The following is a 72,089-nucleotide window of genomic DNA, read 5'->3' as shown; positions in this document are numbered from 1 at the left end:
TCATCTTTGTTCTCATATTTTGCCTCAAATTCTTTCTCTGATCCTGGATAAAGATAACTAAGCTTTGCAATCATCAAGTCAAGGAAAAATTCGAGGACAAATTTAATTTATGGGGGGAGGGGATAATTGTAACGTCCGAAGAACAAACCTACGTAAACCACACGCATATACAATTATTTTAATTACTTAATTGTTTTATTTAATTGATTTTAAATGCTAGCATGATATTTATAATATAATTAAATGTATGATTTGTATGATTAAATGATTATAAGACATGATTTCATGAAATTAAAGATTTTACCCGAATATTCGATAATAGGCAGGGGAAAGGAGACCGGGGACGACCAAGACAAGAATATGTATTTTTATTTAAATAGTGGCAAGGCTTCCTAATATGATTAAAAAAATGATTTAAATTTCTTAAAAATGTTGGAGTTCGAATTATTTTACGAATCGAGCTCGATTTTCCCCAGGAAGCCGATTTTGGGCAAACAAAGAGTTTTAAAAGATCAAAAATATTATTTTAGGGAAACTAATTTTATAAACTTTTATTATTTAAATATTTAAGTGTTATTTGGCTCAATTTAATTAATTTAAGTAGGCCCAATTACCCTTAACCATGCAAGGCCAAAACCAAAGCCCATTAACTTGTTAATTAATTATAAATAAGTAATTTAGGTCTTTCAAACCTCATAAATTCAGCCTCCATCAGCCGTGTACACCTCAAAGCACACACCACAATTTTGAAAACTTGGGAGAAAAGAAAAGGGCTTGTGTTCTTCGTCGTCCGGTCATTCAACGTCGTACCCTCGCCGAAGATCGTTTATTCGAGCGTTCTAAAACGCAAAGGCACTTTCCTAAACTCTTTTAAACATCATACAAATCATAATATGTGTATGTTAATTGTTTATGCATGAAAAATATTGGTGTTCGATTATTTTACGACGGGATACATATTTTCAACGTTTTTACGATTTTACGTTTGTTTTAAAAGAATCGTTTTGAACCCAACGAATACGCTGCCAAAACATAATAAAATATGTACAAACGTGACAATTTTTAAAAAGAAAACCATAATGGAAACCGTAGGAGAATTTCAATAAAGGAACGTGGGTTTGGTTGGTTTGTGCAATTCAAGTGGCTCCTTTCTTATGCATGGGGGAAGGTGGCTCGACCGGGTCTGGAGGTTGGGTGCTAGAGGTCACGGTTAGGTCCTAGGTAGAGTCCTCGGAGGGCTAGTGCTCGCGGTAGGTGGGCTGGAAGAGTCCTTGCGTGAAGGGACTCTTCACAAGCAGGCTTCAGGGTGGACGAGAGTTCCAGGGGCCATGGCTCGGTTTGGGGCTGGGCTAGGTGGTCCATCAGGGTCCTAGGGTGATGGGCAGGGGTCGGGCCAGGGGCTGGAGAGGCTGGGTTTGCGCTTGGCTTGAGCAAAGTGAGGGAAACTCTTGCGCGCAGCCTGCATCCTCTTGCAGCAGGCTTGTAGCGCTTTGGGCGATGGCTCAAGTGGCTGGGCTAGGCTGGGTACAAACCAGGTGGGTCCTAGAAGGTCTAAGGAAGATGAGCAAGGGCTGGGACAGGAGCTGGAGTGGTTGGGCTAACCGTTGGCTCGAGAGGGCGTGAGGGAGCACATTAGCGCGCAGGTTGTGTGCTATTGGTTTCAGGGGTTCGCTACTTTGTTTCCAAGGCTTGGGCTGGACTGGGACAAGGCTGGGCATGGTCTAGGGTCAGCATGGGTCGAGAGGGGTCGATGGTTTAACAGCTGGAAGAGTCCTAGTTGGGTTAGGAGTCCTAGAGATGCAAGGAGTCTCACCCTCACACACGTGCAGAAATTGGTCTTCTTTCAGGAGAGTTTGAGCGACTTAGGGGCTGGTTCTAGGGGCTGGGCTTGGTCAAGAGAGTTCCTAGATGGGTTGGCTTGGGTTTGGCTCAAGGTGGCTTGGGTGTGGCTCGAGTATTTTGGGAGATGGCTCGGTGTGTTCCTCAAAGGGTCAAAAACAAAAATGTAAGAACAAAAATTGAATCCATGGGTCCATGGGGGTGGCTCATGACTTGGAAGGGTAGAATAAATAATAAAAATGATATTTTTAAAATTTTGGATCAAAATATTGAGTTTTGGATTTATCCGGGATTTTATCGTCGCACGAAACGCTAATTAAAGAATTAATTAAAAAGCCTAGTTTAAAATTTCATAAAATAATGAATAATTATATTCAAGCCTAAATAATTATTAAAAGTCTAAATTTTTAATTTGGAAATTTTATATTAAGGTTTGGTTTAATTCGGGATTAAAACGCGTAAATATGTCTTATTTAAAGATTAATTTAAAAGTCATCGATTTAAGCAAAATAAAAATATGAGAAAATTCATGTAGGCTTAAATAATTATTTATAATAATCACATGTCATTAAAAGTGAGAAAATGATAAATTCGAGAATTTTTACGTATAGGGGCAAAACGGTCTTTTTACACTTAAGAAAATACGAAAACGCTTGGCAGCGTCCCGAAGGATCATAACGCATGTTAAATGATATTATATGATTTAAAATGATGATTTTGATGATAATATGTATTTTTTATGATCTATGGTAAAGCTGTGCAATTTTTACTGTTTAAAATGCTATCTTTGGAAAGCTATGTTATTTTATGATTTTAAAAGAAAAGGAAAAATATTTTGAGGGATGTGAATTGACTGTGACAAATGATATGATATATGATTTTGTGGAGATGATGTGAGGGCCAAGGTACCAGAGGGAACCCATATTCGGGCCAAGGCCCCAGAGGGACCCCGTTTAGGGGCCAAGGCCCCAGAGGGACCCCGTCTATGGGAAAAAGCCCCCGTGGGATCCCGACGATCGTATTTCCATGGTGGATCCTAGTGCTCACCCCCATAGACCATGTGGAGCTAAGACTACAGTCGACCAAAGGATAAAAGCTAGTCACTTTCAATGATCAAACTTCACCCAAAATGATATATGATTGAGAGCTTATGACAAAAATGATTTTATGATATATGATTTATGATGATGATTAAAGATATTTTTAAAATGATTTATTTATGCTTAAAGCTTATTTTAAATGATTTTTTTAAAGGATTTATTTATGCTTAAAGTTAATTTAAAATTATTTTACGATTTATGATTTAATTATGCTTAAATGATTTTTAAAATGATTTTAAATGGTTTATTTATTTTCAAAAGCTATTTTAAATAAAAATATGATTTTTAAATGCATGTGAGTTTATATATATTATTTGCTATTTATGTTTAGAGCGTGCTGAGTCTTTAGACTCAGTAGGTTTGTATGATGCTGGATTTGATGATTTTGGAAGCGGTGACGATTGAGTCGATCGAGTCAAGCAGTTCAAACCCGAGGGCCTTTATGTTTCCGCACTAGCTAGATAGATTTAGGATTTAAAGATTTATGTTAAGGATTTTATTTAGAGATATTTTTATGCTTAATTTTTATTGTTAGCCGATCTTTTTAAAGGTCAATTTAAGATTTTTTGGTTAGTCGATGCTTTAGGATTTTATTTCATGCACTTGAGATATTAATTGTTAAAATGATGATTTTGATGATAATATGTATTTTTTATGATCTATGGTAAAGATGTGCAATTTTTACTGTTTAAAATGCTATTTTTAGAAAGCAATGTTATTTTATGATTTTAAAAGAAAAGAAAAAATATTTTGAAGAATGTGAATTGACTGTGACAAATGATATGATATATGATATATGATTCTGTGGAGAGGACGTGAGGGCCAAGGCCCCAAAGGGAACCCATTTACGGGCCAAGGCCCCAGAGGGACCCCGTCTATGGGAAAAAGCCCTCGTGGGATCCCGACGATCGTATTTCCATGGTAGAGCCTAGTGCTCACCCCCATGGACCATGTGGAGCTAAGACTGCAGTCGACCAAAAGATAAAAGCTAGTCACTTTCAAGGATCAAACTTCACCCATAATTATATATGATTGAAAGCTTATGATAAAAATGATTTTATGATATATGATTTATGATTATGATTAAAGCTATTTTTAAAATGATTTATTTAAATGATTTATTTATGCTTAAAGTTATTTTAAAATTATTTTACGATTTATGATTTAATTATGCTTAAATGATTTTTAAAATGATTTTAAATGGTTTATTTATTTTCAAAAGCTATTTTAAATAAAATTATTATTTTTAAATGCATGTGAGTGTATATATATTATTTTCTATTTATGTTTAGAGCGTGTTGAGTCTTTAGACTCAATAGGTTTGTATGATGCAGGATTTGTTGATTTTGGAGGCGGTGACAATTGAGTCGATCGAGTGAAGCAGTACACACCCGAGAGCCTTTATGTTTCCGCACTAGCTAGATATATTTAGGATTTAAAGATTTATGTTAAGGATTTTATTTAGAGATATTTTTATGCTTAATTTTTATTGTTAGCCGATCTTTTTAAAGGTCAATTTAGGAATTTTTGGTTAGTCGATGCTTTAGGATTTTATTTCATGCACTTGAGATATTAATTGTTAAATTATTATGATTCATGGTTATGTTGAATTATTTTATTTAGAAATTTAGAATTTATGATTAAAGATTAGAAAAAAAAATCGAGGTCGTTTGAGGATTCTTCTTTGGACTGATTTATCTAATATTGTTTCTGGAAATTTCCTTGATTCTTCCTCATAAACCTTCCGAATTTCTTGATAAAGAGTGACATAGCATCATTGCTCAGTTGATCAGCAGATTTGTCAACTGAACCAGTTGGTTCTGGTCTTACAGCTGTTAAAGCAGTTGTGACAGCTGGTGTTGAGGGTTCTCCTTCTCTAGTTAGCAGTTCAAACTCGTAAGCCTTTAGATCAGCAAACAAGTCATGGAGTTCGATCTTGTTAAGATCCTTTGACTCTCTCATAGCCATGGTCTTGACATCCCATCCTTTGGGAAGACCTTTGATCACCTTTAGTGCCACTTCTTTATTCGAATACAATTTTCCAAGTGCATTCAGCTCATTAATAATGCCACTGATCCTCTCATCATAATCGTGCATGGATTCTCCAGCCTTCATCTTGATGTTGTCAAACTTCTGAACAACAACTGATAGCTTGTTCTCTTTTGTTTGCTCATTTCCTTCACATAGTTGGATCAGTTTCTCCCATATTTCTTTGACAGTTTTACACATCTTGATTTTGCTGAATGTGAATTTATCCAGCGTTTTGTATAAGATATCCTTTGCCATATTGTCTAGGTTGGCTTTCTTTTTGTCCTCAGTTGTCCATTCATCTATGGGCTTTTCTATGCGATGAGGTGCCCCTTCAGTGATGGCAACTGCTGTATTTGCTTTTAGAATCTTCATGGGACCTTCAGTGATGACATACCACATGTCGTCATCCTGTGCAGCTAAATGAGCCTGCATTCTGATTTTCCAGTAATCAAAATCTTCTCTGGAAAAAATTGGTATCTTATTGAATGAAGTCATGTTGAACAGTTTTGAGTATACGAATATTCTGAGACAAGATTCAACTGCTCTTATACCATTTGTTAGGATCAATTTGTTGGATGGAAAGTGTTTAGAAGGGGGGTTGAATAAACACTTAGAGATTTTTGTAGTAAACTATCAGTTTGGTGACAAACTTATAGAGGAATCTTGTCGGTCAATAACAATCAGTTTAACTGATAACAGTTGCGGAAAAATAAACTGATTGAAAGATAGAATAACTAACTGAAATGATAACACACAGAGATTTATGGATGTTCAGAGAATTAAATACTCCTACGTCACCCTTTCTATCACAAGGATAGGATATGCACTAAAAGACTTTGATCGATACAAAAATTGTACAGACCCAATTCACCTTGGACTTAATACTGCCAAAACTGAAACTCTTAGTTAACAACAATTTTCAGAGTTCTCTGACTGATCTTAGCACAACTGATCTAGTTAAAGATCGAATGTAATACAAGAATAGCTTGTGCTAGTTAGCTCGAAAAGTAGCCTCAACTGCTACAGATGAATCTTTTAAGCGTGAGCTTTTATGCTTTGAGTATGAATGAATCTCAGCTGAATAGCAGCAAGGTTTTTGAAAGTAGTTCGAGTCACTTCTTTTTCTCGACTGGTCTTCTCACATATTTATAGGCTTCTCTTCCAACGGTAACTTTAAATAATATTTGAATCTTATATCCGTTGATTGCCACGTCAATATTCCTCTGACATTCGTACACTGTAGTCTCTGAAATGCGGCGTTCCACTACGAGTTGTAGTCTGCTTTGTACTGTTGTCGGTTGAACGGTTGAGTGTCCTTTTAAATTGATGACATGTACAGCTGAATGATTAGCGGATAAGCAGTAGCTGATAAGGTCTCAACTGAATTAATCAACTGATCAGTCAGTTGCCTTCGAAAATCCTGTTAAGCTCAACTAATCAGTTTCCAACTGATCACTCAGTTCTCTTCGTCAGTTCAGTTCACCTGGATTTAGTTGCCTTTGATAATTCACGCGATACTCTTTAGTTAGGCAAACTTTCAGTTGAGTTGTGTAGTTCGATCTCTTGATCAGTTAGTCCAATAAATATATGGTTTGTCAAACAGCCGAAATTATGTTTCAAACACAAACACAATTCATATATGCGAAGAAACGTCACATCTTCGAAAAATATTCGTCTAACATTAAATAATTTGAACTCAAACGTTTTTATGCTAAAAACATAAATCATGCATTATATGATTTGAATGGTGCAAAAGAAAGCTTTAGAAACGTGCCTTTGCATTTAGAACGCTCGAATATTCAATCGTCGATGTGGGTTACGAAGAAGAACGAACGGACAACGAAAATCCTTGAATTTTTGCTCTCAAATTTTCGAAATTTAGTGTGTGTTGTGTGTGATTTTCGACTACTAGGAGTATTCAAAAGCCCTAGTTTTGATTTCAAAATTTTCGAAATTAGTGTTTAAAAAGTTAGGGTTTTAGGCTTTAAGTTTAGGAACAATTAGGCCCAATAATATTAGTAAATTAAGCCAATTAAGACCTATTAAATTGTAAAATAAAAGTTTACAAAAATTTCTTTTTAAAAATAATATTTTTTGGGCTTTAAAAAGTCCTTCGTGTGACTAAAATCTGCTTCCCGGATAAATTAGGGCTCGACTAGTAAAATAATTTGGACTCCAACGTTTTTGGAAAATTTAATCATATTTGATCATAGGAAAAATATTTTCATCTTGGTCGTCCCTGACCTCCTTTTCACATCATATTATCGAATATCCTGTTAATATATTTAATTATCAACGTGGACTGATTTTTGGATGTTACAAATCCTCCCCCATTAAATAAATTTCTTCTTCGAAATTAAGGCTTACCGAATAATTCCTAGAAACACACCAGAATGGCTTAAAACATTATGGTACGTCGAGACTGCTAAAAATAACATAAATATGTAGATATATTAAAGCTTTCAAAAATAGCATATATCAAATACGTTAAATCTTCTAAAAATAACATTTAACATGATATGGAATTGTTTCAGGATGTTGAAAACTGCTCCGAGTTTCCTCAAACCGACTGCACACGATTCAACTCTATACTTATCTGGACGACCCCGAACTTTGACTTAATGATAACGACTCAATTCCCTAATTTTAAAAATACCAAAAATGTCCAGAAGCTTGCTGGAAATTTTATCTTAAGACATACTAAAATGTCCACTATTGGTTTCCTAAAAAGTACTAGAAATTTTTTTTAACACACACAATATCGGCCGAACTCATACAGAAAAATATAAAATATTTTTACGTCATTTTTTAAAAATAAAACAACTACTAACATTTAAAAATCCAAAGGAAAATGGTTTGAATCATAACAACGTCAATCGTTTGTGATAGGATCGGTTATAGTGTGGAAGAGTGTTTAGAAAGTGAGGTTGAATAAACACTAACAATTTTCAGAAACTTTTCGAATATTGAGTCAGTTTAGTGATAAACTGAAACTCAATAATCTCGTCAGTCGATATCAATCAGTTAACAATAACCGTGCGAAAATAAACTGACTGATAGATAGAATAAAACTGAAATAAGAACACACAAGATTTTATGGATATTCGGAGATTTCAAACACTTTTACGTCACCCCTTCTATCACGAAGATAGGATATTCACTAAAAGACTTTGATCGATACAAACAGTTGTACAGACCCACTTCAGTCTTGGACTTAACAATGCCAAACTGAAACTTTACAAAACAATTTATAGTACTCGACTGGTTTTGAAATAACTTAGCACGACTGATTAAAGTAATATCAGTTTGTGTTTTCAAGCTCGAAGTATAGCCTTAAATGCTATGAATGAATAAAATAAGCGTGAGCTTCTAAATATTGCAGCAGAGTAACAGATCAGTTAAGAGTTTATCAAGAGTCGAGTTGAGAATAGTAAAGTTCAAAGTGTTGGGATTCTTTCTCAGCTGCTCTTCCTTTGCTATTTATAGACTTTGCTTCCAACGATAATATTGAATGCGATTTAAACCTTTCTATCCGTTGTTTGCCACGTCAAAATTCTTCTGACTGTCGTACGCTGCAGCTTTTCTGAAATGCGGTGATCCCACTACTAGTTGCAGTCTTGCTTTGTACTATCTGTAGGTTGAATGTCTTTTTCTTTAAGTGATGACGTGTATAGCTGAAAGATCAGCTGATAGGCTATATAACTTGATAAGCTTACAATTGTTTGTAGCAACTGATCAGTCAGTTGTCTGTGTAGTTCAATCAGCTAGTTTAGTTTCTTCGATTATCTTCGCATTAATCTTCAGATAAGGGCAACCGATAGTCTGCATATTTTAGATCAGTTACTATGAGTCTTCTCGATCAGTTAATTTCATTCTATTAAATGCCCAGTTTGTCAAACTTCCGAAATTTAGTTTCCAACAATTTCCCTCTTTTTTGTGTTTGACAAAACATAAAAAATATGAACTGATCTACTGAACTCATTTTAGATAAAATAATATTTTATTGACAACTCTTTCAATGTACAGATTTGTACAAAGAATGAAAGAATAGAAGAATCTTCTAACTGACTAAAATAATCTTTAAAATCTGCCATAATCTTCGAATGAATAGGAGTAGAGACTGTCTTCTAACTGATCTTCTATTTCTTGCCTTTTTTTTCAGCTTGACCTTGATCAGTTGGTTAACTGGGTCTGTTTGTAGATTTCGTCTGCTGATCTTGTTGTTGTTGTTGTTCTTCTTCCCCCTTTTTGTCAAACGCCTCAACTCTTCTGGATAAAATGCAAACATCTGAGTTGGCATTTGAAACAACATTCATCAGAAGGTCTTGCATTAAATCCATTCGCTTGGTGAAAATATTTTCCAGATAATCAAAGCGTTTGTTGAACATTTCTTGAGTGTTGAAATGAGTTTAAGTTGACGCTCTGTCTTTTCGTATTTGTTCCATTTTGAAGAATAGGTTCGTAATATCCTTCTTGACTTGTTGAAGATTCTTGAACATATTCTCCTTTATGGAATCGATTTTCATAGTGTGCGCCAGTTGCGTTGATTTGATGTCAGAAATGGAAGTCATCATACTGGCAAGGTCAGTCTGAATGGCTTGAAATTCATCGAATATAGATTCAGTCGCCATTGATATACCAGGGGACTTGACTCCAGAGGTTTCTGGTTCCTGCTCCCTGTTTTCTCGATTAAATATCACCAATGCCCTATCAGTTTCAGTACTAACCATTTCTGTGACATCATCAGTTAAGATTTTCTGCTGAAGCTGTTGAGGAGAAGAAAGATTTGGATCAACAGAGGTGCTTGAAGGCTCTTCAATCTGTTGATCAGCTGAGACAGTAGATGCTTTTGTAGAGAAATGCTCAGCTGATTCGGAGATCGGTTCTTCAGTTATTTGAACAACTGAAACTTTGACTGGCTCTTCAGCTGGCACCTCATCTGTTAGTACCTGGTGCAGCTGAGCCTCTTCAGTTATTGCTACATGTTCAGTCATGGCAGTTGACTGAACTGGTTCTTCCGTTCCCATGTTAACTGCCTGTTCATTCATGGCAGTTGGCTGAACTGGCTATTCAATTTGGTTCAAAATGGCCTCTGCGTTAGGTTGTTCAGTTGTCATGGGTTCTTTAGCTGCTTCTGTAAATGAGATTGTCTGCTGAATATCAGTGGAAACTTATTGAATAACTTCATCGATATTTGCCAATGATAGCTCGGCATTAGTGTAAGTTTGAATATCTTTAGTTGAAGTAAGAGAAGCTAAACGATAATGAGAACCTGCTGGAATAGTCAGTTCTTGATCCAGTTCCCACTGTTTAATTGCCATCTGTAGTGTGATAAGATCTGAGTCCAGTTGATCATGAACTGCTTTGTCATTATAGGCAATTGGACTGGTAGGATCATAATTTTTCCTTAGCTGAACAATCATTTGACTTAGCTTCTTTGCACGTATTTGATCAAAGAAGTACTTCATCCTCTGTAAAGCCTGAACAACTGTAGGCCCTTTGACCATCTTCAGAACTATAGTTTCCAGGTCAACAAATTTCTTCAAAACTGACTTCTTCTCTAGGTACCTGGCAAATACTTCATTTCTGAACCTGACCCATTCATCATAAGCTTTTAGCTTATTCTCAGAAAACTCATTGATCTCGGTCCAAATTAGATCAATGTGAGTTTAATAAAATTTGTGGGTCTAGGCTCTTCTATCATTTCGCCCTTTCCGGTTGTGTCAGTCAGAGCATGAGGAATATTCTGCCATGATGTAGTTCAATCAATGTTTTCTCTAATCACTATCCCCTTGGGTCTGGCAAAATGTAGAGAAGTTCGGCCAGAGATAGTGATCAGTGGAGCTTGAACTCCAGCAAGTTTTTTTTTATCACCAGATTCGGTGATAATCTTCTTTTGTTGAGCAGCTGGAGGAGGAAATTGAACCTCGGTTGAAGTTTTGGTTGCAACCGCCCTCAGCGGCGTAGCCTTGTTAGGTTGCTCAACTGCAGATTGCATGAGCCTTTCAGTTGGAATGGTGACCAGTGCAGCTACTGGTTGTTCTTTAGCGTCCTTGGATTTTTGGAGATTTTGGTAGAAAGAGTCTTCTAAGAATCAGTCTCACTGACAATCAGTTTGTGCTTGATTGTCTTCTTAGCTTCTCTGACAGATTTGGGAGTCTCCTGTGTCTTAATATCCATTTTCACTTTGAGAAAATTTTCAAGAGAGATGTCAGTTTCAGTTTTGGCAACTGAACACTTTGGCGTTGAAAATCTTAAATTGGGATAACCTCACAGAGGAGTCATCTACCAAGCCTTTGCTTTTAATCAAGTAGCTTAGCTGCACGGCAAATCCCTTGGATTGTTTTGAAGACTGAAACATATTCTTCAAAAGATTTAATATGATCCCTTTCCACTTCAATATTTTTCCATTAATGATAGCATTCATGACTTGAAATTTTTCCAGAGTAAAAGCCGCGAAGGATCCTGCCTTGGCGAGTAGTCCTTTGGCCACAATGTCAGTCAATAATTGAATTTCAGGCTTCAACTCTTTCTTAGGATAGGAAACTTTGATCTTCCATCCATCGGTAGAAAGTTGAGTCTGCATCTTCTCAACATCAGAAGATTTCATGTCGGAGATATTTTCTAGCCCATCAGTAGGCAGCTGAAATAGGTTACTGAATGAGTCTTCATCGATTATCAGAATTTGTTTGTTGATAGTTGTAGTGATGTTCCTAGCAGCAGATATGAATCCATTTACATAGAGATCCTGGATCTCATTTGGATAGATGTCCTAAGAAGACATTCCTAGAAAGGTCTTTGAACTGGCAGCTTCAAGTTTAACAAATACATTCTTGATCTCCTCAGTCGGAACAGACAAGATTGATTCAAAATCAATCACCATAGCTTTGAGAATGAAAGTTGGTACTTGGTTTGCCATTTGTTGAATATTAGATTATCTGCGAGAAAGAAATAGCTCTGAGTATTGGTTTTCTCTGAAACGTTTGTAAAGAAAAACTGAAATAGAGCGGGGACAAGTACATATGTATGTGACTGTTCAAATTTTTGGACACGTGTTAGTCCAAGAAAATTTGAATAAAAGCGTGTATACATGTGATGAAATCGTGTGTAGAATATGAACGGACTAGTAGGTTCATATTTCAAAACACTATTCATTGAAAGACATGAATTAAATGTGTACTTATCAGTCACATCAGTTATTGTGGAATATTTAACGATTAATCAGTTAACTTCCTAGAGAAGATCAGTTAGGTCAGCAACTGAGTGATCAGTTGAAGGCTGATTCAGTTCAGTTGAAGGCTGATTCAATTCAGTTGAAGACCAACTAACTATTGTATTCTCAGTTAACTATTTATATCCGATATTCCTCCTCAATAAATGCGTATAAAATAAAAGAAAGGGTAAGAGAAGCTTAGTCTGATAAGTCAAAAGCTTTCAGTTGACTAGTGTCTCTTTGTCTTCTTCTATTTAATAACAGCATGTCTATAAAAGCAAAGTCAGTAGATAGTCATTGTTTGCTTTAGCCTGTCAAAACTCTCCTGGCACTCTGATCCCTATATGAATTTAGCATTCTTCTTTGTCAAGGAGGTTATAGGCACCGCAATATAAGAAAAGCCCTGAATGAACTTCCGGTCGTACCCAGCAAACCCAAGAAACTGCGGATCTCTGTCACACTCTTAGGCACTAGTCAATCTCTGACTGCCACAACCTTACTGGGATCAACCTCTACTCCATCACGGGATATGAAGTGGACCAAGAATGCTACTCTGTCTAACCAGAACTCGCACTTACTAAACTTGGCAGACAACCGCCTGTCCTGTAGGGTCTGCAGTGTGGTCCTCAGATGTTGACTGTGCTCCTCTCTGTTATGCGAACAGATCAGGATGTCGTATATGATAACCATGAAGAATTGATCTAAGTACAGCTGAAACAAGCGATTCCTGAGATCCATGAAGATCGCAGGATCGTTCATCAATCTAAAGGGCATCACCATAAAATCATAGTACCCATAACGCGTCCTGAAAGACGTCTTATGCAAATCAGACTCTCTCACCTTCTCCAGATGGTATCCTAATCGGAGATCTAACTTCGAGAATACTGATGCTCCATGAAGCTGATCAAATAGATCCTCGATCCTGGACAGTGGATACTTATTCTTGACTGTGACCTTATTCAGCTCTCTGTAATCAATGCAAAGCCGCATGCTGCCGTGCCTTTTTTTTTTAACAAACAGTACTTGTGCTTCCCATGGAGAAAAGCTAGGGCGAATGATACCTTTATCTAGAAAATCCTGTATCTGATCCTTTAGCTCTTTCATCTCTGCAGGTGCTAGACGATAGGGTGCCTTAGAAATCGACACTGTAACTAGCATCAGCTCAATAGAGAAATTAACCTCCCTGTCTGCTGGAAAGCTTGAAACTTGATCCGGGAAAACGCTGGGGAAATCCCTGACCACCTCGATGTTCTCTAGCCTCTAACTTACTGGCTCGGTCACTGTCACAATAGTCTCCAAAAATGCCTGGCAGCCACTCCTCATGAGCTTCCTTGCACAGATGCAAGAAATGACTGCTGGGCGGTTGGACAGATACTGACCTCCATCGAAAATCTATAGCGGCTTCGTTCGAAGAAAGCCAGTCCATACCCAAATTAATATCGAACTCCGACAACGGTAGCACAATCAAATCTGCCTGCACCATATTTTTCTATAACCGAAGCTTCAATCTCTTCCCTATCTGTGAGGTAAACATCTAATCTCTGGACGAAATTGAAACTCTGAATCCCAAATCCTAAGCATCTGGTATGATTTTTAGTTGCTTGACAAATGACTCGGATATAAATGAATGTGTAGCTTCGGAATCTAGCAATGCATACATGGCTACACCTGAAATATATATCCTTCCTGTGATAAAACATATCTCAAATCTGTCCGTGTTGAAACTTAAGAGATTTTGTATTAGTAATTAACCCAAAATCCTCGAACAGATCAGGATGTCGTATATGATAACCATGAAGAATTGATCTAAGTACAGCTGAAACAAGCGATTCCTGAGATCCATGAAGATCGCAGGATCGTTCATCAATCTAAAGGGCATCACCATAAAATCATAGTACCCATAACGCGTCCTGAAAGACGTCTTATGCAAATCAGACTCTCTCACCTTCTCCAGATGGTATCCTAATCGGAGATCTAACTTCGAGAATACTGATGCTCCATGAAGCTGATCAAATAGATCCTCGATCCTGGACAGTGGATACTTATTCTTGACTGTGACCTTATTCAGCTCTCTGTAATCAATGCAAAGCCGCATGCTGCCGTGCTTTTTTTTTTAACAAACAGTACTTGTGCTTCCCATGGAGAAAAGCTAGGGCGAATGATACCTTTATCTAGAAAATCCTGTATCTGATCCTTTAGCTCTTTCATCTCTGCAGGTGCTAGACGATAGGGTGCCTTAGAAATCGACACTGTAACTAGCATCAGCTCAATAGAGAAATTAACCTCCCTGTCTACTGGAAAGCTTGAAACTTCATCCGGGAAAACACTGGGGAAATCACTGACCACCTCGATGTTCTCTAGCCTCTAACTTACTGGCTCGGTCACTGTCACAATAGTCTCCAAAAATGCCTGGCAGCCACTCCTCATGAGCTTCCTTGCACAGATGCAAGAAATGACTGCTGGGCGGTTGGACAGATACTGACCTCCATCGAAAATCTATAGCGGCTTCGTTCGAAGAAAGCCAGTCCATACCCAAATTAATATCGAACTCCGACAACGGTAGCACAATCAAATCTGCCTGCACCATATTTTTCTATAACCGAAGCTCCAATCTCTTCCCTATCTGCGAGGTAAACATCTGATCTCTAGACGAAATTGAAACTCTGAATCCAAAATCCAAAGCATCTGGTATGATTCTTAGTCGCTTGACAAATGACTCGGATATAAATGAATGTGTAGCTTCGGAATCTAGCAATGCATACATGGCTACACCTGAAATATATATCCTTCCTGTGATAAAACATACCTCAAATCTGTCCGTGTTGAAACTTAAGAGATTTTGTATTAGTAATTAACCCAAAATCCTCGAACAATCACTGATTTACTTCTAGTGTCCCATCAAAATTTAAATTTTGACCCAAAAATTTTGTAAATCACAAATTGACCTCTAAAATTTCGACTTCTTAAAAATTTGGCCCTTTAAAATTTCGAAAAGTGCATTTAGTCTTCATGAAATGTCGAATTTAGTCAATTTAAACCCTAAAATTCTCGAAAAGTATTACGTTGGTCCAAAAATTTTCGACATAATAAAAACAGTTCCTCTACTTTCAAAATTTGCATTTAGGTCCTTGTAATTTTGATTATTGCATTTTGGTCCTTAAAGCTCTTAATTTCATCAATTCAACCCTTAAGTCCACCTATTAGAACATGCAACCTAATTTATTCTAGGTTCTCAATCCCAAAAATAATTCCCACAACCAATATAATAATTCATACAATCGAGGCGGTAAATAAGAATCTTTAACGTAAAGGTTACCGGTGATCAGTGTAGAGTCTGGCTCAGCCTCCGCGTCCTCTGCATGCATCACATAGGCCCTGCCAGTCATGGGACCCTTGTTTCTAGGGCAGTCAGCTGCTTTATGGCCCTCTCTTTACATATAAAGCACTTGAAGTTTCCCCACATACACCTGCCAAAGTGTAATCTGTCGCACGGCTTGCACGACTGTCCTTCCTCCGGCTTAGGAGCCCTTGGTGCCTGTGGTGGCCGCTGCTGTCCGGGCTTCTTGAACTAACCCTGGGGCATCTGCTGCCCCTGATTCTTCTGTGGCCCTGTGAACTGCTTCTTCTGTGGTTGCGAGCTCTGTTGGGCCTGATGCTTCTTCCGCTGCAGCTCCATATCAACATCCCCCAGGGCATGCTCCGCCTGAAAAGCACAACCGATGGCCACATCATAGCTCGCCGATCGCCATCCCTCATCTCCAAATACTGAAAGTGTAGCTCCAATGACTGTATCCAACCCTCCGCTACAAAAAAGTCAGTAGTACCTCCGAACTGCTTCGGTTGAGGTGTCTAAACTGCTTATAGATGTCTGTCTGGGGTCTGGGAGCCTGCTGTACCTACTCCATCAATCTAGCAATACCCTCAATGTCTCGGATAGCTACGTCTCTTGGTGATTGTGGTTGTGGGAGGCCTCTACCGCCTCCAGAATTATCATCCTGCCTATCAATGCTAGGGGTGCGTTTGGAAGGTATAGCATCTGAATATAGTCAAAATTCTAAAGGTAACCCATCATGCAATTTAATCTAGTTTTTAAAACATTTAATCCTTAAATCATGTAAACAACTAAACGTATACAGTAAATTGCTTTAAATCATATATCATATAAACATGTATGTGAAAGCATTAAAAACATTTAAACTTACAGACTTGAGGCTTAAAGACTGAGCTGCTGAAGCTGATGGTGGCAAAACCCTATTCAGGAACCTTGCTCTGATACCAGCTGAAATGTCTACTACTTTAAATACTGCTATAAAATTTTTTTTGTAAGCTAAATCTCGGAAATGTATTTAAATGCATGCATGCAATAACTGCTGTAAAAACCACATTTTAAAATAAAAGGATTCCAATATTGGTAAAAATACTTCTGTTAAAAATATGCCAAAAATCATGTCAAACCAACAACATGTAAAAAAAACAGTATATAAAAATATTCATAGTTCCTCCTAATTCATAAACATAATGTGCGGAAAAATATAGTCCTCGGGTTAGCGTGCGCACATCCAGCCCCACTACTCAGTCTTCGACACCTCCAGTCTCCTCCACAATATGCTCACCTGCATCATTCACGTCTAGTGAGTCTAAAGACTCAACAAACCAAAATCGTTATACCAAGTACATATACATAACATGCAACAGTGAAATGTATTGTAATCAACATACATTTCATGATCTTAAAAGCATGAACTGAAACATATCGTGTCAAAGCATAACGTGTCCAAAACATGTATCAACATATCAGAATATACGTATTCATTTTCTTTATTTGAATTCCGTTCATTAGTTGTGACTTTCATATAAGCGTATTAGTCGATGGATCCATCTACGTATAACCGCTGTACCCGGTGGCGGGGACAACAGCGACGATATTATCCATCCACTGAACCTTGGCCTTACATGTCATTGTATTATTGTATTCGTATTAGTTACAACCAACTACCATCCATCAAAGCATGTCATCATATTCATCACTAATAAAAATCATGCATATACATAAATTTTTCTTAAAATCAAGCATGCAACGTATTTTTCATAATTCCATAAAAGGTCATGTTCATGATAGCATATGCATTAAAAACTTGTAATTTCGTGATCAGGGCGCTGCCAGAACTGCTAACTCGACCGGGTGCAAAATGACCATTTTGCTCCTTGAAACCCTAATTGACCATTTTACCCCTGAACCTAAAAATTTCGACCCGAAGCTAACCAAACTTCTAAAAACACATCAAAATATATTTAAAATAAATTCCCAGACGTAAAATCATGCTCGTTTCATAATTTATACGATTCGTTTTAAAAGTTAGACCGGGGTCCCGGTTTAACGTGAATCATCCCGAAACTTAACTGAAATTTCCCAAATTTTAACCACCCATCATACACACCTTACCAGCCCCTAAAAAACCTAAATCAGACCACGTAAAGCCCTCGAACACGACCGAACAGCTGCTGAACAATTTCTGCACAAGGAGAGTCGAACCCTAATTCACCTTAGGCTTCCATCTTCGATCCTAGGCCTAACAAACTAGAACCAGCCTTCAACCAACACCAACTAGGACCAATATCAGATTGTGGAAACCCTACAGGACCATCCCTAACAACGCATACAGCTCCAAGCTTGCACAAGGATCGGTCGTGATAAGGAATGCCTTGCCTAACCTTGCTCCTTTCGCGACACCTCTACCCTCACAACAAGCTGCTCATGGACCCATTAGGGTTTGGTCCATGGTTGGAATCAGGCCATGCACAATCGCGCTTGCTATTTCTCCCAATCTAGCCATGGAAACCCTAGACTTTCGAACCCAACCCGATCGGCCCTCACCCAAACCGACCAAGTCTCGACTTCAGCACCTTGTCACCTTCAATCTCAACATAAGTAGTCCCCTAACACCCCAATTCGGCAGTCCCTTTCATTACAACAACAAAAACCTTGAGTTACATGACAACAAATGCATATTTCGTGACAAAACGATGCACAAACAATACAACATAAAATATAACACTCCTCATGCAAACACACACATATCAGTGTAAATTAGCATTAATGATGAGAAAAGAAGGATTTATGGCGTGCCTTTGCGAATAAAGGATTTATGCGTGCCTTTACGAATAAATGCTCGAAACCTTAAATATCTACGCGTAGGACGAGCACCAGAGATGCGATAAATGATTTCTTTGAAGAAATTTGTGGAAACCGATGGCTTGCTGCTGGAAAATCACGAAGGGGCTGTTGCTGAAAGGGATAGGGGGCCGAAATAGTGAGGGTAGGTTTAGGGTTTTCTAAGGTAGGGTTTAAGTATATTAATAAGTAATAATGAGCCTTAATTTAAAATAATGAGGTCTAAAAAGGATTTTAGGCCCATTAAAGAATAAAATAACCCCATCGAGCCCAAAAACAGCCCCGAAAAATATTTCGTTTAGGTACGTTTTTGAAAATATTGCTCGAACCCTTAAAAAGTCCTCTGAACCGCTAAAATTTGCAAACCGGTTAAAAATATGACTCGGCGAGTAAAAATATCCAACCAATGCCTATTTTCGAAAATCTCACTCGATTAGACCATATATTAATTAATTAAAAATAATTATTTAATAAAAATATTTTTCCTAAATATCAACGGTCTTCATTCCTTGTTCGAACGCGAAATACAATCTAAAGTCCTAATGCATGAAAATTTAAATAAACCATGAACCAAACCACATATCCATGCAATAAAATAATTAAACAAATATTTTAGTAAAACCCTAGATTGCATGCAGTCATGTTACGTAGCTCGAATTTCCTAGACCTTACAAAACAACTGCCTCCATTTGAACCTTGGAAAGCTCTTGGTTCGAGCCATCTCATAGTTTCTTCTCAATTTTTTCCAGTTATTGTACCTGCTAGAAATGATAGTAGAAACAACAAAAAATAATAAATTTTATTTTCGCCCAAATTCTCATAGTCATTCCAAAAAAAATCATTCGAACTCTCTTCTTGATATGAAACAAAACAGGCATAGCATGTTAATATCTGAAAAGCATTTCAAGGAGCATTGTTGTATTAATCATACAAGCTTGAAGGTGATTGAAGATGAAGAATCAAGCATAATTCATTCACTTTCAATCGATTGAAGGAGTCCAAGGAAACATTTCTTGAATACTTATAGAGCAACCAAATATTCGAGTTGCGAAATTGGTGTGATCATGAATAATCAAACACCAAAGATGGCATCTGATCCATTAGAGTTGCCGGAAGGACCAATCATAACGGGACGAATGACGAGATTTAAAGAAGCACTTCATGGACTCATGATAATCAATAAAGAAAGTTCCTACAAGCAAGATTCAAAGACTCGAAGGATTCGACATGCATGGAAAAGAATTTGAAAGTCATTTCAACGTTATTCAAGTGTTAAATGATGAAGAGGAAAGAAATACTCATGCTAGGCCAGAATTTACTCACGCTCTAGTGCGCGCAACTCCCAAACCAGCATCCGAGACAGGAAGACCGACGCTAGGGAGGAATTTACTTGTTTCCTAGTGTGCCTTCACATGCCCTAGCGCCCAAATCAGCACCCTGGCTCGAGCCAACATCTGCAGATTCTTGAACGGAAAGCCTAAGTTGCAAGTCTTACATGGTTAGTTACCTTTCTTATATATATTTGTTGGAACTTTTCAAGTTCGCAATCTTTGCTTAATTTTGATGTTAACAAAGCTTGTTATTTTGTTTCTAATAACCTACCTTAGTGTGCAGATAGCTGAAATTGAAATGATCAGTTTACGAGCCAAAACTAAAGCTATAGGAGATGCTAACTGAAAGAACCAACTGATCAAACGAACTGAACCAGTTCAACTGATGCATCGCAACCAGCTCAACTGAATGTCCAGTTGATAGGTAGCTCAGTAGAAGAGCTTCAGAAGCCCGGCCAGCTGATGAAGAGTTCAACTGATGAAAAGCCCAGCTGACCAGGTAAACTGAATCAGTGAAATCAGTTCAGCTGAAGAGTCAACTGATTTCACTAGATCAGTTCAAAGATCATATGCTGATCAGTTTGAAGAAAAAGTTCAGAACATCAGTTAGGAGCAATCAATTGCAGATCACGACAAGCTTACTTAATGGATTACAGTTGTGCGCACAGGTACAAAAGCTATGGTACGATAAAGGTACAATAAGAAACGTTGCATCAGAAGCTCAAAGCCAAAAGTTCCGAATTGATTCCAAGGAACAAATTCAAAATGCAACAAATACAATAATTGAGTCTCACTGTACGATCAAGCTTCGCGCCTATAAATAGAAGATCAGTGAAGACTCAGTGAGGACAACACATACACAGTGTGGTTAAAAGAGAGAACACAAGAATAGAAGAGAGGGCACGCATATTGCATATCTGCTTTGAAGAAGCAATCAGCCCAGTCGAGGGAACACTTCAAAGTTATATCAGCTTAGATTAGAAGCTCATTTTCCCTCAGTGTGTGAGCACACTTTTGGGTAGTGTTCATTGTTCAGTTCTCTCACACACGCACACACCACCACCACCCAAATTACAGACTTGCACAAAGACAATAAACTTGTGTATGTATTCTTTGACACATAGACGTTAAAGAAGTGTTGGCTGGAAGGTGCTGCCTTAAGTCTAGACTATGAGTTCAGTTAGGCAGTGAGTAGTCCTAAGCTGTGTAGGATTTGTACAAGGTGTTGTATAAATTTAAGTCTTCTAGTGTATCCTACCCGTGGAGGTAGAAGGGGTGACGTAGGACCAGTTGAAGACTCCGAACATCCATAAACATATCATGTGTCTTTTAACTGTTTAACTGCTTGTTTTGTTCTTAACTGATTTGATCAGTTTAGTTTATATCAGTTCAGTTCTATCCATAACTGAACTGATATAATCTATAACTGATTTTCCCGTAAATTCAGCTATTCAGTTGCACAGTATATAAGACATATCAGTTTCCTTAACGAAGGATCATTTCAAGTGTTTTCCGCTTGGTTTAATACCAAACTTGATCTAATTCATCGATGTATACATTCTTAGAGTACTAGCTATTGCAGCTAATTGATTTATTGGGTTGAATGCCCCCCTAAGCTGCAGAGCACCCGATCTGTCAATTGATATCAGAGCAAGTTGTTTTAAGAAGGACATTTGAAAATTGATATCTTAAAATGTATTTTAAGATTGTATTTAAAATGGTTTTCAAACCCCTTTTAAAAATTTTATATATCATGCGTTTATTAGAGAAGAATGGATTGGCTCTACAAGTAACATCGTAGCCACTTCACTCGACTACTCAATTTTGCTGTTTGAGCATCTTGCAGGGTTTTGAGTTCAACTGACAGAAGAACAAAAAAACTCATCTGTAGAAAAGATTTCAGTTGTCAACCTACCAGTTTAACTGATTAGCAAATGAAGCCCAACTAACAGCTGAAATGTTGGATGATTAGGAGGTTAATCATCAGCAGTATGCCGCCGCTTAACTGCCATATCAGATCAGAAGAGATGATCAATTCGGTTCAATATAACTGAACTGATATTTCCAGTTTTTGTGTAACCTTAACTGCTTGAATGATAAATGCTGCTGAAAATATTTTAAAATCGCGTGACTGATTATATTTTTAAAGTGGAGTTTTTAATTCAGTTCTTGAGGGGGAGTTTTCTTTTCCCTCGAATTGAAAAATGTTTTAAAAATGTTTTTAACCCGTTTTTTAAATTCAGTTTTTGATGCGGAGCTTTTTCTTTTAAAACTAATTTCAAATATGTCATCCCTCAAACTGAAATTTCTTTTATTTGTTTTAAGTTTTTATCGCTTTAACTATTCAAATTTTGTGGGCATGAAAAAGGGGGAGATTGTTGGGACTTTTCAAATTCGCAATCTTTGCTTAATTTTGATGCTAACAAAACTTGTTATTTTGTTTCCAATAACCTAACTTAGTGCGCAGATAGCTGAAATTGAAATGATCAGTTTACGATCAAAAACTAAAGCTATAGGAGATGCTAACTGAAAGAACTAACGGATCGAACGAACTGAACTAGTTCAACTGATGCATCGCAGCCAGCTCAACTGAATGTCCAGTTGATAGGAAGTTCAACAGAAGAGCTTCAGAAGCCCGGCCAGCTGATGAAGAGTTCAACTGATGAAAAGCCCAACTGTGGGGACCCAGACGCTAATCATGTTCTTAACCATCATTGGGACTGATTAATCAATTATTATAAACAGGGTCTAAATTTTTTTTTTTAAATATAATATCAAATGCGGAACGTAATGGAATCACTCTACTAAACATATCAGTATAAAAGTAAAGTACAAGTCTTGTACTATATACAATCATTTACAAACTAAGGTTCAACTACTAAATATCAAGTGTTCAACCCTATTTTAGATCAAGTCCGTAGTCTCTACTCTAATCACGATCTCTCTCTTCATCTCCTCGACCCTGAACCTGTCCCACCTGTTGTCATGCACACATACAAACACGACAACAGCCGGATAACTCCGGTGAGAATAAATCCCAGTATAAATCTACAAAACATGCAATCATATAATTAATATAAATCATGAAGCAGATATCAGATATATATCAAAATCTGAAACATAATTAATATCAAACTATCAATCATACTCGTGATTCCACGACTGAGTCCGGTTTCCAGACGTTGGTATTCCTATATCGACCAACAGTAATAGAAGAAACTCCGATTCTATCCACGTCGATATAACCAAACATCAGTGTCTTGACCTATCCGTCACAGACTGTGGCACTATCGCCAATACACTATCTTGTGACATCGTGCAATGTTCCCGTGGCGATCCCGCCACTATCAGGTACTTCTGTCACAAGCTCACTCGTCTAATATTCGTCTAACACATGCTCTCTATACATCAATAGAACAAGCCTATCAAATCAAATCAATGCAAATAATAGCAAATAGTATGTGATTTAGGGAAACACAAGTATATCCTACTTGTGTCGATCTCCCAATACCACATTGACTTATACCTTTCTTTCGTTGGTTTCTGACTCAGTCACCGTCTCGACTCTAAGCTGTCAATATCCATCTGAAATGACATATCGAATAGGCACAATATAAATATTCAACTCAACTCAGATCTGCTCTGATCATTATTCAATCTAATTCAATATCGACGGCATAACGGTACAATATTGATATCCCCGTCAACTCAGATAACAATAGATATCAATTACAAATCATAACCAATATCCAATATAATCCATAATCACATAAATCTGAATAATCTCAATTCTATCTCTGAAAAATCATAACAAATGTATAAACAATCTGTTCTTCAATCTGTTCTCGGTTCTACGATGCCTACTATCTCAAGAACCTCATATATCAATCCTATCCGATTCTGACAATATCATAATTTTAAACCATATCAAAATTCAATAAAACTTACGTCTAGTTGAAGCTCTCGTCGATAGAAACACGATACTGAAGTCGGATTGAAATTCTGAAGGGCGGATCTTTCGTAAACTTCAATTTTCTCAAATAAAAGGCGTAAGGATTTTTCACAAAATTCTTCTGACCCTTTCTCGTTTTTTTGTTTGCTGAATTCTGAGGAAAAACGTTTACATATATCAAATTGCATGATAAAGAAACGTGTCTCGATCTTTAGTCTGCACGTCTCGCGCATATGCGCGACCTCTCTCGGCGCATATGTGCGAGACCTTCTGGTCTCGACGTTTGCATATTCAACAGCCACGCATATGCGCGCCCTAACACCGCGCACATGCGCCAATAGTTCTGTCCCAGCAGTTGGTCAGGTCACCAGCTCGCGCATATGCGCGCACCCTCTCGGCACACATGCGCCACAATCTCTGGAATCAACATTCTGAAATCCAGCCTCTCACGCATATGCGTGCCCTGTCTCGCGCATATGCACGAGAAGTTCTGTTTCACACATACAGCTCCCGAACAACTGACGCATATGCGCGCACCACTTCGGCACATATGCGCCAGAACCTCTGGCCTCAATTTCCTCTTACTCATACATGATATCCATTCATGCCTCGGACTGGTCCGTCTATCATCACATCAATTTATCGATAAATCATCTCAGATTAATAGGATAAAAATCTCGAGCATTACACCAACTGACCAGGTAAACTGAATCAGTGAAATCAGTTCTGCTGAAGAGTCAACTGATTTCACTATATCAGTTCTAAGACAAATTGCTGATCAGTTTGAAGAACAAGTTCAGAACATCAGTTAAGAGCAATCAGTTACAGATCACGACAAGCTTACTTAATGGATTACAGCTGTGCGCAAAGGCACAAAGCTATGGTACGATCAAGGTACAATAAGAGACGTTGCATCAGAAGCTTAAAGCCAAAAGTTCCGGAATGGATTCCAAAAAACGAATTCAAAATGCAACGGATACAATAATTGAGTCTCACTGTACGATCAAGCTTCGCGCCTATAAATAGAAGATCAGTGAAGACTCAGTGAGGACGACACATACACAGTGTGGTTAAAAGAGAGAACACAAGAAAAGAAGAGAGGACACGCATATTGCATATCTGCTTTGAAGAAGCAATCAGCCTAGTCGAGGGAACACTTCAAAGTTATATCAGCTTAGATTTGAAGCTCATTTTCCCTCAGTGTGTGAGAAAACTTTCGGTTAGTGTTCATTGTTCAGTTCTCACACACACACACACACCGCCACCACCCAAATTACAGTCTTGCACAAAGACAATAAACTTGTGTATGTAATCTTTGACACATAGACGTTAAAGAAGTGATGGCTGGAAGATGCTTCCTTCAGTCAAGACTAGGAGTTCAGTTAGGCAGTGGGTAAGTCCTAAGCTGTGTAGGATTTGTACAACGTGTTGTATAAATCTAAGTCTTCTAGTGTATCCTATCGTTGGAGGTAGAAGGGATGACGTGTAGGAGCAGTTGAAATCTTCGAACATCCATAAACATATCCTGTGTCTTTAAATAATTAATTACTTGTTTTGTTCTTAACTGATTTGATCAGTTTAGTTGATATCAGTTCAGTTCTGTCCATAACTGAACTGATATAAGCTCTAACTAATTTTCCCGTAAATTCAGCTATTTAGTTGCACAGTATATAAAAGATATCAGTTTTGTTAACGAATGATCATTTCAAGTGTTTTCCGCTTGGTTTTATACCAAACTTGATCTAATTCATCTATGTATACATTCTTAGAACACGAGATATTGCAGCTCATTGATTTATTGTGTTGAAAGCACCCCTAAGGTGTCGAGCACACGATCCGTCAATTGGTATCAGAGCAAGTTTTTCTAAGAAGGACATTTGAAAATTGATATCTGAAAATGTATTTTAAGATGGTATTTAAAATGGTTTTCAAAACCCTTTTAAAAATTTTATATATCATGCGTTTTTTGGAGAAGAGTGGATTGGCTCTGCAAGTAACATCGTAGCCACTTCACTCGACCCCGCAATTTTGCTGTTTTAGCAGCTTGCAGGGTTTTGAGTTCAACTAACAGAAGAACAGCAAAACTCATCTGTGGAGAAGACTTCAGTTGCCAACCTACCAGTTCAACTGATTAGCAGATGAAGCCCAACTAACAGGTGAAATGTTGGATTATTAGGAGGTTAATCATCAGCAGTATGCCGCCGCTTAACTTCCATATCAGATCAGAAGATATGATCAATGCAGTTCAGCAATCAGTTGAGTTCAGTTTGCATTAGCTAGACCAGTTAGCCAGCACAGAAGTCAAGTTCATAGCAGCTAGCTGTTCATCTGCAAAGAAATTCAAGACTATGTAGTATATCAAGCATTCAAGGCGACGAGTAGTTGGTACATTTAGTTCTACTATATGTAAACTGATTGATAACTGATGTTGTTTAAAATTCAGCTAAGTGTAATAGCATTTTTCCCTTACATAACAGATGCGCTTGATTATAATACAAGGGAAGTTTATTTGATTAAATAAACATCGTGTTATCCAGTTAGTTTAAATATAACTGAACTGATATTTCCAGTTTTTGTGTAACCTTAACTGCTGAAAATATTTTAAAATCGCGTGACTGATTATATTTTTAATATTTTCCTTTCCCTCCAACTGAAAAATGTTTTAAAAATGTTTTTAACCCGTTTTTTAAATTCAGTTTTTGAGGGGGAGCCTTTTCTTTTAAAATTGATTTTAAATATGTCATCCCTCAGTCAAATAAAGAAACATTCGCACTCAAGTATTTCACTGAAATTTGAGATTTCTCTCTAAAGTGCACTTAAGCTTTGTATTTTTATGTATTAAACTAACATGTTCAAATCGTGGACACTTGTAACTGTCTCACTTTAACTGCACAAAAGCAAAGAATATGAAAATTTTTTGTCACAGACTTCAATATTGATTCAACAAGAAGAAAAGAACAATTTCAATGGCAAAATAATAACATTAAATTTTGAAATTTCTATATATTTTTTTTGTATGTTCGATCTCTCATATTTTTCATAAAAAACCTAATTTTTTTGACAAACTTTCACAATAAGAAAAACGAAGAATGACTCAAGAATATTTGAGAATCGCAAGATTTACAAACAAAGAAAAACGATAAAAAAGATTTTTTTTAAACAAAATTTTTGCTACACAAGAAACAGTGAACGAAGAACAACAAAAATTGATAATTATAATGATGATACTTACTAAAATTAAAATGAACATTGCTCTTATCCAAATGATATGATTATTCAAGAACAAGAAACACAAAAGCAATTTAGAAAAAGTCACTCCCTCAATTCAACAAAATTTTAAAGTGGATTTTTGCAGATAGAAAAACTCAATGATATAATAAAACCTGATAAATTTCGTGTTTTACATCATTAAAATATTAAAAGATATCGATCTTAAAGTTTCTTTCTAGAATAAGCCTTTAAAATAATGAAATAAAAACTTTTGCAGTCGCGGTGTGGTGGGGCGCAGTTAATTCCCGTACCAGCGCAAAGGGTTATATTCTTCGGATGTTGGTTCGAACCAGGGCACAATTTAAGCCATTGTCCCTGTGTCTGCATCAACACTCCGCTGTTTGGAAAGTTTGAAGAACACAATCGAAGAACTCGTCTGGTTAAATGTTATGTCCACTTGGACCAAAGCACACGAGCTCCAGACCATTCAATGTGATGGATTAGTTGCTACTGACAAGCAGAGAGCAACTATAAGAAAGTATAAGAGACGTCTTGAAGTCGTCCATAACTTCTGATCTTGTCACTGTTGAATGTCTTATCCATCTGATGCTTTTGAAAGAATGGAATGTGATGGAAAAGATCTCTTCTTCAGAAAGCTTTAGAAGAATTAATTGTCATGAATTGTCTAACTGGTTTTCCCTTCGGCAAGATGCACTGAAAGGGAACTGAATGAGATTTTATCAATAAAATATTCCATTCATTGCTCTTTTCTTTTCTCCATTATGAACTGATATCAGTTGACAAACAGTTAACTAAATAATAATGAATAACTGAATATTTATTTAACTGATATATGACTAACTAAATAGTTATTAATTGATATATAGAGGTGGCAAAATGCAACACGACCCGTCAACCCAACACGACTCAACACAAAAAATGGGGTTTTTCGAGTTCGGGTTGTGTCGCGGGTTGACCCAAAACTTTGTTTTTAAAAAAATATTATCTACATTTTTATATATTGTATATTTGAACAAAATTTATTGTATATTTATATGATAAATTTTCATCAATTATATTTATTTTTTATATTTTTTATTTTTTTAACAATTGTTTATTTGATTTAGTAAATAAACTTTTAATTTTCTACAATTAAACTTTCAAATTTAAATCGGAAATTTGTTAATATGTGTAGCGCCCTTACCCGAGCCACTACTAAACAGACTAATAAGCATGCAACATTAAAACTTAATAACAACAATTAAACAGCGGAAACCAAATAACTTAATCATCTTACAATCCAAATGAAAACAGAACATACAACAGCAGTCTTAAACATTAATACAACCATATAGAAAACATAATTCTAAACAATAAAACGATGAACCACATAAATGCTCCTCTAGATCACCACCAAAAACTTAACTGCTCTAGCCACTGCCCTGGTCGTCCGAACCGTCCAACCTAAGACCTGCCCCGTGTAATGAGGTGCCCAAGATGAAAACAAGGACGTGAGCGACAATCGCCCAATACGAGAATGTAGGAGTATACAAGCTGATATGATGCATGTGAAATGCAATATGCTCGGATATCAAGGATCTAGTCAAGAATCTCATGCTCAGTCTAGAGGCGCCTGAGTGTGTAGTCTCTGATCTGCCCTAGGCATGTTTTGGCTCTCACACTCATCATCAAGGCGTGGACCTACAATGTCCAGGTTATCAGAGCCCGCGGGTCCCGTCAGACACTGTAGCTCTCGATGCCCCATCGTCCACAATATAGAATAGGGCTGAGCGGCCCCAACAAACAAGTTATATCTCAAAAGATATCAGGCTCAACATGATATGTCATGCATAATATGCCAAAGCAGTAAAACATATATAATGCAACACATAAATATGCAGCATATAAGTGTGTATACTACGCTTGGATATCTCAGTCAGTACATCACGTACCTCACTAAAACAATCTGACAGAAAGCTCTTAACCTAGACAATACCAAAACATGAAATCACTATCAAACCAGATTCCGAATTACCAAACATGCTACAAAGTTCTTCCTAAAGGCTTTAGGATTATACCTGCGTCCGTTGTCAGCCCGCTGATGATGTATCGAACTCAGTTCACCGACCCCCCCTCGAGTCGACACTAGCTCCGAAACTTCCCGACATCAAAGTGCCCTAGAAACTGGCTAGAAAACCTAAGGTAAAAGACTAGAACTCTCTCTCTGAAGGATGCGGTGTGATAAACAAACGAATTCGGTTTTCATTTATAGGCTGCATCCGGACTATTTCAAAAATCCGAATCAATCTTATCTGCCACATGTCAGAATCTCATTCGTCTGGTTGGATTTCTCGAGATAACGTAATCGGAAGTAGATCGGGTTATCCATTTAAAATTCGGTGGATCCAACAGACTAATCCCAAATTATCAATTCGTTAATAATACTTAATTAACAACTCTTTAATTATCTCTTAATTAATATTTCATTCAAAATAAGAATTTGGGTCATTACATCCTCCCCTCTTTAAAAAGATTTCGTCCCCGAAATCAGAACTGAAGTACAAAACAACTTAATAAAATACAACTCAAAACAAATGTGGATACTCTGAGCGCCTACGACTCTTCAATTCCCAAGTTGTATCTGCAGTACCTCGGCGTTGCCATTGCACTAGAACAAGTGGAATGGTCTTGTTTCTGAGCTTTTTCTCTTTCCTACCCAGGATTAAAAGTGGCTGCTCGAAATAAGTCAAGTCTTCTTCAAGTTGAACATCTGGCGGACCAAGAACGTGCGATTCATCTGCTACATACCATTGTAGCAAAGATACATGAAAGACATTATGAATGCTGGACAGATACGGCGGCAAAGTCAATCGATATGCCAAATTTCCAACATATTCCATGATCTCAAAAGGTCCAATGAATCTTGGGGGTAATTCTCTTGAGTCCAAATCTCATCACCCTGCGAAATGGTGAAACTTTAAGGAAAATTTTTTGCCCTGACTGAAACTGTAGAGGTCTACGCTTGGTATTCGCGTAACTCGATTGACGATCTTGTGCAGCTTTAATTCTCTTCTTAATCAATTCCACTACGTCAATCGCTTGTTGCACTAATTCAGGTCCTTGCACTTGTCGTTCTCCTACTTCGTCCCAAAACAATGGAGTACGACAACGTCTCCCATATAATGCTTCAAATGGAGCCATACCAATGCTGTTGTGGTAGCTATTGTTATATGCAAACTCCACAAGCGGCAGATGATCATGCCATGCTGGTCCAAAATCCAAAGCACAAGCACGCAACATGTCCTCGAGTGTCTGAATAGTCCTCTCAGACTGACCATCGGTCTCTAGATGATAGGCTGTACTCAAACTCAATGTCGTTCCCAATGATTTTTGAAAAATTCCCCAGAACCTTGAGGTAAAGCATGGATCTCTGTCACTGACTATACTTGTTGGCACACCATGATATTTAAGAATCTCTTGGATGTATAGTCTTGCCATGCGATCGAAACTATATTCCCGACTATACATAATGAAATGTGCTGACTTAGTCAGTCGGTCCACAATAACCCAAATGGCATCGCAATTCTTAGAAGACAACAGCAAGTGGGTGACAAAATCCATCGTCACATGCTCCCACTTCCACTCAGGGATAGGGAGATTCTGAAGTAATCCTCCTGGTCGTCGATGCTCAGCTTTCACTTGCTGACAAACCAAACACTTGGCTACAAACTGGTAAACACTTTTCTTCATACCTTTCGACCAAAACCTTGTCTTCAAATCCTTATACATTTTCATGCTTCCAGGGTGGATACTCAACTTGCTCCTATGGGCTTGAGATAAAATCTCGTCTCTTAATTCAGAATTTTTTGGAACTACGATTCTTCCTGACAGACACAAGGTTTCATCTGTTTGGAACGCAAAACCAGATGTGTTGTCTCCATTAGCTAACCTTGCTAACTTTTTCACTTTCGGGTCAGAAAACTGATCTCCTCTGATTTTGGCATACAACTTCGGTTCAGATAAAATTCTCGTTACTCGAATGTGTTCCATTCTTTTCTTATGACGGAAGTGAAATCCCAGAGAACAACAATCTTTTATTACACTTGATATGAAACTTGTCTGAAGTGCAGATAATCTCACCTTGCGACTAAGAGCATCAGCTGTAAGATTCGCTGATCTTGGATGAAACTTGATTTCGCAATCATAATACTTTAACAAATCCATCCATCTTCTTTGGCGCATATTCAACTTTTCTTGAGTGAAGATATACTTCAAACTCTTGTGATCTGTAAAAATCTCAAATCTCTCTCCGTAGAGATAATGTCGCCAAATCTTCAAAGCAAACACAATCGCTGCTAATTCCAGATCATGAACTGGATAATTCTCTTCATGCTTTTTCAACTGTCTGGATTCATATGCAATCACATGACCATTCTGAGTTAAAACACACCCAAGTCCTTGAAGTGATGCATCAGTGTACACAATGTACCCTCCTGATCCAGATGGAAGAGCTAAAACTGGTGCAGTTGTCAAACCTTGACGCAATTCATTGAAACTATTTTCACAATCATGTGTCCATTCGAACTGCACATTCTTACACGTCAGCTGTGTCAATGGTTTGGCAATATGAGCAAATCCTGAGATAAATCTCCAGTAATATCCTGCCAAACCTAGATAACTTCTTATCTCTTGAGCTGATTCCGGTCGTGCCCAACTCAACACTGCTTCGATCTTGATAGGATCCACTGATATCCCATCTTTGGATATAACATGTCCTAAGAAGACAACTCTGTCGAGCCAAAACTCGCACTTGTTCAACTTAGCATACAGTTGGTGATTCTTTAAGGTTAGCAACACAATCCTTAAATGTTGTGCATGCTCTTCAAGGCTACGAGAGTATACCAGTATGTCATCAATAAAGACAATGACAAACTTGTCAAGATACTCCTGGAATACCCGGTTCATCAAATCCATAAATACTGCTGGAGCATTCGTCAAACCAAACGGCATCACTAGAAACTCGTAATGCCCATACCTTGTTCGAAATGCAGTCTTAGGGATATCACGTTGATGAACTCGAAGTTGATGATACCCAGACCGTAAATCGATCTTCGAGTACACTGAAGTTCCTTGCAGTTGATCAAATAAGTCATCAATCCGTGGTAACGGGTATTTATTCTTGACTGTTACTCGGTTCAACTGTCGATAATCTATGCAAAGCCGCATAGATCCATCCTTCTTTTTAACGAACAACACTGGTGCTCCCCAAGGAGACACACTGGGTCTAATGTACCCCTTGTCAAGAAGATCTTGTAACTGTTGCTTCAACTCTTTCATCTCCGTTGGTGCCAATCTATAAGGCGCTCTTGAGATAGGTGCGGTTCCTGGTACCAACTCTAACTCCGCTTCCACTTCCCTCTCCGGAGGAAATCCAGGAATGTCATTGGGGAAAACATCAGGAAATTCATCGACAACTGGAATGTTCTTCACGTTGATCACATCCTTCGATACGTCAACAACATAAATAAGGTATCCTTCTCCTCCTTTCGCTAAACCCCGTTGTGCCTTTAAAGCAGACACTACTGGCATTGGAGGTCGAGCTCCCTCACCGAATAAAAACCAATTCTCGTCTCTTTCTGGACGAAACTGAACGAGACGTTGATAACAATCTACCGTCGCTCTCTGCTTAGTCAATAGGTTGATTCCCATAATACAATTGAAATCTTTCATAGCCAATATCATCAAATAGGTGGACAAGTATTTTCCCTCAAACTCTAACATACAGTTTACTACAAGTCGCTTAGCTAAAACCTCTTGTCCCATCGGTGTAGACACCGACATCAAAACATCTAATGACACGTAGGGTAGTTTATGCTTCTTAACAAACATTGATGCTATGAATGAATGAGATGCCCCAGTGTCAATTAATACATATGCAGGAATACCACATAAAACAAAATTACCTGCAACGACTCTCTCATTTTGCTCCTCAGCTTGTTCTTGGTTTAGGGCAAACACTTGCCCCTGAACTCGTGGGCGTTGCTGAGATCCTTGTGATATTCCACCACGACAAGAACCTTGAGTAGGAAAAACTTTCTGTTGCACAGTGGCCTCAGACTGTTTTCCACTGTAAGACCCTGCCATAGAACCTCTGCTTACACTGTGATTCTCCAAATTAGGCCAATCCCTCTTCATGTGACCAAAAACACCACAATTGAAACAAGCACCTGTTACTTTTCAGCAATTTTCCGTCCGGTGATTTCCTCCGCAGTGGCCACATTGCAGTTTTTTCCTACCAAAGCTGTACACCCATCCAGAACCGGAAGAAGAAGAAGATGCAGACTTCTTGAAAGACTGACCTCTCGGTCCCAACGAACTAGAACTTTTGCTAGTTTGCATAGCCTTCCTCCTAGCAATACTTATCTCTGCTTGACGACAACGATTCACTAATCCTTCGTACGAAGTAGGATCTTCACAGACTGAAACCCGATAAAAAATCTCCTGGTTCAAACCATTCAAAAAGTGAGAATATTTTGCTGCAAAATTCTCACTAATGTGAGGAGCGTACGACAACAGATCCGTAAAACGCTTTTGATAATCCTCAATGATCGAATCTCCTTGCTTAATGGTCCACAGTTTCATCTCTTTCGCCTGACGAAGAGCTGGCGGAAAGTGATGATTGATGAAAGCCTGATGGAAATGTTCCCAGCGAATCCGCCCATGATGCTGAACTAGAATGGCAGAAACAGGTTTCCACCATTTCCGAGCTTTTCCTTGGATCATGAATTCAGCTACATCCATCTTCTCGTCCTCGTCATAGTTCAGCACTCGAAAACACTGCTCCATGATATCGACCCAAGCTTCAGCAACATCAGCATTCTTTTCTCCAGTCAACGGTGGAGGTCCAATCTTCATGAAATCCATAATGTTGACACGGTTCCTACGTCTCCTTTCATCATGATCTCGGTGACGCCTTCCGTCACGATCTCTACGACGATGTTCTCGGCCAGCCTCATCGTTGCCATAACGACCATGTCCCATACTTCCGTGACTGCTTCCATCTCCTGACATCTGAAAGGAAACCAAAATCAACTTCTAAATCCTCAAAACAGAATTACCATTGTCCCAAAAATCTTCGAAAGCTCTGATACCACCAAATGTAGCGCCCTTACCCGAGCCACTACTAAACAGACTAATAAGCATGCAACATTAAAACTTAATAGCAACAATTAAATAGTGGAAACCAAATAACTTAATCATCTTACAACCCAAATGAAAACAGAACAAACAACAGTAGTCTTAAACATTAATACAACCATATCGAAAACATAATTCTAAAAATAAAACGATCAACCACATAAAACCTTCTCTGGATCACCACCGAAAACTCAACTGCTCTAGCCACTGCCCCGATCTTCCGAACCGTCCAACCTAAGAACTGTCCCGTGGAATGGAGTGCCCAAGATGAAAACAAGTACGTGAGTGACAATCGCCCAATTCGAGAATGCACGAGTATACAAACTGATATGATGCATGCGAAATGCAATATGCTCGGATATCAAGGATCAAGTCAAGAATCTCATGCTCAGTCTAGAGGCGCCTGAGTGTGTAGTTTCTGATCTGTCATAGGCATGTTTTGGCTCCCACACTCATCATCAAGACGTGGACCTACAATGTCTAGGTCATCAGAGCCCGCGGGTCATGTCGGACACTGTAGCTCTCGATGCCCCATCGTCTACAATACAGAATAGGGCTGAGCGGCCCCAACAAATGAGGTATATCTCAAAAGATATCAGGCTCAACATGATATGTCATGCATAATATGCCAAAGCAGTAAAACATGTATAATGCAACACATAAATATGCAGCATATAAGTGTGTATACTATGCTTGGATATCTCAGTCAGTACATCACGTACCTCACTAAAATAATCTGACAGAAAGCCCTTAACTTAGACAATACCAACAATATGAAATCACTATCAAACCAGATTCTGAATTACCAAACATGCTACAAAGTTCTTTCTAAAGGCTTTAGGATTATACCTGCGTCCGTTGTCAGCCCGCTGATGATGTCTCGATCTCAGTTCACCGACCCCCCCTCGAGTCGACACTAGCTCTGAAACTTCCCGACACCAAAGTGCCCTAGAAACTGGCTAGAAAACCTAAGGTAAAAGACTAGAACTCTCTCATTCTAAAGGATGCGGTGTAGGAAACAAAAGAATTCGGCTTCCATTTATAGGCTGCATCCGGACTATTTTAAAAATCTGAATCAATCTTATCTGCCACGTCTCAGAATCTCATTCGTCTGGTTGGATTTCTCGAGATAACGTAATCGGAAGTAGATCGGGTTATCCATTTAAAATTTGGTGGATCCAACAGATTAATCCCGACCCACCCGACCCGATTGACACCCCTATTGATATATGACTAACTGAACAAATATTAATAACAACTGAAATAACAATATTATCATTAATATAATTAAGACAAATCAATTAAACCAAAAATATTTCGAAAATGAGAAAACTTAGTCTATACTAGAGGTTTTGGGAAGATATCAGTTGCTTGTTGTTCAGTAGGTATGTATTCCAGCCTTATTGCTTTCTTCATAGCATGATCTCTTTTAAAATGATGCCTGACATCGATATTTTTGGTCCTAGAGTGAATAACCGGATTGTATGTTATTGCTTATCCAGAGCAGCTAGGCACGGCAGCTTCCAACAGCAAGGTATTCTGCTTCAGTTGTGGAAGTTGCTATGGATGTTTGCTTCTTGCTGAACCATGAAATCAGTCTGTCTCCTAGAAACTGACATGATCCACTGCTGATTTTACGATCTAGATTACATCCTGCATAATCTGCATCTGAATATCCAAGTAAATTGAAAGAATAGTCCTTAGCATACCAAAAAGCACACATTTTGTGTACCTTTAAGATATTTTAAAATACGTTTGGCAGCAGTAAAATGCGATTGCTTAGGATCTGCTTGAAATCTAGCACACATACAAACAACAAAGACTATATCAGGACGACTAGTAGTTAGGTACAATAATGAACATATTAAACCTCTGTAAAGTGTCGTCTCAACTGATATTCCCCTTTAATCATTGTCTAGTTTGATTAAAGAGCTCGTGGGAGTACTTGCAGCTGAACATGTTTCATGCAAAATTTCTTAAGCAATTCCTTCGTATATTTGGTCTGACTGATAAAAGTACCAGTTTTCAATTGCTTTACTTGCATACCGAGGAAAAATGTCAGTTCACCAATCATATTCATCTCGAATTTTTCCTGCATTAACTTAACAAATTTCTCACATAATTTGGGGTTAGTTGACCCAAAAATAATATCATCAACATATATTTGAACAAGTAAAATGTGATCATTCTTTGAAAATTTGAATAGGGTCTTATCAATTGATCCAACAGTAAAATCATGATCAGTTAGGAATTTAGAAAGAGCTTCATACCAAGCTCTTGGAGCTTATTTAAGACCATATAAGGCTTTGTTCAAATGATAAACATGATCAGGAAAAGAGTGATTGATAAAACCTGGTGGTTGTTCAACATATACTTCTTCATGCAACTGACCATTCAGAAATGCAATTTTTACGTCCATCTTGTAGACTTAAAAGTTCTTGAAAGATGCATAGGCAAGGAACATTCTGATTGCTTCAAGTCTTGCAACTTGTGCATAAGTTTCATCGTAATATATTCCTTCTTCTTGCCTATATCATTGTGCTACAAGCCTTGCTTTGTTGCGTACAACTGAACCATCTTCGTTCAGTTTGTTTCTGTATACCCATTTTGTACCTATAATAGTTTTAGAAATTGGTCTTGGAACTAAGTTCCAGACATTGTTATGGGTAAACTGATTTAGCTCTTCTTGCATGGCATTTATCCAGTTTGGATCAGCAAGAGCTTCATAAGTTTTCTTAGGTTCCAGTTGTGAAACGAAAGCTGTATGAATAAAAAAATTCAACATTTGATTTCGATTTCTTACCGGATCAGATGGATTACCTATCACCAGTTCTGGAGGGTGTGATTTCTTCCATCGGTACTCAGCATTTGTTGCGTCCATTTCATCATGTGCCTCAGCTAGCAACTGTATATTTTTTTTAATTTCAGTTGGTGCTGTATTAGTTGGTAACTGAGTATTTTCATTTTGCTGCACCAACTGATTATCAGTAACAATTTCCTGTTCAACTGATTGATCTAGCACTTCTGGTTCTGGTGTTTGAAGGATATTTTGATTAATGTGATTCTCTTCTTCATTATCATCCTCTAAACTAATATTTGTAAGGCGATCAACTAGCTCAACTAGATCAGTTGGCTTATCAGTTAGCATAGATTCATCAAATACAACATGAATAGATTCTTCTACATTCAAAGTGCATTTGTTAAAAACTCTGTAAGTTTTACTAACTGAAGAATAACCCAGAAATATTCCCTCTGCAGATTTATCATTAAAAGCTTTTAAATGATTTTTGCCATTATCAAGAATAAAACATCTGCAGCCGAATATTTTGAAATAGAAAACCACACTTTACAAAAATCAGCAAGCATTGTTCTAGCAGCTTCTTTAAGAGTCCGATTTTTTCTCTCAGCTACTCCATTTTGCTCAGGAGTTCTTGTTGCTGAGAGCTCATGTTTGATCCCAGTATTTTCTAAAAATAGTGAAAGATTTTGATTGATGAATTCAGTCCCTCGATCAGACCTTATTCGATCAATTCCAACTGATTTTTCATTTAAAATTCTTTTGAAAAGTTTAATCAGTTGTGCAGCAGTTTGGTCTTTGGTTTTGAGAAAAATAACCCAAGTAAATCTTGAATATTCATCCACGACTACTAAAGAGTATTTCATTCCCCCTAAGCTCATGACTTGTAATGCCCCGAAAATTTAAAAGTCCACGCGAACCACATGCACGCAAGTTATTAAATTCTCTTGAATTTTAATTAAATGTTTTAATTCCATGAATTAATTATGATGTACAAATTTGCATATTTAAAATATACTTTTCTACATTGTTGCATTAAAAATGTAATTTTTTTTAAAGGTTATTCGAGTTGCGATCGAGGAACGGAGACCGAGGACTGAAAAATAGAAAATGTTTTCATTGGTTAATTGTTTTTAATTATTTAAATTATGGGTGATGCTTTTTCTTATTTTTTAAAATACGGAGTTTTGAGGTGATTTTATACGCCGGGACGTAATTTTTATCGGTGTTGGTTTCTCAACAAAAATATGAACGTTTTGGCAATCCGCCTGATAAATTCACAAACTTTATTAACAAAATTAATCTTTATATATTAATTAAACACTAATGGGCTAATTGGGCCTAATTAATATGGTTAATGGGCCTAAGCTAGCGATTAGAGTTTAATTAGGATTCTAAGAATTTTTTTAAACTAAAAACTCACCCCATAATCCTTCTAACCCACGCCCCACACTATAATCAAATCACCAAGACTCCTTTCTCACTTAAACTCCACGGCGCACTCAAATTATCAAGACGAAAGTTTGGAATATTGCAAGAAAAATTCAGCCAACGTTTTTTCGCCGCCGTTCTTCCGTTCGTCGACGTTTATTCGTGCGTTAAATACGCAAAGGCACGCCATAATTCTTCTTTTTCTTATCAATCACACCCTAATGTGTATTTAATTATGATTGGCATGAAAAACAAGTATCTCTTTTATTATTTTCGTTTTTATACATATAAATGAGTTTAAAGCATGTTTTTGTGATCCAAAACTAGTGATAACTTTGCATAAAAGGGCTGTCATGGTAGGGGCATCACAAAAGACGTTTTCCAGAAGGTTTAAGGACCCATATATGAAGGTTTAAGGGCTGGACAGTAGGGTGAAGTAGGTTGAACGAAAACAGCATATTATGGGGCTAAGGCTGCGTTTTTTTGGTTTCAGGAGGCTGCTAGCACGACGATAGGCTAGAAGGGGCTAGGGATCGCGTGGGCATGGGGGGCTGCACATGGTTATGGTGGATGGGTTTCAGAGCTGGGTTTGTTTGGGACGTGGTGCCTTGTTCGGCTGCTTGCTGAGGATTCGGCCTAAGTCCTAGGAGGGTGGACCAGGTCCTGGACCAAGCGGTTAGGGGCTGGAACCGAAATAGGAGGAGTTAGAGTCCTATTAGGACTAGAACACCCATGCAGAAAAACCAGCAGCTATAGGGGCGGGTTCCAAGGAGTTTTTGGGCTTGAATTGAGTTCAATAAGGCTTAGTTACGTGCTAGAAAGCTTTGGTTAAAGTTTGGTAAGGTTTGGACAAGTTTCGAGTCCATACGAGTCAAAACCGGGAAGTACGCCTAAGTTTAAAAACGAATCGGGAAACGCCTAGTTTTAAGCGGAATAAAATTATGAAAAATTATATTTAAGCTCAAATAATTATTAGAAGTCTAAGTTTTTAATTTGGGAATTTTATATTAAGGTTTGGTTTAAATTCGGGATTAAAACGCATTAATACGCCACATTTAAAGATTAAATTAAAAAGTCCTCGATTTAAGCTAAATAAAAATATGAAAAAATTCAAGTAAGCTTAAATAATTATTTGGGACATGGTAGAGTTAATGAAATTACAAAAATGTCAAAAACGTGAAATTTTACGTCAAGGGGTAAAACGATCTTTTTACACCTAGAAATTAGTAAACGTCATGGCAGTGCCCTGAATGCTGTTTTATGTGCTAATTTGATAATTTATAAGGTTTATGGATGTTTATGGAATTTTATATGTTAAAATGATTATTTTAAATGTTTATGGAATTTTATATGATTAGAGATTTTTATGTCAAAAGTTTTATTTTAAATGTTTATGATGTTAAAATGTTTATTTTAAAGCGTTTTTGGCCTTCTGTGATTTTTATATGTTAAAACGTTTATTTTAAATGTCTACGGATTTTTATGATATAATATTGACATTTAAAATATATGTTGCTTGTTTGGTTTAAAAGAAAAACGTTATATGCATGTTTAATTTTTATTAAGTGATGAGAATATGAAACGTTGAAGGAAGTGAAGTAATTGTGACTAAATATGTTGGAGATATCGTGAGGGTTATGGTACCAGTGGGAGCCCGACGATTGTGTTTCCATTGATACGAATACGAATATGTTAATACTTTGGCTAAAGCCCAATTGACCGGTCAGAGTGTTGATGGTGTCCCCGCCACCCAGTACTGTGGTTTCTCTAGATGGATCCATTGCCCAATATGATTACGAATACGAGTTACAATTATCGATCTGAATTCAACGAAAGGAATATGAATATGAATATGAATATGGATATGTTAATACGAATATGGATATGGATACGAATATGGACAGGGTTATGAGTACGAATATGTTTATGATGATATGGAAATGTTTATGAAAGTTTTATGAAAATGTTATTGTTCAAAGTTTATGCATCATGAAAATGTTTAAGAAAATTTTATTGTTTAAAGTTTATGCATCTTCACGAAAACGATATTTTAAATACAAGTATTTTTCGCTGTTGTATGTGATTTGTATATGTATTATGTTGTTACAAAGGTTATCGTGTATTAGAGTTTTTAGACTCACTAGGTGTGATTGATACTTGTGATTATGATAATAATGTTAATGGAAGTCTTGATGGTTGACTTTGCTGGACTGAAGGTGCACATGACCCGAGGACCGACGCTAGTTTTTCGCACTAGTTATGATTGATGATTTTAAGTAATGTTAAAGATATTTTATGACTTTTATTTATGTTCTGAGAGGTTTTTGAGAGGTTATAATATGGGCTATACTTTTCAAATAATGTTTATAGGTTTGGTAAAAAGTTTAACGATTTTATGTTTTANTTACTAACACGATTTAAGAAAACGAATAGCAGACATTTCATGACTGGTATAGGACCAAAAAGATCCATATGTAGCAGTTCTAAGTATCTAAAAGATGATTTAATACCCTTGTTTTTAAAAGTAGATCTTACTTGTTTACCAAACTGACATGCTGAACAAATTTTATCTTTTGAAAAATCTATTTTGGGCAAACCAATTACAAGATCATGGTTACTCAGATAAGCTATAGATTTAAAGTTTAGGTGGTTCAACCTCTAATGCCACAACCAGTTTTTGGAAGATTTGGAAGCTTTAAAACAAACTGGTGCATAAGGTTTCTCATTCCAACTGACTTTGTAGGTGTTCCCACAACGATTGCCAGTTTATTTGACCTCATCAGTTGAGTCTCTAACTGAACAAGTGTGTCTATCGAACTGAACTTAGAATTTATTGTCGCATAACTGAATGATGCTTATCAAGTTATACTTCAAATTCTCAACAAGTAAAGTATCTTGGTTAGTAAAATTACCATGGCACAGTTTTACCTTTGCAGTTGTCTCCAAAACTGATGCTTGGACCAGTGTATTTGATCAGTTGGGATAGCAAATTTGCATCCCCTGTCATATGACGCGAGCATCCACTGTCCAATTACCAGATTGATTATTTGTTTGTACTTGTCACCTGCAATCACATACAGTATATAATTATGGTACCCACATCTATTTGGGTCCTAAACTGATTAGTCTTTTAGAAAACAAGACTTGAATCAGTCTAACTGAGTTTCCAGTTGTTGTGTTCCATATGGTGTTTCTAGGCTTGTGTGTGCTTGGTGTGTGGTGTGCAGATGAAACAATATGTGCTTTAGCTTTGTTCAACTGGTTGTTCAGCCGAAAGCTTTTCTGAACTGGCTTATTGTTATAGTAATTGGAGTAACCATTAGAATAGTTCAGGTATTTATTGCTGAACCTTTTTGGTGACTGACTTTGTGAGTTAATTGAAATTTTTGGGCTATAACCAATACCATATCTTCTAGCTTTGTTTTGATTTTCAATAGGCTTTACAATTGGTTTACATGGCTCAGGTTGTTCTTGTACCACAACTGATTTTACAAAGTGAATATATTTCCCTTTGCTCATGTTCAGTTTTGGCTGAGTATCACTGGTGGAAGTTTCATCTTGGTTGCTGAACCCTAAACCAGTTTTATCAGTAACAAATTTTTGCTTATCTTGCATTTCAAATAATGCAACAGATGATTTATTTCATGCTTTAATAAGCTTAGTTTTCTTTGAATTCTCAAGCATCAACTGTTTAATCATTGATTGATTCTTGCTTCTTTCAGCATTGAGCTCAGCAATCTCCCGTTTAAGACTCAACAAATCAATTGATTCATCAGTTTCAGTTTTATCGTCTTTGGGATCACTTTGCTTTGCTTTGGCCTTCTCAAAAGATAAGGCAAGCTTGTGATACTCATTAACCATGTCATGAAGTGTAGAAATGAGTTCATCTCGTGTGAAATCAGTTGAACTAAAGTCAAATACATGTTGACAGGTTGACTCAAGTTTTGTGTCATCAGCCATCAGGCACTTGATCTCTTCACCATCATCACTGGAGCAGCTCAAGCTCTCAGGTTCTGAATCATCACTATCAGATTCTGCCCATTTGGACTTGCTTTCCTCAGATAGAAGCACTTTATGCTTCTTCCTGTAAGATTTCTTGTCATCCTTGGATCTTCTCTTGTGCTGCTAAGTTTTTTTCTCTTTTCAGTTGAGCCTCGACTGTCCTTCTTTGGCTTGGGACAGTCAGCAATGAAATGACCAGTTTTGCCACAGTTGTAGCAAGCATTTGGTTCTTCTTTGGAATGATTTTTCTGATATTTTCTTTGGAAGTTTCCTTAACTTCTTCTCATAAATCTTCCAAACTTTTTGACAAACAATGACATAGCATCATTGCTTAACTTATCAGCAGATTTTTCAACTGAACCAGTTGGTTCTAGTCTAACAGCAGTTGTGGCAGCTGGTGTAGAAGGTTCCCTTCTCTGGTTTGTAACTCAAATTCATATGCTTTTAGATATGCAAATAAATCATGAAGTTCGACCTTGTTCAGGTCCTTTGATTCTCGCATTGTCATGGTCTTAACATCCCATTCCTTGGGAAGACTTCTGACTACTTTCAGCGCTACCTCTTTGTATGAATACACCTTTCCAAGTGCATTCAGTTCGTTGATTATTCCACTGATTCTTTCATCATAGTCATGCACGGATTCTCCAATCTTCATCTTGATATTGTCGAATTTTTTAACGGCAACTGATAATTTATTCTCTTTAGTTTGCTCATTGCCTTCGCATAACTGAATCAGTTTTTCACAAATTTCCTTAGCAGTTCTGAACATCTTTATCTTACTGAAAGTGACTTTGTCCAGCGTTTTGTATAGAATTTCTTTAGCTACGTTTTCCAAGTTGGCTTTTCTTTTGTCTTCAGCTGTCCATTCATCTCGGGGTTTTTCAATGCGATGTGGTGCCCCATAGGTTATGGCAACTGCAGTGTTTGCCTTCAATATTCTCATGGGTCCTTCTGTAATAATATACCACCTGTCATCGTCTTGTGCAGCTACATGAGCCTGCATTCTGATTTTTCAATAATCGAAATCCTCTCTGGAGAACATTGGTATTTTGTTGAATGAAGACATGGTAATCAGTTTGTGTATAGAAATATTCAATGACAAGATTCAACTGCTCTAATACCACTTGATATGATCGGTTAGAGGGTGAAAAAGTGTTTAGAAGGGGGGTTGAATAAACACTAACAATTTTCAGAATCTTTTCAAGTCATTTTAGTGATAAACTGAAACTCAGGAATCTCGTCAGTCGATATCAATCAGTTAACAATAATAGTGCGAAAATAAACTGACTGATAGATAGAATAAAACTGAAATAAGAACATACAAGATTTTATGGATGTTCGGAGATTTCAAACACTCCTACGTCACCCCATCTATCACGAAGATAGGATATTCACTAAAATACTTTGATCGATACAAACAGTTGTACAGACCCACTTGAGTCTTTGATCTAACAATGCCAAACTGAAACTCTTAGTTACAAAACATTTTACAGTACTAAACTGGTTTTGAAATAACTTAGCACGACTGATTAAAGTAATATCAGTTTGTGCTTGCAAGCTCGAAGTATTGCCTTAAATGCTATGAATGAATACAATGAGCTTGAGCTTCTAAATATTTCAGCAGAGTAACATCTCAGTTAAGAGTTTATCAAGAGTCTAGTTGAGAGTTGTAATGCCCAGTTACTCGTACAAATGATAATAATACGTTTATGTCGTTATTATGTAGTTATTTGGCTCATTATGTTTTACATGTTGATTAAGGTATCGATATTGAGACTGAACATGATTTTTATATTGTCCCTGGTGTATTGAGAACGAATATGTGTTAAAATAGTGATAGTAAGATGTGTAGGTAGAAGTAGGGTATGGAAGTTGATAGGAAATGAGATGAAATTGTGGTAGGTTTTACGAGTTTTAGCATACGGATTTAAATCTTGATCCAAATTGTGTGAGGCCATAACCATTAGAAAGCTAAGATATAATTCTACAACTTTAATGTTTTGAGTTTTCTCCAAATCATTAGGAAAGAGCCAAAAGTGGCCCAAAGTGTGTCATGTGTATCGTTGTTCTTGCACTGACACATTGTGGGAGAATGTGGCGCGCATATGCGCTAGAACTCGTGCATATGCGCCGGTTGGGCAGAACGGGCCACGCATATGCGCCCGGAAAGTCGTGCATATGCGCCCAGCAGTGTATAAAAAGTCGTGCATATGCGCCTAGTAGTGTATAAAAAGATAAGGATCGACTTTTCAAAGAAATTTTCCCATTCTTACCTTCTTCCTCAGCAAGAACACGAAGCAAACCTAGAAAACTTCCTCCCAAACATTCCCTTCTTCATTCCTTTCATCATTTTGAAGTTAGAATTAAGTTCTCTATCACAAGAACTTCCTAAGGGTGTAAGTTTTCTTCTCTTTTGCTTGTTATACATGTAGAGGACAATAAAGGAGTGATTTTCACCTAGTATATACATAGTGATTGGTTTATTGATGTATTTGACAGTGTAAGAACGAGAAACATCCTCTCAAACCAGTATTCATACACTTGGATAGTAAGTTGGCATGTTCTTGAATTAATACATGAGTAATATTATGAATTTCAAATGCTTCTCATTTTCTATTGCTATATGTACATTGTTAGTATGTTTATTGATGAAAACATTGCACCATATTCCATTGTTATGTATTAAATATGAAAGAAACTAATGAATATTGAAGTTGGGTGCTATGTCATGAACATTAACATGAATATGAAAGGAGAATGACTGATTTTTACATGATATAGAGCTTGTTGACATCATGGGTGGTTTTAAGTTCACCAAACCTATTGGCCAATATATGTACATGGGGCGTCGGGTTGCCAAAGGTTGCTCCCTGACGTCCAACATAATAGTAGCTGTATAATAAAGCAAGCACGGTAGTACAGGTCAACTAATGAGGCTCAAGTACAAAAATGAACATGAATATATGCTATGATATGACATTGTTTAAAGATTCATTGTTGTCTCGACTTGATAAGTATGTTCCTTCGACTCATATTGATACGTACAAGTGCCAACTTATTGAGTTTTATAAACTCACGTAGCTCATATATTACAGGATCAGGTAGTGAAGAGACATAGGATGCCGGTTCGCCAATGGATGCTTGTGACGTGCCTCACCTCGACAAGAACCGGGACTTATTATTGTGTAGCTTCCGCATATGTATCGTAGTAAAGTTTATGTCAGGGTTTGAAACAAGTTTCATGTTATGTATGATGATACAAAATATGTTTGTATATGAGAATATGTTTATAAGTGTGTATAAATAGTATTGCTTGAGTTTTTGGTATATACAAAATATAGGGACATCATGCCAAAATTTTTATAAACCTTTCTATCTGTTGTTTGCCACGTCAACATTCTTCTGACAGTCGTACACTGCTGCTTTTCTGAAATGCGGTGGTCCCACTAATAGTTGCAGCCTTGCTTTGTACTGTCTGTCGGTTGAATGTCTTTTTCCTTAACTGATGACGTGTACAGCTGAAAGATCAGCAGATAGGCTATAACTTGATAAGCTTACAACTGTTTGTAGCAACTGATCAGTCAGTTGTCTGTGTAGTTCAGTCATCTGGTTCAGTTGCTTTCGATTATATTCGCATTAATCTTCAGATAATGGCAACCGATAGTTTGCATATTTTAAATCAGTTACTATCAGTCTTCTTGACCAGTTAATTTCATTGTATTAAATGCCCAGTTTGTCAAACTTTCGAAATTTAGCTTCCAAAAGTATGCAACTTCTAACTTAGCAAAATTGCTAAAACTAACAATCTCTCATAAACCACTCAAAATCATAATCAAAGTCATAAAATATCTTTCATCATAAACATAAACATATGTGCGGAAAGATAAGTGTAGCGTACCGTAATTTTGGCCAATTGAAATTTTGCGGAAAAATAAAAATTTTCTTAAATAAATAATAAACTCACAAATTGTGATAAAAATAAATTGCTCGTCCAAAAATATTCGAAATAAAAAAAATTATCAAAAAGTTTGCGGAAAGTAATCGTTTGAAACATCGTAAGTAATCCTGTGAAAAATCAGAGTATTTGAAACAACATGCATAAATTCTTAAAAACGTAAGCGATCATCGGGTTTAGCCTCCTTACAGTCCGAGCTGGCTCATTGGTCCCCACCTCTTGTCTCCTCATACTCGTCCTCACCTGTATCGATCAAGTCTACTGAGTCTAAAGACTCAACATGTATAAACTGGGTATAACAAATAATATGTAATAAAATCGCATGCATTTAAAAGTAGAGCGTACATACTTGAACTTGAACGTACTTGCATAAACATAGACGTGCCATCATATCGTAAAACTTTTCATAAACATGCTGCATCATACATACTTGGTTGGACATCCATAACATAATCAATTTGCGTAGAGATATGTTTCAAAGCAAGTGACTCATACATTAATGCGCCTGATCAGACTAAACCATAGTACTGGTGAAACGTCTGGTACTCGTTTAATTAAAAAGTACAATAAATTTTTTTTAAAACCTAACTATTAAATCGCCTAAACCCTTTAACAAATATATAAAATTTTTTTGCACCATTTTTTTAAACAACCAACTAGTACTAGAAAATAAAAAGAAATAGTCAACACATGAAATAGCCATACGTTTTACAAAACTTAAAAAGCAATAATTTGAAAAGTATAGCTCATACTATCACCTCTCAAAATATCTCAAAGCATAAATAAAAATTCGTAAAATCTATTTACAAAAATCATAAGTGTGAAAAAAAAATGAAGCGATGGTCCTTGGGTCATGTGCACCTCCAGTCCAGCAAAGTCAATCATCAAGACCTCCATTAACATTATTATCAAAATCACTTGCATCAATCACACCTAGTGAGTTTAAAGACTCAACATATCATAAACTTGACAACAACATAATACATATGCAGATCACATACAACAGTAAAAAATACTTGTATTTAAAGTAACATTTTCATGAAGATGCATAAACCTTAAACAAAAACATTTCATAAACATTTTCATATCATCATCAACATGTCCATATTCATATTATCATCAACATATATGTATTTTTTTCCTTTCGTTGAATTCAGTTCGTTAATTGTGACTTTCGTGTTCGTCTACGTGTTGGGCGATGGATCCATCTACAAGTAACCACAGTACTGGGCGACGGGGACATCAGCGACACTCTCACCGTCAACTAAGCCTTGGCCTTACGTATTAACATATCATATCGTGTCCATGGAAATACGATCTTCGGGCTCCCATTAGGACCTTCTCCCTCACGATATCTCTAACATATCATCGTATTAGTCACAATTATTTTACTTCCCTCAACGTTTCGTATTATCATCACTTTATAAAATTAAACATGCATATAACGTTTTTCTTTTAAACCAAGTATGCAACATATCTTTTAACGTTATCGTTTCATCGTAAAAACTCATAAACATTTAAAATAAGTGTTTTAGCATTATAAAAATTCATAAACATTTAATATAACATTTTAACATATAAAAATTCATAAACATTTAAAATAAACATTTTAACATATAAATATCCGTAAAAATTTAAAATAAACATATTAGCATATAAAACAGCATTCAGGACACTGCTATGACGTTTACTATTTTCTAGGTGCAAAATTACCGTTTTATTTCTAGACATAAAATTTCACGTTTTTGACATTTTCTTAATTCCGTCGACTCTAGACCATCCCAAATAATTATTTAAGCTAACAAGAATTTTCTCGTATTTTTATTTAGCATAAATCGAGGATTTTTAAATTATTCTTTAAATAAAACATATTAATGTGTTTTAATCTAGAATTAAATCAAACCATAGTATAAAATTAAAAACTTAGACTTTTAATAATTATTTGAGCTTAAATATAATTTTCTATAATTTTATTCCGCCTAAAACTCGGCGTTTCAATTTATTCTTTAATTAACGTTTCGTGCGGCGATTAAATCCCGGATAAATCCAAAACTCATTATTTTCTTCCCAAATTTTATACATAATATTTTTATTACTTATTCTACCCTTGTGAGCCATGAACCACACCCGTGGACCCATGGTTTCAATTTTTCTTCTTAAAATCTCAAAATTGACCCATTATCGAACCCCCCAAGCCATCTCCCAATTTACTCGAGCCATGGTCAAGCCGCTTCGAGCCAAACCCAAGCCAACCCACCTAGGAACCCTACTGACCAAGCCCAGCCCCTAGAACTAGACCCTAGCTCGCTCATACTCACCTGAAACGTGACCCAAGTTCTGCATGTGTGTGTGCGTGAGTCTCCTAGCATAAGTAGGACTCCTAACCCAATTAGGACACTTCCGGCCCTTAAACACTTGACCCTCCATGACCCTAACCATCCCTAGACCACGCCCAAACCCTGCCCAGACCAGCCCAAGCCCCTGGATGCGAGCAGCAACCTATCTGAGCGAGACAGCAGCCTCGCGCGTACCTTACTACCATGCGCTTCATCACGTTTTGCTCGAGCCAGCAGCTATCCCACCACTCCAGCCCCTAGCCCGTCCCCTGCCCATCATCCTAGGACCCTGATGGACCACTTAGCCCAGCCCCAAACCTAGCCACAGCCCCCTGTACAGCAGCTGATCGTGTAAAGGCTTGGGGAGAGTCCTAGCTTTCGTGGACTCTTCCCTAGCCTGCTACCCGAGTCCTAGCCATGCTATGACTCTTCCTATGACATAGCCATGACCCTTAGGACCCAACCCCCAGTCCTAGTCGAGCTCCGAAGGCCCATGCATAAGAAACGAGCCACTTGAACCACACATGCACACAAATACCTACGGTTCCTTCTTGGCCAAAACCTACGGTTTCTAGCTTCTGTTATTTGTGTTGTGCATCATATTGTGCATCTTAGGACTCTATATTTTGTGTGAAACATGACCCTTGATCACCCATAATCATGGCATCCCCTTCTAACACATAAAAACATGATTTTTTGGATCCACAACATGCTTTAAAAATCCACCTTTGATGCATACACGAAATTATTTGAAAGCTTCACTTGTTTTTCATGTAAAACATATATAAACAAATACTATGGTGTGATGGATCAGTAAAAAGAAAAATATGACGTGACTTTGCGTTTTAAACGCATGATTATACTTTGACGAATCGAAGAACGATGACACGAAGACGATGACTTTATTTTCCCTTGAAATTTCCGAAGCTTTTCCTCTCAAATTAGAGTGTGTGTCGTGTATTTTGTTGGGAGAGAATTTGAATGGTATTAGGAGAAGTGGAGGCGTGTGATTGTGTGTGTTATGGGGTGGGTTTTGCTTTAAATACTTAATTAAACAACTAACAAGGCTTAGGCCCACCAAGGGGGTTAATTAGGCCCATTAGTCCTTAATTAAAATATTAAAAATTATTTTGAGTAGAAAAGTTTGTATATTTAATAGTCGGGTTGCCAACACATTCGTATTTTTGTTAAAAATCTAACACCGATAAAATTTACGTCTCGGTTAATAAAATCACCTCAAAACCTCCTTATTTTAAAAAATAAGAAAAAGCATCAATCATATTTTAAATAATTAAAAACAATTATTTAATAAAAACATTTTCCATTTTTCAGCCATCGGTCTCCGTTCCTCGATCGCCACTCGAATAACCCTTAAAAATACTTTTTAATGCATTAAAATAGGAAAACTACTAAAACATCATATAAACATGTCACATAATAAATTTTAGCAATTAAAATCATTAAATTAAACAATTTTCATATTCCCTAGATTTGCATGCAGTTGGATTACGTCGTCTTAATTTTGGACCTTACAACTGGGCTGGTAGGGATGTCCACTACCGCATACATGAGATCCCCGATCATGCTTTACTGGGTGGATTGGTCCCTAGTCATGCTTTACCGCTTTCCAATCCTGATCTAAACTCAGTCATGCTTTACCGGGATGGAGAGGTCCTCGGCCACGTTTACTGACTTCCAAACCCGTTCTCATATTTGGTCACAAGACATTTCGCATACCTCAAAAACATAAACATTTTCTTTTTGCACGTCGAGCATACTTACATGTTGTTGAGGAATTCGTTGGATCTCGCTTGGGACCACTGCTGCACATACTAGTAAAATTTCATACACTTAATTTCCATAACTTTGACGTAATAGTAATGCTCACCACCCAAAATGAAAATTTACTTATGACGTTCTACATCACTCGAGAATTGATCTCATTTAATCATCGTACTAAACCATTACATCAACCCCCGAAACAAATCCAAAAATGATGTGTTAATATTTTCCAAAACATAGAAGACATGAGCCTAAAATAGTGGTTTTAAAATCATGTACAAGCGCCTAGGCGTTGGGCCTTGCTGCGCTAGGCTCTAGCGCCTAGGCGCTAGAAGGGCCGCAGCCCTAGCGCTGCAGCGCCACCAGGCAGCGCCGCGGCGCTCAACATGCGAATTTCGGGCGCTGTGGCGCTCCTCAAAGAGCGCTACAGCGCTAGTTCTTCGCCCACTCGACCTCAAAAGCGAAAATTTGATGCAAACTATAAGTCACGCCCTATCGACTCGAACCGATGCATCGAGACTCAACCTAGGACGTAATGGTAATGTTCAAACTCACACAAAGACTCAAAACAACAACGCACACCATACGACGCAACACAACCCGTGAACACGACATTTTGACACCAAAACGCTTCCTACGACTTCTAATGCAACCAAGTGCCTATCGACACGAAACGAAGAACCAAAATTGCCCAAACATCATACCCAATATACTTAAATGTAGCAGCTATCACCCGGAAATTCCCAACAAAGCCTGTAACAAACAATTCTCAAGAATATGACAAGAACACATTTTTACAAAATCGCAGTTTGAGCAGTCCCACGAAAACAACCATAACTCACACGTTTCTTGTCCGAAAATTACAAATTTACTGCCAAACCAAAGTTATCAAAAAGTACTACGTTTTATATGTTAAAAAATTTTCCATAAAATCAACCTAAAATGAACAGTACACGTAATGACAGCAACATCTGGTTTTGAGATCTAAAAATCGTTTCAAATTCAATCCAATCAATTTTTCTCAAACTCTTACACATCATACATGAATTTTTACACATAATAAACATCAAAACATATACTATGATGAGATCGATGCAAACACGAAAGAATATACATGCCTTGATCTTTAAAACTCACGATACGACGATACCGAAGCGGAGAGGATGCGATGGTTGATTCGGAACGATTTTTAGTTCGATTTCTTGAAGAAAACCCAACATGAAGCAGTGAAAATCGAGGGGAAAGGTGGCTGCATGAAGGGAATTGAAACGACCCCGATTTTTTTTTCCTAATATCAAAACCATAACTTCTAAATTCATAAATAAAATAATTTAACATAATCATGAATCCTAATAAAATAACAATTTAAAACTCAAGTGCATAAAATAATTCCTAAATCATCACCTAACCAAAACAACCTAAATTGTCCTTTGAAAAGATCACTAACAATAAAAATAATGCATAAGAATTATCTAATAAAAATCATTAAAATAAATCTTTAAATCTTAAATCTAATAAACTAGTGCAGAAACATAAAGGCCCTCGGGTGTATACTGCTGCACTCGATCGACTCAATGGTCACCGCCTCCAAAAATCATCAAATCCTACATCATACAAACCTAGTGAGTCTAATGACTCAGCACGTTCTAAACATAGATAACAAATAATACATATACAAGCACATGCATTTAAAAATCCTATTTTTATTTAAAATAGCTTTTGAAAATAAATAAACCATTTTAAAATCCTTTAAAAATCATTCAAGGATAATTAAATCATAAATAGAAAAATCATTTTAAAATAACTTTAAGCATAAATAAATCATTTTAAAAAAAATAGCTTTAATCCTCATCGTAAATCATATATCATAAATCATATCTTTTGTCCCAGTCAATTCACATCCCTCAAAATATTTTTCATTTTCTTTTAAAATCATAAAATAACATAGCTTTCCAAAAATAACATTTTAAACATTAAAAATTGCACAGCTTTTCCATAAATCGTAAAAATACATATTATCATCAAAATCATCATTTTAAATCATAAAATATAATTTAACATGCGTTATGATCCTACGGGACGCTGCCAAGCATTTTAGTATTTTCCTAAGTGTAAAAAGACTGTTTTGCCCCTGGACGTAAAAATTCTCGAATTTATCTTTGTTTCACTTTCAATGACATGAGCTTATTTTAAATAATTATTTAAGCTTAAATTAATTTTCTCATATATTTATTTGGCTTAAATCGATGACTTTTAATTTAATCATTAAATATAACATATTAATGCGTTTTAATCCCGAATTAAACCAAACTTTAATATAAAATTCCCAAATTAAAACTTAGACTTATAATAATTATTTAAGCTTAAACCTAATTTTTCATAATTTTATAAAGCTTAAAACTAGGCGTTTCAATTAACTTGTCAATTACCGTTTCGTGAGGCGATTAAATCCCGATTAAATCCAAAACTCGTTATTTTGACCCCAAATTTTAAACACAGCATTTTTAATATTTATTCTACCCTTCCAAATCGTGAGCCACCCCCGTGGACCCATGGATTCATTTTTTTGTTCTTAAATTTTCGAAATTGACACATATACGAACCACCCGAGCCATCTCCCAATTTACTCGAGCCATGCCCAAGCCACCTTGAGCCAAACCCGAGCCAACCCATCTAGGAACCCTAATGATCAAGCCTAGCCTAAAGAACCAGCCCCTAAGTCGCTCAAACTCACCTGACCAATAGACCCAATTCTGCATGTGTGTGTGTGTGAGCTTCCTTGCACTTCTAGGACTCCTAACCCAACTAGGACACTTCCAGCTGGTTAACCATCGACCCCTCTGGACCCTTACTGACCCTATACCAGTCCCATACCCGAGCCACCCCCAGCCCGAGCCCCTGAGCCACGCACGAAGCCCTGCATCAGCAACAAGGCTCGCTGTCTCCATCTCACGTAGGAGTCCCCTCTCGCATGGAACTCTCTGCCCAAGCCACCACCGAGTCCTATACACCCTAGCCATCCCTGGACCATGTCCAGACCTAGCCCAGACCAGCCCAGCCCAAAGAACCCACGCACGAAGCACTGAACCAGAACAAGTTGCGCACGTTCCCTTGCTGGTTTCAATCACGTTTCATGTTTCGCCCGTGCCACCTGCCAACCCAGCCGCTCCAGCCCCTGGCCCGACCCCTGCCCAACATCCTAGGACCATAAAGGACCAGCCTGGCTCGCGCCCAGGCCAGCTGCGAGCCCTCTTTTCCCAGCCATACAAAACCTGCGCGTGAATATGGGAGGAGTCCCACTTCGGGTGGACTCCTTCCCCAAGCCTAGAACTCGAACCCTAGCCGCCCTAGGACCCTACCTAGCCTTCGAACCTGACCCTGGACAAGCCCCCAACCAGACCCTGGCCAGACCCGTGCCCCATGCAAAGGAACCGAACCACTTGTGTTTTGCACTCACCATGAAACCTACGGCCCTCTTCTCCCCTTTTTTTTTTCTTTCACGGTTGTTCCAGCCTATTTCCTTCTATCAATTTATCATGTTTTAATCATAATCAATCATATTTTACCATGTATTGGCAGCGTGTCCGTTGGAATCAAAAACGATTTCAAAACAAGCGTAAAATCGTAAAAACGTCGAAAATACGTATCATATCGTTAAATAATCGAATACCTATTTTATTCAAGCATAAACAATTAAAACACACATATTATGATTTGTATGATGTTTTAAAAGGGTTTAAGAAACGTGCCTTTGCGTTTATAACGCTCGAATTTTCAATCGTCGGCGAGGAAGGACGAACGGGCAACGAAGAACACAAGCTTTCTTCTCCTTATTTTTTTTTTGAAAATTATCGTGTGTGCTAGGTTTGAATGATTCTCGGCTGATAGAGGTGTTTTTTTATGAGGTTTAAAGACCTAAAAACACTTATTTATAATTTAATTAAAATATTAAAGGGACTTTGGTTTTGGGCTTGCATGCTTAAGGTAATTGGGCCTATTTAAATTAATTAAATTGAGCCCAATAACACTTAATTAATTTAATAATAAAAGTTTATAAAAATTAGTTTCCATAAAATAATATTTTTGATCTTTTAAAACTCCTTGTTTGACAAAAATCGGCTGCCCGGGAAAAATCGAGCTCGACTCGTAAAATAATTCGAACTCCAACATTTTTAGGAAAATTAAATCATTTTTAATCATATTAGGAAGCTTTGCCACTATTTAAATAAAAATACATATTCTTGTCTTAGTCGTTCCCGGTCTCCTTTTCCCTGCCTATTATCGAATATTCGGGTAAAATCCTTAATTTCATGAAAACATGTCACATAATCATTTAATCATGTAAATCATACATTTAATTATATTATAAATATCATGCTAGTATTTAANGAAGGTGCATCTTCTTTTCGGTAGCTCATCACATAAGAACTCCAAAGTTAAGCGTGCTTGACTTGGGGCAATTTTGGGATGGGTGACCTCCTGGGAAGTTTCCTAGGGTGCGTGTGAGTGAGGACATAAGCACGCTGGAAAGACTCGTCTTGGTACAGTGAGGACAGTCGTCGAATCTGGGGCGTTACAGTTGGTATCAGAGCCGACCTCTCCTAGTACGGTGTGGATTCGGGGACGAACCAAGCGGAAGCTGGTGGGCATGTGAGGCCCGGGGCCGAAGAGGGCGGGGGGTGATCGCCGGTGCCATGAGGTTGCACGGACAATGAGCGGCTCCTGGCAGGCTTCTAGGCGGAGGGAACATGAATGAACCGATTTTACACCGGAAGGATAGGGATTTCGAAACTGTTCAATGTAATGGACTGTACAGTTAAAGAGGGCTTAAAAGATTTGATATGTACTACTCATACCACGAAGGTGCATCTTCTTTTTGGTAGCTCATCACATAAGAACTCCAAAGTTAAGCGTGCTTGACTTGGGGCAATTCTGGGATGGGTGACCTCCTGGGAAGTTTCCTAGGGTGCGTGTGAGTGAGGACATAAGCACGCTGAAAAGACTCGTCTTGGTACAGTGAGGACAGTCGTCGAATCTGGGGCGTTACAGGAATTCTAACAACCCTAAGTTTTTCTTCTCAAAATAATGAAAGCAAACAATGTGTGTGTGGAAAGGAGAAAACTGATGGATGTGTGTGTGTGTTTAAGTGTTAACTGTTGGGACATCGTATTCTCGCACCCAAGACGCAGCGGAAGTTAAAATTTTGTTCTTGGGCGTCGTGTGTGTAAAACCATACATAGGGCGTTTAGAATTATACCTTTGCGTTCTTAACGCTGGACTCAAAACTATTACGGTGTTTAAGCGGAGATAGCCCTTCTTTTAAATTCCTACGAACGGCTCTTCAAATTTGTTCATCTAATCAGGTCCACGATCGAAGACTATTTTCCTCGCTTGGATTGCACTAGAAATCTCAAGCGATTTGTGCGTTGAGACTGAAAGCCTCCGAATTTCAAGAATCCGGAGACGAAACGGAGCGGCGGCAGAAAAAGAGATCACATGGCCGAAATTTTCCCAAATCTTCTTGAAGTATGGCCGAGAGCTCCATGAATCAAAATCATGGTTTTTATGTTAATTAATTCTTCATAAATCATTAACAAAAATTATAGATTCTCAATCCATAATTAAGCAAATCTAATATGCTTTTGGCCAACAATTTTCTTCCAAATTTCAAGATGGTGGCCGAGACATGTGTATGCAATTGGGGAAGGAATTTTGTGGATTTTATGGAATAAAATCTCTCTCTATGTTTATACCATCTTATGGTGTATTTATAGAGTGAGACTCTTAATATAATTAGGAGTCCCTCTCCCACAAGAACTTTATATTTTCATTATAATTAAATTCTCATATAATTAATATATAATGTATTTATTAACCTTTAATAATACATGATATAATAATATCATATACACATATTTTATATCACCATATAGAATATGCATGTACATTAATTAAATTAAATAACCATTATTTAATTTATAAATTAACTCCTTGGTTAATTTAATTCTAGAATCCTCTAGAACATATATGAGAATTTATGCATGTTAGTAGTCACCACTACTAGCACAATCATTTAATTAGTAAATTCAAAATTCACAAAAAAAAAATGATTCCGAACTCATTATAACCCCGATCGACGATCCGAAAGCGCCGATGTACCAAGGATATAAATCTTGTTCATATAATGAAAATTGAAAATTTCGAAGATCAAAATTTTCACTTACCATATTGGGCAGCTGCCAGTTTTAGTGAACTCCTTCACAAAGCAGGCAGTTCCACTCTCCTTCCTTATTTAGCAATCATGCTAACTTCCACTTCTTGCATCCTATGGAATCAGCTCATAAACTCCTTTATAAGCTTCATGTTTGATCTCCATCAAACTATAGTCGCCAAATTCCAACTCCTTGAAATTTGACTATCTCAACGGGAACACAGAATCCGATACTTGTGTGACCCTCAATGGTTCAGGGATACAGCTAGCCGTGGGTTCACATCTCCATGTGATTCAGAATAACATTTATTCTTATTCGGGCTTACCCTAGTTAGCCCCATTCTTTTCATCAACACCTTGATCAAGAATGTCAGAACTCATTTCTGATTGCACCCATCGGATCATGGTAAGAGCGTCTAGTAGCATCGCCCCATGATCCCCTAGGTATCACTGATAGTGCCTGCAAGAACCTTTAGTCATGGTTAGCGTACAGTACAGTCCCTTCAACACATATATCCCGATCAAATCTGCAACCATTGGTATATCGAGAGTTGCATATGAATTCGATAACGATGTGATTTATCTTTGAGTACTAATAGTGGCATGGTATGTGCAACTAGGAAAACACCTTTCCCTAAAACACATTTCTTGCTCTGGCCAGAGACTCCTTGCACTATTAAGTCATCAGATCACATGGGATATCTTCACCCGTAAGCGAACGGTGAATCCCCGACTACAATGCATTTGCTCCTACGTATTTCGAAACTACACCCAACCTCGCCACCTGATGACCCTCGATTGAGTCGGTAAACGGATCAAAGTGCATGCTAGTACGTATAGCCCCTACATTGTCCCGGGTCAAAGGACTAATGGTGTACAACCATAACTGCGGACTATTCCACTCGATAAGTGAGAACCACTTGGACAGTCCGATGGAAGGTTGTTCAGTGCATCATCATATGATCACCCATCTGTGTGAATGGACATCTCCATGTTTTTACCAATGAAATGTGGCGTTTACACCACAGATGCTAGTCTCAAGCTCGAGCGATCTTTATCATTGTTTTAGGCGGCTGATTCGACTAGGAACCTGTTTAGAATATATGGTACACTTCCTAATGAGTTTCATGATCTTACGTTGCGATGCAGACCTCATGGTACCTATTGTATATTCAAGGATTTTATCTATGCAGATTGCATGAGTATATAGATAAAGTATAATGTCATAATCGAATGAAATCGTAAAATACTATTAAAATAAAGATTGTTTTACATAAGAGTTAATAAAAGCCCTAGCCACAAGTTGGCTTGTCGGGCACCTACTCTAACAATAACGTGTGTGTGTTTAATTAGGGGTAATGAGATTGCTTAATTGATAATTAAAATGCTAATTAAAATGTTAATCCCCACTAGCTATACAAAATCTTCTAATGTAAAACAAAATGTACAAGTGTTAAACCTTTAAAAGTTTTAAAATCTTAAAATCACCAAATGAATAAATTAGATTTTAAAAATGCTAAAAACTTAATAAATCATTTAAAATGTCACTTTCTTGGCTTGAAATAAAATACAACATTTTACAATTCGTCCAAATCATCGTCGGTCTATTTTCCTTGATCCAGCATCGAATAATCTCCAGAAACATGAATCTCAAGAAAATATTTTAATGTGCATCACATAAAAATAAATAATTTAAAATAATGCAAATTCATAAATCATGCATCTAAAAAACTCATTTTAAACTTAATTAAATAATTTAACAATTTAAAATAAATGCATGGGTTTTACAGGTACTGATTTTGGGCTCTACAATTTCTCCCCCACTTAAATAAATTTCGTTCTCGAAATTATATCTTACCAAACAATTCCGGGTAGCGATTCCACATGTATCGCTCCGAAAATTTAAAAGTCCACATGAACCACATGCACGAGTTATTAAATTCTTTTGTATTTTAATTAAATGTTTTAATTCAATGAATTAATTATGTTGTGCATACTGACATGTTTAAAATATACTTTTCTACATGATTGCATTAAAATGTATTTTTAAAGGATATTCGAGTTACGCTCGAGGAACGGAGACCGATGGCTGAAAAATAGAAAATGTTTTTGTTGGTTAATTGTTTTTAATTATTTAAAATATGGGTTATGCTTTTTCTTATTTTTAAAAACAAATGGTTTTGATGTGATTTTATACGCCGGGACGTAATTTTTATCGGTGTTGGTTTTTCAACAAAAATACGAATGTTTTGACAACCCGGCTAATAAATTCACAAATTTATTTAAAAAAAATTATTTTTAAAATTTAATTAAGCACTAATGGGCCTTAAATACCTACTTAGTGGGCTTAAGCCTTATTAGTAACTTAATTAACTATTTAATGCACAAAACCCCACCCCAAACCTACAAACTACACGCCCAATTTCAGATTTGCACACACATCAATTCTCCTCTATTTTACACGGCACACACAAGAGAGAATTGAGAGAAAAAGATTCAAAGCTTCAAGGGTTTCAAGCCAAGGTCCCGTCGTCACCGTTCTTCTATTCGTCAACGAATAATCGTGCGTTAAATAGGCAAAGGCACGTCATATTCTTTCCTTCAATCATCTATCACACCATAGTATTTATTTAATTGAGTTTTTGCATGAAAAACAAGTGCATCATGAAACAATTTCGTTTTTGTATAATATGTGAATTTTTAAGGCATGTATTTGACCCATAATCATGTATATTATGTTATTAAGGGGCTGCCATTACTAGGGTATGGATTAAAGAGGTCTTACACGAGTTTAAGAAGTCCTATACATGAACGAAAACATGCTGCACACACATGAAAACAAACTGGAACCGTGGGGCAAGAGAAAAGAGAGAGTTGTGGGCTTGTTTGGTTAGTTCAAGGGTCATGGGGTCGGCTACTGTGCATGGGCCGTGGTGGCTCGTCCAAGGCTGGGTTTGGTCCTAGGGTGGCTTGGGTTCGAGCTTGGGGCTGGGAAAGAGTCCACGTGAAGTGGGACTCTCCCCCAAGGTGTTGTACGCTGCTGGGCTTCAGGAGAGGGGTGCAGCGGGGAAAAAGGGCGAGTCAGGGTAGGTCCATCAGGGTCCAAGGGTCATGGGAAGGGGTCGAGTTATGGGCTGGCGCGGCTGGTTCACTGCTGGCTCGATCAAAACAAGGAAACCATGAGGGAGCAAGGAAGAACGCGCAGGCTGTTTTTTGATTCAGAGCTTCGTTCTTGGGGTTCTAGGGCTTGGTCTTGTCTGGGTAGGGTCTGGGCTTGGTCCAAGGATGGTCAGGGTTAGGTGGGTTCGGTGGTGGCTCGGCTGGAGGTGACCTAGGATGACTAGGAGTCTTCTAGCGTGAGTTTTAGGGAGTGCATAACTTGGGTCAAGTTTCAGAAGGTTTTTGAGCAAGCCCGGGCTGTTTTTTGGGCTGATCTTGGTCAGGAAAGTTCCTAGGTGGGTTGGCTTGGGTTTGGCTTGAGGTGGCTCGGGCATGGCTTGAGTAAATTGGGAGATGGCTTGGTGTGTTCGATTGTGTGTCAAAAACAAGATTTTAATAACTAAAATTGAATCCATGGGTCTACGGGTGTAGCTCATGACTTGGAAGGGTAGAATTATTCATAAAAATTCTATGTTTAAAATTTGGGATTAAAATAACGAGTTTTAGATTTATCCAGGATTTAATCGCCGCACGAAATGATAATTAAAGAATTAATTGAAAATACTATTTTAAGCTTTATAAAATTTTGGAAAATTATATTTAAGCTCAAATAATTATTAAAAGTATAAGTTTTTAATTTGGGAATTTTATATTAAGGTTTGGCTTAATTCGAGATTAAGACGCATTAATATGTTATAGTTAAAGATTAATTTAAAAGTTGTCGATTTAAGCTAAATAAAAAGAAACTGCTCCATGCCTAACGACGGATTGGGTACATCAGCTGCGAAAACAATGCTGGCCAAGAAATCCTGACACCCCTTAAGAATAAGTCTCTGCGTCTGCATGCAAAAGATCGTGCAAGGGAAACTTCTCCATCTGTCTGGCTCAAAAAGAAACTGCTCCATGCCTAACGGTCTTACCAACACGGATCTTTTCTGAAAGTCAATAAAGACTCTGTTCTTCGTCAGCAAATCCATTACCAACATAATATCGAATTCTTGCATCGGCAAGACAATCAGATTAGCATACACTAGGTGGCCCTGCAATTCAAGATCAATATCTCTGACCACGCTAGTAGCTGATAACTCTTCCCTTGATGGGACTGTCATTGAATAGCTCACGTTGAATCCAATAGACTTGACGTCCAGATGATTAGCGAATGTCACCGAAATAAAAGAGTGAGTGGTCCCATAATCTATCAAGGCCTTCGTGGCTAATCTTTTTATAAAGATATTACCTGAGAGACGTTAGCACAACACACAAAACTTATATCCCAAAATACTCATCTTAACCTCATGCATAGTAGAAAATCTCTACACAATTTCACCAAAAATACTAACTAGCACACTAATAATCCCAAAACAAATTCGAAACATGCATAGCAAAGATAGCATGGTGCTGAATTAAATAAATTACCAGCCAACAGGGTCGTGTCTGGGTTCGCCTCCTCAACCTACATGGCTTACACTCTCCCCTGGGTCGGCTGCCTCCACTGTGGGCAGTCCTTCAGCACATGATCGCTCGCTCCACACTTAAAGCATTTGCCCGATCCCCATAAACATTGTCCTGGACGCTGGCCTTTGCACTTCGGGCACACGGGGTGCTCACCAGGACTCTGAGGAGCCTTCTGCTGAGGAATAGGATCCTTGCCATTCGGCGGTCCCTGAAATGGTCTCTTCCTTTGCTGCGCGTGGAAAGGCCTCTTAAACTGAGGCTGTTGCTGCTGCTGATGAGGTGCCTGATAGGGATCTTTGTCTTGCCTATCATTCTCAATGTCTCTCTGATCCTGTTCTCCCGCCAAGGCTTTCGACACGGCAACAGCATAAGTAGTAGGACCAGCCACTCGAACATCACGACGCAAGATCGGTCTTAAACCGTCAATAAAGTGCCTCAGCTTCTCTGGAGCATCATTGGAAATCAGGGGCACAAAGTGACACCCCCTCTCAAACTTCTTGACAAATTTTGCCATGCTGCTGTCTCCCTATCGCAACGTCATGAACTCCTTGATCAGGCGAGATCGTACTTCCTCAGTGAAGTACTTGGAGTAAAAAACCTCCTTGAAACCAGTCCAAGTCAGGGTCTGCAAATTTACTGATACAGATGCGCTCTCGCATTACAATCTGACGTGTTTTGTCAGTAGAAAAGTGGCGCATATGACCCTGTCTGGATCCTACAGCTCCATGAACGCAAAAATTACCTCGATGGACTTAATCCATCCTTCGGCTATCATCGGGTCAGTAGTCCCCGAGAACTACTTTGGGTCCATCCTCCTGAACCTCTCATAAACTGTTTCTGGTCTGGGCCTCGCCCATGTATCCACTGCGGCATGGTTCCCCGCAAACTGTGCGAATAAATGAGTCATCCTTGCAAGCATCTGAGCCTGCATATCTGGGGGTGGATGAGGAGGAGTGGCCCTCTCTCCATTCTGAGACTCTCTATCCTCTTCGGCTGCTCCACGCACAATCCTACGTCTGGGAGGCATACTGTTCCATCATTTACCCGACGCGTAAAACCAACATGCAGTAACATAAAATCAATAACATAAGATGCAGGTAATTTGAACTTAAACATGTACATGCTGAAATCATCACTTGATGCTTACAACATGAAAGAATTTAAAATTTTAAAACTCATAGACTTGGGGTGTGACTTCGTGAGCTTCTCGCAACCGGTAGTAGGCATAACCCTTTACAAGAACACCATAACCCTTTATAAGAACACCGCCATGGTACCAACTGTAACGTACCGTACTTTTGGCTAATTGAAATTTTGCGGAAAAATAAAAATTTTCTTAAATAAATAATAAACTCTCAAATTACGATAAAAATAAATTTCTCGTCTAAAAATATTTGAAATAAAAACAATTACCAACAAAGTTTGCGGAAAGTAATCGTTTAAAACATCGTAAGTAATCTTGTGAAAAATCAGAGTATTTGAATCAACATGCATAAATTCTTAAAAACGTAAGCGGTCCTCGGGTTTAGCCTCATTGCGGTCCAAGCCGGCTCATTGGTCCCCAGCCCTCGTCTCCTCATACTCGTCCTCACCTGCATCGATCAAGTCTAGTGAGTCTAAAGACTCAACACTTATAAATTGGGTTTAACAAATAATACATAATAAAACTACATGTATTTAAAATTAAAGCGTACATACTTGAACTTGAACATACTTGCATAAACATAGACGTGTCATCATATCGTAAAACTTTTTGTCAGGCCCCGAGATCGAATCTTCGGTGACAGCCGACATTGTTTAACAATTACTTGAATACAATTAAGCCTCGTATCGAAAAGCCAAATAGCCAGTCTTTTTCATAAATAAAATATTGTCGTTACATTGACAATAGAATCAAAATTACATCAGATTTTGCGGAAACGAAACAGAAAAAAAGAATAAAAATCTCATTTCTTGAACTTGTCTTTCGATCACCATCCCCAGATCGCTTCATGTTCTTTCTCGTTCAGTTGCTCTACATTCTTATCTGAAAGTTGTAAGGGGTGAGTGTTTTGGGAAACACTTAGCAAGTGGGGGTCGATCGATTTCCAAATAAACATATAGAACTTAATTTTCTTAAAACATCTCTTTAACAAACTTTCAAATCTTATTACTTTTAACTTGTCATAACAGAAACAAATCAAATATTGTGGGGACCCGTACCTAATTCAACACTTAATTGTTATTAGGATCAAATATAACAACTAAATAATGTGGGACATAAATTTTTTTTTTTTAATATACAAGATATACAAGTGCGGAAACTTAAAGTAATCAATTCTAATACGCATATACATCTAATGGTACAAATCCTGTACACCATTTATTTATGTCAGCTAAAGTTTAGTTACTAGATCAAGTACTAAACCACTCTACTCTAAGTCCGGATCTCCACGCTAATCCTGAATCTCTCATTCTCTTCCTGCTCCAGGTCCTGCCCCACCTGTTATCATGCACACATACAAAACAAGACAACAGCCGGATAACTCCGGTGAGAAATACATCCCAGTATAAACAATGTAGACATGCAATCATATAAACACATATATCAAAGCATATAACAACTATCATTAACATGTAGCAAATCAACAAACATGAATAATATAAACCTGTAAATCAACTAGTCATCTCAGACTCGACTCAATCGACTCGTCATCTCAGACTCGACTCATTCCTAATCTAGGGATCCCGGTTCTGGATATTGACAAATATATCGAATCTCAGTCGATAGGAATGAATCAACCCTAAAAGACATCGATATAATTCGTATATCCAGTGTCTGAGCGAATCGGCCGCAGAATTGACGAATCAGCCAAGGACTAAGCGAATCAGCCACTGACCAGACGAATCAGCCGGTGATTAGGCAAATCAGCCGATGACCAGAAGAATCAGCCCGTGACTAGTACATACATTGTCTATGAATCAATAGACTACAACCATCAATCTCATCAATTGCAAATATCAATGCAATCAAATAAAGTATGTGATTTAGGGAAACTCGAGTCAAACCTCACTCGAGTTGTGCAATCCCAACTCAACATTAATTTATACATTTCACTCTGTTACTCTGACTATATCGAAGTCTCTGATACAAAGCCTGTCAATATCAATCTGGCAATAACAATATCGAGGGTACAGTATCAATACACCACTCAATCAATACTGGATATAATCAGAAGTCAAATTCTGTTTCAACAGCACAACGTCATAATCTCAATATACCCAGCAATACCATATCAATCAGATCTCAATCCCACCACCTCATAATCGATAACAATTCAATTCTGATATCAAATCGACTCCAAATTTCATAACAATTTCATATGGTATCTTTTCCTCAATCCAGTTTTGATTTTACGATGTCTAACATGTCAAGAACATCATAAAGGAATCATATCAGATTCTGACAATGTCATAATTTCAAAACATATCAGAACGTAGCAAAACTTACGTCTAGTTGTAGCCTACGTCGATAGGAACACAGTACCGAAGTCGGATTGAAAATCTGACGGACGGATCTTTCACAATCACAAATCTAAAAAGGCGTAAGGACTTTTCTCGTTTTTCCCCTGCCTTTCTCGATCTTTCTCCTTTTTGATTGAGGAATGAAAGCTATCTATAGATATATACATCTTGCACGTTGCATAAGAAGGCTAGGTGGCTTAATGTGCATACTGCACGTCTCGCGCATATGCGCGACCACCCTCCGCGCATATGCGCGAGACCTACTGGTCTCGGCCTTGTTCTTCTCGGCAGCTCACGCATGCGCGCCTCCTTCTCGCGCATATGCGCGAGACCTACGGCCTCCAGATAATTCCAGTCCCCCAGCTCGCGCATATGCGCGCCCTCTTCTCGCGCATATGCTCGAGGTTCTCTGCCTCGGCAATGGCCTTGCGCGCATATGTGCGCATTTCTGCCGCGCATGTGCGTGATACCTACTGTAGCTCACCTATGTCAAACTCTTGCCTTTCCAATTCTGGTCTCGGAGTGGTCCGTCTATAATTATCTCGATTATCAACAAATCATTCTAGATTACGATAATTCAAATCTCGGGCATTACAAAATATGAGACAGAAGTTATCAGACGAATCAGAGCAGTTCAGAGGCAAATCAGAAGAATTCAGAACAAACACAACACGGTTACTCATCTCATTTCTATGGTCAAATTGTCCCTAATATGTTAGTCCTCTAGGGGGCGAGGCTAGAACACGGTTTTATACCCACCAATGGGGGCCAGACATAACACGGTTTTATACCCACCGATGGGGGCCATAACAGAATTACAATGATCGTTCCATTTCAAATTAATTTGTAACAGTGTATCACAGAATTTTGATTTATCAAACAGAGCTTATCAGAATTTTGAACAAATACAGCGGAATCAAAGAATGTCGAAAAACAGAACAAACAAACCAGAAAGAACGTATCATCGATCGAAATTTTAAAAAGAAAACACTGAAATTTTCGAAAATAAGGACACACACATGCATGTTATGATATATATATTCAAAGTTCAAAAGACAATATATTACGTAACAAAAACCCACTTACAGAATTTTAAAGGTATGCTTCAAAATTTGCAGATTCTTGAACGAAGATTCTCCCGAAAATTTGACAGCACTTCGACTTATCTCTTGAACAATTTATGCCGTTACTCCAACAGCGCTTCGACGTATTTGTTGATTACTCGCATTGCACGAAGCTTCTTCCTTTTTCCTTGCTAGCCTTCACTACAAGAAAAATACAAATCAACAATGCACCTAGTAAAAACCGTTGTCGTATGCTTTTTAACAACGATTTTAGTGAAATCCGTTGTCGTAGGTTCATTTTTTAAGCAAAGACAATGGTTTTTAAGGTCAATGACAATGGTTCTATAAAACAGTTGTCTCTGAGCGTTTTTTAGGGTCAAAGAAAACGATTTATAGAACCGTTGTCTATTAGCGTGATTGGTGTGATTTTAACAAAAGCAAAACCGTCGCTAAGCAAAACCGTCGCTAATTTAAAAATAGCGACGATTTTGCTGAAAACAGTCGCTAAATTTAGCGACGGTATATAATCCGTCGCTATTTATAGCCACGTTTTTAATTAAAACCATCGCTTGTTTTAAATTACCAACGGTTTTTCTCTTAACGACGGGTTTAGCAAAAAACCGTCGCTAAATATAGCGATGGTTATAAGCAAAGCCGTCGCAAATTTTAAAAATGCGAAGGTTTTTGGTTAAATCATCGCTATTAGCGACGAACCAAAAACCGTCGCAAATTGTCTATAAATATCTGCACATTCAGTCCATTTTAACACACACAACTTCACAATACTTAAAATTTTTCTCTCTTACACGATTTTACCACTTCACAACACTTAAAATTTTTCTTCTTAAACGATTTTAGTTTCGATTTAGGGAAAAAAATGTCCCTTTAATTTTTGATAAATTTTTAAGTGTTAGTTACGATCATGAATATTGTTATCATATTTAAATGGTAAGTTTTTTTAGATTTATTAAATTATTAAAAGTAATTTTTTTTATTTTACTGAAAATATTAGCAACGGAAATCATGAACCAACAGTCGCTAAAAGTAGCCATGGAAATCATGAACCAACCGTCGCTAATTCTAGGTACGGTGTTGCATAATTCGTCGCTAATTAGCGACGGTTTTACATAAATCCATCGCTAATTTTATTTGCGACGATTTTTCAAAAACCGTCGCAAAGTGTAGCTACAATAACAGTTAAAATCGTTGTCTTTGAGCGCACTATTTAACTACAAGGGCTTTAACAACGGTTTTAAAGACCTACGACAACGGGGAAACACCGTTGTCGTAGGCCTTTTTTTTGTAGTGCTTGGCCGAATTTAGAAGCCTTGAGGAGGGAAGAAAACCGAAAATTTTGTGGTTTTTGGTGTGCATTTCCTTTAGCCTTGCATGCCATATTTATAGGTGAATGGTGGCCCTTCTCATATCTCATGGCCGATCCCTTGGTGGCCAAGAATTACCATCAATGTTGGTCAAAGCCATCTCAAGCACCAAAGGTCACATATATTTTCTAAGGGTCATTTCTTGCATAATTAATTTGTCCAAACCCTTAGCTCATCCTTTAGCTCCCTTTTTGGTCCTTTTAGGAAAATCATGGTGGAGCTTCATTGAGCTGAAAGAATAAGTCTTTGAGCTGGGGTTTACTTCTCCGATGAAGATTCTTTGATTGATGTGATTTCCTATAGCATAGCTTCCGGTTGAGCTAAACCCCGAGCTTCGGAGCTACTTCTTCGAGTCAAGTTAGCTGAAAATTAAAGTTCATATCTGATTTTTATAGTTAGAATGAAAGTTTTGAGCTTTTATTTCTTACATGATTTGCTCTGGAAATTCCAGGTTCTCATACTTTTTATAAACATGCTTGCATTATACATACTTGGACATACATAACATAATCATTTTACGTAGAGATATGTTTCAAAGCAAGTGACCCATAAATAAAAGTGCCTGATCAGACTAAACCACAGTACTGGGCTGGTAGGTGTTAGAGTAGGTGCCCGTCGAGCCAAAAGTTGGCCGAGTGTTCACAATGAAACTCTATGTAGATACAATCTTTATTTTAATTATATTTGAAATTATTGTTTTGACACATCTTTATCTGTATACACATGCTAGTTGCATAGATAAAGTCCTTGAATATACAAATAGTAGAAAGAATATGAGATTCTCATATGATAAGTATCATGAAACTGGTTTTTGGATTATTGTATATTCTAAACAGTTCCTAGTCGATTCAGCCGCCGCTAAGAAGGATATAGGCCGCTCGAATTTGAGACTAATATCTGCGATGTGATTACCATGTTTCATTGGTAGGGGACATTGTGATGTCCGAGCATGCAGATAGGTGCTCCTGGTAGAGTGCACTGAACAACCCTCCATATAGGACTTTCCAAGTGGTTCTCATTTATCGAGTGGAAACGTCCTAGTTTATGGTTGTACACCATTAGTCCTTCTGACCCGAGACGACATTAAGACTCTATATGCTAGCATTGCACTTTGACTTGTTTACCGACTCATATGGGGTCATCAGGTGGCAAGGTTGGGTGTTTTGTTGAAACATATAGGAGTCGATGCATTGTAGTCGGGGATTCACCGCTTACCATCGGGTATGGATATCATATGCATATGTAGTATGAAATCTCTGATCAGAGTGTTGGTGGTAATTATGAAAGGGGTTTCATAGATTACACCATCGATACAACTACGACATGACACATAGTATCGATTCCTTGACAGCTCTCGATAAACCAATAGTTGTCGAATCTGTCGGGATATATGAGTTGAAGAAACCGTACTGTACGCTAACCATAATAGATTGGTTCTTGTAGGCACTATCATTTGATACCAAAGGAATCAAGTAAGCGATGCTGCTAGGCGTTTAACATGATTGGTTAGATACTATCAGACTTGAGTTCTAACATTCTTATTATCAAGGATTTGAAAAGTAAGAATGGAGCAACTGAAGTATGCTCATATAAGGACATGTTTAGTCCAAATCACATTGAGATGTGAACCCATGGCTAGTTGTATCATTGAACTATTGAGGGTCACACAAGTGCTAACTTTCTAGATCCTGTTGAGAAGTAAAATAGTTCAATGTGTTGAACGGCTTATAAAGGAGTTTATAAGTGTAAACAAAATAGAAGTATGACTTCTATAAGAAGATTATGGGGAATGTAACTTTTAATTTGTGGAAGTGTTCCTAAATTAAAAGATGGTCAAATAAATAATGTATTTGAAAATTGTGATTTTTATAAACGTTATTATGGACTAATTAAATTAATTCAAGTGTTGAATTAATTAAACACTAGTGGGCCTAGTAGAGTAAAAATAATTAAATTAATTCAAGTGTTAAATTTATTAAATAATATTGGGTCTTGTAGAGCCCAATAGGAATTAATTATTCAACTAGTGGACTTGATTATTATCAAGTAAAGTTTAAATGGTATCGAATATGTTTGAGATATTTTAATAAAAGTCCATGGACTTTGTAATTACTACAAGCCCAAGTTAACAGCATGCAAGAGAGGTGAAGGTTAAAAATAAATTAATTAGAAAGTACACAAAGGAGTTTGCTTACTTTGTTGATTTAGTTTATAATCGTGGCGGTTAGTGATTGGATCAAAACATATAATATTGGATCAATTGATTATTGTGATAATTAATTAATGGTGTATGATATGTGATATTATGCATGAAGGATGATCAAAACCCTGAAAGGGGATCGGTTACGGGTGTTCAAATGCGCAACGGAAGTTTTAAAAATATTTTAAGCAAAAATTCGAACACCCTCCAATAAGATGTGTAGCAAATACAAAAACACAAACTATGTCATACATAGGATGTTTAGAAAATTTTACCTATCAATCTATTGAGATTGATGATGGCCCCAACCAAGTTCTAAACAATTTGGCTCTTCAAAGGCAAGACAAATCTACAAGCTCTCCTTGTTCTTGAGTCCTTCCTTCCAAAACAAGCCCACTACTAACTAGGAAGATCCACCTTACACTTGCATTAGAAAATGTATGGCATTTTTTTTTTGAGAAGAGTATATTTTCTTCAACAAAAATGAAGAGAAAAATTGAGAGAAAAATGCTCAATTTTTCGGCCAAGTCTTGTAGAGAATGAGGTTGGAAGACTTTCCTTGGTCCTTGAAAAAGTTGAGTTAAGCATGTGCATGTCATGCCTTGGTTATACAAAAAGTTGGCTCCCAACCTTTCATCTCCCATGCATGCAATATCCTATTAGGGCTTATAACAATTACAAAGTCCATGGACTTTATTTAAATGTCTCAAACACATTTGAGACTATTTAACATTTACTTGATTTTACTCAAGCCCACTAGTTTAATAATTATTTTCTATTGGGCTCTACATGGCCCAATATGATTTAGTTCATTCAATACTTTAATTAATTTAATTATTTGGACTCTACTAGGCCCACTAGTGTTTAATTAATTCAACACTTGAATTAATTTAATTTAGTCCATAATAATGTTTATGAAAATCACTATTTTCAAATACATTATTTATTTGGCCAACTTTTAATTTAGGAAAACATTCATAAATTAAAAATTACATTCTCCTCATAGAAGTCAAACTTCTATATTTCCTTACGCTTATAAACTCCTTTATAAGCCGTTCAACACAATGAACTATTTTACTTCTCAACGGGATCTAGAAAGCTAGCACTTGTGTGGCCCTCAATGGTTCATTGATACAACTAACCGTGCGTTCACATCTACATGTGATTTGGACTAAACATGTCCTTATACGAGCATACCCCAATTGTTCCATTCTTACTTATCAACTCCTTGATAATAAGAACGTCAGAACTCAAGTCTGATAGTACCCAACCAATCATGTTAAATGCCTAGCAGCATCGCTTACATGATTCCCTAGGTATCAAATGATAGTGACTGCAAGAACCATTTAATTATTGTTAGCGTATAGTACGGTCCCTTCATCTAATATATCCCGACGGATTCGACAACCATTGGTATATCGAGAGTTGTCAATGAATCGATACTATGTGCCATGTCGTAGTTGCATCGATGGTGTAATCTATGAAACCCCTTTCATAATTACCACCATACTCTGATCAGAGATTTCAAACTACATACACATGAGATCACATAGGATGTCCATACCCGAAGGTAAGCGGTGAATCCCCGACTACAATGCATCGACTCCTATATGCTTCGCCAAAACACCCAACCTTGCCACCTGATGACCCCATGAGAGTCGGTTAACAAGTCAAAGTTTAATGCTAGCACATAGAGTCTCAATGTTGTCCCGGGTCATAAGGACTAATGGTGTACAACCATAAACTAGGACGTTTCCACTCGATAAGTGAGAACCACTTGGAAAGTCCTATAGGGAGGGTTGTTCAGTGCACTCTACCAGGAGCACCTATCTGCATGCTCGAACATCACAATGTCCCCTACCAATGAAACATGGTACTCACATTATCTTGATCCAATCGAAGTGTCTTGATTCTTTGTCCCAACTGTTTCTCTACTTCACTTCTGAATTCTTTGAACCTTTCAAAGGCTTCAGACTTGTATTTCATCAAATACACATACCCATACCTCGAAAAGTCATCGATAAAGGTGATTAAGTAGGCATGTCCTTGCTTAGTGGTGATGCTAAGCGGACCGCACACATCGGTATGGATCAAATCCAATAACCCTTTGGCTCGCTCCACATGGCCCTTAAAGGGAATTTTTGACATCTTTCTTTTTAGACAAGATTCACAAGTCGCGAGAGCATTAATATCAGACATATCAAACTTGCCTACTCCCACTAGCTTGTTCATCATTCTTAGGGAAATATGTCCTAATCAAGCATGCCATAATTGTGCCGAATTTAGAGTATCTTGTTTTCGCTTGTTTGTTGTTGTTATTGCTTGGACATTGTTTAGCGGAATATCTTTCAATTTTAAGGTGTAGAGATCGGTTTCAAGTTCTCCATTACCAATTAAACATTCATTCTTGTAAATGTTGCAAACACCTTTGCTAAATAAACAAGAATATCCATCTTTATCAGGCATAGAAATGGAAATAATATTTTTCACCAAATCTGGTACAAACAAAACATCTCGCAAAATAAACTTAAAATCATTGTTCAAAAGCAAGTAAACATCTCCAATAACTTTGGAAGCAACTCTTGCTCCATTGCCCATCCTGAAGAAGGTATCACCTTCCCTCAATCTCCTACTTCTTCCCATCACCTGTAAATCATTACAGAGATGTGAGCCACATCCGGTATCCAATACCGAAGAAGTAGAGTTAATTGAAATGTTTACTTCAATATAGAACATACCATTTCCAGAACCTTTCTGGGCAAGATA

The 72,089-nt window shown here is 37.5% G+C and overlaps 1 protein-coding gene and 1 long non-coding RNA gene across 2 annotated transcripts; both read right to left on the bottom strand.

Moving 5' to 3' along the window:
• Positions 1-13,357: 13,357 nt before the first annotated feature.
• On the bottom strand, positions 13,358-14,278 carry LOC140971326 (uncharacterized). Its single transcript, XM_073433544.1, has 3 exons — positions 14,129-14,278; positions 13,998-14,051; positions 13,358-13,657 (listed from the first exon to the last, which is right to left on the bottom strand). The coding sequence occupies exons 1-3, from the start codon at positions 14,276-14,278 to the stop codon at positions 13,358-13,360; spliced, it is 504 nt and encodes a 167-aa protein (XP_073289645.1).
• Positions 14,279-28,040: 13,762 nt separating this feature from the next.
• On the bottom strand, positions 28,041-35,200 carry LOC140991559 (uncharacterized). Its single transcript, XR_012177929.1, has 3 exons — positions 34,895-35,200; positions 28,801-28,833; positions 28,041-28,319 (listed from the first exon to the last, which is right to left on the bottom strand). It is a non-coding gene; the product is annotated as an uncharacterized lncRNA (long non-coding RNA).
• Positions 35,201-72,089: the final 36,889 nt, after the last annotated feature.

Source organism: Primulina huaijiensis, chromosome 1, assembly GCF_012295235.1.
Source record: "Primulina huaijiensis isolate GDHJ02 chromosome 1, ASM1229523v2, whole genome shotgun sequence".
NCBI classification, from domain to species: Eukaryota; Viridiplantae; Streptophyta; class Magnoliopsida; order Lamiales; family Gesneriaceae; genus Primulina; species Primulina huaijiensis.
Note: the sequence above shows the minus strand (reverse complement) of the source record. Positions and strands in the feature narration are given on the sequence as shown.

Excerpts from the sequence above, each read along its gene's own strand:
- LOC140971326 (XM_073433544.1), bottom strand. The coding sequence starts at position 14,278 with ATGCGGCTTTGCATTGATTACAGAGAGCTGAATAAGGTCACAGTCAAG. Across the intron at positions 14,052-14,128 it reads TAGGATACCATCTGGAGAAG|ATTGATGAACGATCCTGCGA; the intron begins GTGAGAGAGTCT and ends GATGCCCTTTAG. Across the intron at positions 13,658-13,997 it reads AGGAATCGCTTGTTTCAGCT|GCAGATTTGATTGTGCTACC; the intron begins GTACTTAGATCA and ends AATATGGTGCAG.